Below are 61,803 nucleotides of genomic sequence, written 5' to 3'. Positions count from 1 at the left end.
TGTCTGTCTGTCTCTGTCTGTCTGTCTGTCTCTTTTTCTGGGAGTGTTTTATTGCTTCTTTTTATGCCTCCTTTTCCTCACTTGCTTAGTTGAGCTAGGACTATCTGTAGAGTGTGTGTGTGATTTGTTCTGGTACAAACCGTGAATATATCTTAACTGTGTGTGTCATCCAGAAGTTTAACATGCTAAAAATATATCTGTTTTATTTCCTGTCAATTTAAATAGAATTATACCCTAAAAGGAAAGATGTACAGTACAGCTGGTCTTGAGACAACGCCCCCCTGAGGCCTTTTGCTTTGCTTTTCTTTCCCTTTTGACAGGAATGTTACTTTAATGAAACCCAGTGCTTACTCTGAATTACTTCTCTTTTTTGGGGGGTTCACACTTTAACTTTCCAGTGTGAGCTTAAAAGGAACAGGGTGAAGTAAAATCATACTATTCACTATCTGTGTCAATATAAATGTATTGTTAAATATGAAAACTAAAAACATTTTTTTCAGTAATGATGAATATTCATTCTCTACACTAGAATCTCTTTACAAAATGCTCATTTTTTAATTTATTTTCATTTAAAGGCTTGCAAATGTTTTCTAGGTGGTAGAGAACCTGCAAGGTTTTTGATCAAGTATTCCCTTAACATTAAATCTGAACTGTCTCATTTATAAGCTACAAGCATAGAATGAAAATGGTTGGCGTTTTTGTATCTCCGTAATAAAATTACTTGGTACAGTTAATTTTTTAGCAATCTAAGAAATGAATAGCCAGAAGCACGCCCCTAATGGGTGAAAAGAGGTGTTAGATGGTTTCTTCTGATCTCTGCTCCCTATTCTATTATATTTAGTAATCCCGATTGAATTTTATCTTAATGTTATTTTAATCTGTTGCATAAATGGGGGGACCATGTAGACACAAAGTCTGCACACTTAAACTCTGATAAATATTTTATACTAATTCTCTGCTCTTTCAAACACCAGTCATCCCTCACAAGAAGATTTAGAGTGGGACTCGGACTGCTTGTGTACAAAAAGTATAAGCAAGAAGAAGGAAGGGAAAAACTTAGACCTGACACTATAAATTCTTACTCTCTACCTGCAACAGGTACTCTTAAGTGCCAGTTTTAAAGGTGGAGTCCACCTCCGTGCTAACATGCCTTAGCAAGCCCACTGTAATGCTCACTGTCTTTCTTGCTGTCTTCCAGTGGTACAATACAGCTGGTGGCTTTTAATTTTGAGGATAAGTCTTAGCTTTGTTTTACAGTGACGATTTATGGTGTGCAGGTGTAACAGATGTTGTGGGAACCATTCTGAAGTAGCTTTCTGTTGCATGGCTGCCTGCAATTGGGGAGTCTGTGCTGGGTTAACCCACCTTGTCTCTGTAGTTCTGTGTTCCTAAAATTCATAGTTCACTTTAGGATCTGCGGCCACTGTAAATCACAAATAGAATAGAGGAAAAATGGTCACTTTATTTGCTTCTTCTCCCCTTTTCTAACATGACCTGCATTCCCATCCTGCTTGTGTAGATTACATAGTGCTTCAATACCTTATATATACTGTTTATGAATAAAGGCAACTTCTTGTTTTTTACATGATCTTAACTTTTGCTGTAGTATTTTTCACTGTAGCATCTAAATACTGATTTATAACTTCTAACTGAATTACTTATGCATCTGGTGAGGATATAGTCCATATAGTTAACCATTTTTTTTAATCACTTCTGATACATCATGTTAGCTATTTGCAAAGTTGAGGCAATGGTTCGTCATGTTGACCATTATCCTGTATCAAGATGGCTGACTGCTGGCCTTTCGCAGGGCACATGCTCTGACCCTGGGTAGTCAAAGGAGGGCTCAAGGGGTGGGTGTGTGCAATACATGAAGGGGTGATTTGTAGCTTAAGTACCTGCACCACCCTTTTTGTGATTTGCTGTATATAGCAGTAGTAATGGTGGTCTGCATTGTAAAGGATGTTGCCAAGACATATGCAGCCAAGATACCTGACAGGCTTGCATGCCCCATGCTGACTGGTTACGTACTATTGTTACCCGTGCTAAAGAAGCCTACAGCAGGTACGTTGAAATGTGCTACAGTCTCTCTTTGTTTTCTGTGAGACATATTGAGAGACTCATCTATTTCCTGTTTTGCTGCAGTAGCAAATCTGCAGAAGTGGGAAGGGTGTGTGTGTGTGAGGAGGGGCTCTGTCTTCATTTCTGCCACTACTGATGTCATCTTGGATACAGATGTTTTTGCACTGTCTCTTCAGGAATATTAAGCATTAGTCTGTGAACAGCTTGCTCTGTAGCTTCACATATCTTTTCCATTCCCTTGGAACAGCTGTTTCTGTGAGGAGCTGAGCGGACTAATTAAAATCTGGATTGTTTTTATGGGGGCCACCAAATTCTCTCCTTTTCCTCTTTGCGTTTTCGTTCTACATTGCAAGCAACAAATATAGTAACCTTAGTAGCAACTGAATTCTGGGGTGTTTAGGTTTTTAGCTTGGTTTGTTGAGAAAGCAAAGATTATGAAGCAACTTCTGAACCTGTTGGTGAATTTCAATAAACTTTAACAGGAGCCTAAAATCTTTATGATCACTAGAAGTTTCATGTCAGTAGCCCTCACAGTTCTTGTGAAGTGTCCTTTAATAATGTTTCCCCTGAAAGGAAGTGTGAGTGCAGTGCTTATTAGATGCTAGAGAACGTCTGGAAATGACTAGGAGGTATTTCAAAAGGGCCTTACAGGGATGAATGACTGCATAATAATTAGGAGATGAAATCTACTGTAGATAAATGTGAATAAGGAAAAGCAATCCTTGCTTCACAGGTAAAATGGTAGACACTGAGCTGACCGTTGTCATTCCAGAGCAAGATCTTGGAGGTGTGATTAAAAAAAAAAATCCACAAAAACATTGGCTCAGTAGTAGTCAAAAAGTGAAACAAATGTTCAGAGTATTAGGAAAGGAGTACAGTACAAACTGGAAATCATCATTATGTCACTGTGTGAATGTGGGGTTCATCTGTGCCTTGACAGATATATGTAGTACTGGCCTCCTTGTTTTCAGAAGGATAAAGTGGCAGAGGGGAGAAAAAATCAGAGGCAATGAGAAGGATCAGAGACATGGAACAGCTTTTATGCAGGGAATGAGTAAATAGGCTGGAAGTCTTTGTTCTGGAGGAGAGATTACACAAGAGGAGAGGTGATAGACTGGACAGGATTTGACAGTGTGTCTGAGTACAAAAGCTAGTGGCCATCAAATGAAGCAGGGAGCCAGGTTCAAAACAAAAAAAAAAAGTAGAAGAGAGCTCGGAGTATGAGTCACAGATCTGTGGAATTCCTTTTTAAAGGAATTTGTGGATGTGTAAAGTTTATGTGTGTTCAAGGGAAGACTAACAAATATTTGAAAGAGATCCACTGAGGGTGACTAAACAGTCAAACCACAGGGAATCCCTTCAGCTGAACATGCCTGGAAGCTGGTTGGTATTCGGTGAAGTACGTGCATGTTTTTCTCTTGCTCTTCTGAGGCCGTAAGCTAGTGGCTGCAGTCAGGGACAGGATGCTGGGTTAGCTGGTTTTGCTGTCTGAGTCACTGTGGCAATTCTTRTGTTCTTCCAGGCATTCACAAAGGTTACATATATTCTGAATGTCTCAAACATGAAAAAGGTCAGTGGCAATTTGTTCTTCTTGGACATGCAATAATCCATGTGAATGAGACAAATCTGTAGAAAATTGCTCTTTTAGTTTCACAGCTTGTGGTGCCAGTTTTGGGAGCTCTGTGCCCGTGTGAGCCACCTGGATATGTGGCAGCAGCTCCAGAGTCCAAGCGCGTGGCTGCCTGCAGGTAGTCAGATGTGTTTCTGGTATCAGGGGATCAAACACCTGAAAATATATTTGTATGTGTCTGATTCATATGGTGCCATACCCACCTGGAAGAAGGGCCTGGAATAAAAAGGTGTGTGGGAGTGCAGTCTATGCACTGCCTCAAGACCAGTAGTCTTGCTTGCCTCTTCTGCGAGAGTCAGCCCTGGTTTATTGTATACACTGTCAAGAGGGTTGGCTGTCACATGAGGCCATGCCCTAGCATCAAGCCATTTTCCATTTTTTTCAGTCAGAGGTGGTGGGCTGCAAGTAATCATCTCACTGGCCAGTTAAATCTCCCTGAGCCAGTCATGTCTGCAGTCTTCAGACCAAGAGTTTCACTTGCATTTATTAATACTAAATCTTTTTCAAGTAATGGAGCCAGTTCTCCATGTTACTGTGACAGGGCACCTGAAGAGGAACTGTCGTTCCCTGCTGTGAGGGAATTTACTGGATGGCCTGTATCTGTCATACAGACTCTGTCTCCTTGGCTTCTAGAGTAAGCAGCAGCTCATTGTGGTCTGCCTTGCACAGTGGCAAAAAAATTCCTAGGAGGATGGTTGTAGTGAAGTGAAAATTAGAGCAGTCCCAGCCAGTCAAAGTCTCTGTCATTGTCTCAGAAGACTTTCACCTAAGCTATTACAATATTTAAGCAGAATGGAGCAGCTTTTTGGGTAGACCTCTCTGTGTAGACTGATATTTTGCCCAGAAATTCTCTTATCACCTTCTGAGGCAGTGCTGTATTAGCAAAGAAAAGCTCAACTGAACCACTTCCATCCTAACAGCCTATGCAGGATTTCATGGAAATGGTACAACCTGTTGTGGCATGACTTCTTCGTGTATGAGGGGAACAAGAGAGAGCTGCTTACTTTCTCCTCTCCCCTTTTTCATCAGTGCCAGACTTTCACAGGAATGAACAGTTTTCTAAACTGTTCAGATTAAGCCTCCTCTGCTTTCATAGTAGAAGTTAAATTCTCAGGGGTGTGACTTCAATACAGCTTCTCTGCAGTCAGCTCTGTTTTAAACACCAAGTAAGAATTTAGCTTACTGGTTAACCAGAGGAGAAACTCTTGCAAGTACTTGCTTCCTCCCCACCATCTCCAGTCTTGCTGTTGTAAAAATACTTTGCAAGAGAGGAACAGTGAAAAAGTGAGATGAGTTTATAATTATCTAAGTGGGTCTGTGCACAGTTCTTTACAGACTCACAGAAGGGATGCACTGGGTCTTGGTTTGTGAGACAACTGGAAACATGTGAAATGTGGGGGTTCTGTACATATTTGTTAGAAGAGGCAATAAAAATTTGAAATTTAAATACCTAAAATCTTGTTCTGGAGGGAGAAGGTTGGTTTATCCCTAAAGTAGACTTTTGGGGAACTGAAATCCTAAGACTCCTGACTTGGGATATAAAACAAAACAAAACTTGTAAAATTTCAGTTACTTCACAAATACCAGACTGACTTTTAGCTCAGTTTATTTTAGAAATACAATGAAAATACCATGATCTCAAGCACATAGGTGTGGGAGACAGTCATATGAACAGTATTTATCTTATGATTTCCACTTTTTTATTAGATTGCCACTAATGGGATTATTGCAGTGAATGAACCTTCAAATGAAGAAGAATATCTTGGTCAGTTCCCAGTCAGTTTTGGGGCTATTGCTCCCTTTATGGCTGATCTGGACACAACAGATGGACATGGAAATGTGTATTACAGAGAAGATTCATCCCCAGATGTCTTACAGCTTGCTTCAGACTACATCAAAAGAGGTTTTCCTGAGACTACATTTGATCCTAGCAGTGTTGTGATTGTTACGTGGAAGCTTGTGGCTCCTTACCGGGCACCTGGAGAAGATGTTACTTTGAAAGAAAAGGTGAATGTTAAGCAGAGCTTTAATACATGTTGGACAGCAAGTTCAGCAGAAGTTTCACACCATAATCTATTGTTCTGAAGGCTTGAATTCCTTTGTGTGTAAATAAATCCTGTACAGTTAAGAATGTATTCTTTTGTTGTTGAAAGGGATGTAGCAAGATGGGAGTTTCCAGAATTTTTACTTGACTTTTATAGTATTTTAGTCATTTAGAAGAAAATGCTTAAGCCTAAATAGATGAATTTCTTTGTATTGCCCAACAATCCTTATTTTGAATCTGTTAGTTGTGATGTGGCAATAGCTGGAAATACTAGGATGTCCTGCTCTGTATCTGTGCGGTATAATCCAGCTGGCTTGCACTGTTCAACAGACTCTTTAAGTCATTTTATTTGGTATCAAACTATCCAAAATGTGATAGGTATATGGACTAGTAGAAACTTTAATTATGCTAAACTGTGAACTCATTTTCAATGGATGACATTGCATTCACAAAAAGCTCATATATTGTAGCTACTCTTTTGGTAAGAGACTATTTATCTTCCTTGATTGAAGAAGTAGGTGGCTTATTTGGAAGAAGCTTATTTTTTGTATTACTTGCATTTCATTTTCCCTTTTTGAAACATGTAAGGTACCATCCTGCAAAGACTTCAGAACATGTGTAACTATGCACTGTAATAATCCCAGCTGGTGAATCTGCTCACAATGTATTAAGTTGAGAGCATCACTGTGACTTAGCAGATCTTATTTTGCCTAACATAATTTCTTGTGCCTGACTTGGCACAACAACTGTTTCACAGTAATGGTTCCACACTGTGGTAGTGATGAGTAGCTGATGTATGAGGTACTGTCTTGATGGTTCCTACAGTATGTAGGAGTGTTCCTACAGAGAATGACAGAGTTGCAACAACATAAAACTTGAACTCTTCTTTAAATATTCTGTTTATAAATATACTCATATCAATTTTATACATCTTTCTAATTAGTCTAGTACATCACTCTGTTTTAAGGAGACTGTCTAGCATGCTCTGCATGTTATAGAATTTAGGACTGTTGTGTTTTAGGCAGCCTCTATGGCTATTTTGTAACACCTTTAACTTACCTTTTAATATTTATCAATATTTAAGCAAAAACTACCATAGCAAAACGTAAGCTTGCTTAATATTGATTTATCTGAAAAGTTGGTTGACCAGTCTATAATAAGTACATGATACATTACCTCTTACAGAAACTCAGATTTTGACTGTAAAATATCATCCTGTTGTCTATCTTGACTATTTTTCCATGAGTAAGTGGATTTTAAATTTTCTTCACAGAGAAACACATTCCAGGCTGTTTTAGCCTCTTCTGACTCCAGTTCCTATGCTATTTTCCTTTATCCAGAAGATAGTTTGCAGTTCTATAGTACATACTCCAAGAATGATGATGGAAAGATTCCTGCTATGGTTGGCTTTAGTCAAGCCTCTACAAATTACTACTTTTGGGAAAAACCAGGATCCTACAATGTCATTGCTAATGATGAAGGCACCATCAGAAACCTACAGAAGTATGCTTCTTTTGTTTGTTTAAACTCCCCAAGAAAATACCGAGGAGTTCCACATTCTTTTTAATAATTGCAGCATGAGACAATGAGAAATTACAAGATGCCATTAGCGACTGCATGAGAAATCGCAAAGTCTGCCTGCCAGTGATAAATATACACCCTCTCAAAGAATATAAGGACTTTGGTCTAATTTGTCAGAAATCCATAGTCCTGTTGTCACTGGTAGCTGCTGTATACTCAGCCCTTCTAAAAATTGGCACTTATTTAGTACTTTAACTCTTAATACTTTTACCTGTACAGTTTTTTCTGCAAAAATGTGGGCAAGAATAAAAGGGAATGTGTTAGAAAGGTCTAACAACTGTTAAGAAAATCTTTGTGGCTCAGATGTCTCCTCCTTTTGTTCCCATCTCTTTGGAGGCAAGGAGGGTAGAAGTTCTCAAGGAGAGCTCTGGCTGTGGAAGGTAAATGCTGCCCAAACTCTCAGGGGTGTGTTATAGCTTAATAAACTGTACCTATTTAGTACTATGTAGAAAAAGATAACCCAGCAGTTTTGTCCTGGTATTTCTCAGTGGAGTATAACATTTTATGTGTAGGATGTAAATATCACAGAATTTGTACTTGACCAGTTCGATTTGGCATATGCTTCTCTTTGACAGAGGTAGCAATGCTGGCAGGCAAGGTGTCTGGGTGTTTGAGATTGGTAGCACGTCTGACAGTATTGTGCCTGCCAAGATCAGCAGCGTTTTGGAGAGCCTAGAGTCAAGTGAACAAGACCAAGAGATGACTTCAAAACCGTTTATGTCAGATTATGGCTCCACTGAAATAAGACTGGAACACGTAACCAGCACTATGGACAGTACAGAAGGGGATCAGCCCCACATTACATTTAGTGTTTCTCACCTACCTGCAGAAGACTTTATGACTTCATACCAAGATGTAACAGAAACACCTTCAACTGAGTCTTTTTACGGTCAGCAAGATTTCCCAACAGCAAAAGCTCCACCTCGCCAGTTCCAAGTTCAGCAGTTCCCGCCACAACAACCCCAGGTCATAGATGTGGAAGAATTTGATGAAACTGGGATAGGTAAGGTCTCTTGTAGTGCTTGGGTCCTTGTACGGTGGGTAGGTTGGAAAAAATCAGAGATGCACATGAAATTGAGTTATTAAAGGAGTAATCTGTTTCCTTCTCACTACCTTCATATTTAAAAATCTGCGCATATTTAATGAGTTTGTGTTATTCATGGAGGCAGTTAGGTTGGATGTCACCTCTGATTCAGATCCTGCCAGTTTAGTCAACTTATCCTACTAGTCAAGCTCACAGGAGAGCAAGTCTGCAATGTATCTGTGAGACCTGAATCTGTCCTAAGGAAAGCCTCCTATAGGGATACTGGTATTTCTAAAGCCAACACATTCTTGGTAGAAACTACTTTATCCATGTCTTTTACCCAGGACTGTTGTTAAAAGTATGATCTGAACTTCAATAGCTGCATTAACTGGCTGTTTCTAGTAAGGATTTTATGATCAGATCTATTGAAACCTAGTTTTTTGCCTTTCATAGACATGCTATTGAATACAGGTGATTTAATAAAGGCTGAGAATAGCATCTGCTGTAAAAATTGTCAACTTAGGGTTTCATGGCCTTGTGTTTTACAAGGACAGGATTGGCAAATCTAACTTCTGAGGGAGTGTTTATAGAAAATTCAAAACRGTATGACTGACTGCCCAGATGTTAAATGTTCCTTGAACTAGATGAGAAGATTGCCATCTCTATGAATTAATGGAGTAAGCCGCTAGAATTACAGGGTACATCAGTTGGTACGGGCTCCTAAGTACTGTATTGATGCGGTTTGTTCTGAGTTTAGAGAGGCTACTTTTTGCTTTGGTTTGGAAACCAGAACATGTTAAACTTTCTGTGTATTTTTTTTTTCACCAAGACAGYTTGTAAACCACTGTATATTAATACAGATCCACTGAAGTCAATAGAACTACACAGATTTCTAACATCTGAAGCCCTGATGTTTTCTGGAAAATAGTGGACTGTTACTTGCATATTGCAACGTTAGCATAAGTCAATTGCAGTTGTTTGTTTTCTGTAAAGACAATGTGAAAAACCTGATCCAGTGAGTCTACTGGGATTTCAAAACTACACCTGGGATGTGTGAATACTATAGTAGCTACTTCTAGTTTAAATGGCTGATCTTATTTTCTGCAGTGTTCCGCTACCACACGGATGTCCAACAGACCTGTGCTAACAACCGTCACCGGTGCTCCATTCATGCTATTTGCAAAGATTATCCCAATGGATTTTGTTGCAGTTGTATTGCTGGTTACAAAGGAAATGGCAGACAGTGTGTAGCAGAAGGTAACTTTTGAAAATTGGACACACATGCAGCAATTACACATGACATTTTTGAATGAGACAACCTATTTTCAAGAGTAAAAAAAAGATATGTCATAAATACTTCTTAAAAGATTTATCAATAGAGATGTTTTGAAAGGTATATTAAGAAGTGAGCTATACTTTAAAAAAGGATTGTTTTTTTAAATGAAGCAAATTATTTTGGGTGATCAATTAAATGCATTATATTTTAGTTTGACTTTTTAGAGCAAATAAACTCCTATGTAACAGACATAACTTAATCAATAGCATAACATCCAGTGTTTATTACTGGAATTACAGTAATGAAGTTCCAATGTGTTGTATAATCTGATCTGGTCACCAGTCTAGAAATGGACAATTTAAAAGGGATGAGCAAATTAACTTTGATCATCAAAGTAAAAAGCATGGCTCTTCTTTATCTGATTCTTAAGCTTCTTTACTAAAGGGCTAATCTGCCAGGTTTTTGTTAGATATCCATTTAAACTTTGTTCCTGTGCAAGATCCATGAAGGAATTTCTTATGTATACACTGGTAATCCTCACAGTGACTTGACTCAGACTATAGATGCATTTCAACAACTAAAATAGCTGACTGCAGACTTCATGTTTTATAAGGCAGGAAAGCAAAAACTACTGCTTAGCATTCAGTTGATGGATTTTCCAGAGAAGGAAACAAAGCCTCTGATGATAATGCAACATGAGCTTATCTTAGGTACTTAGGAAATTATATATAGAAGACACTTAGTAATCCAACGTAACTACCTCTATACTTCTTCTTAAAACAATTTTTCTCTAAAGTGGGTTTATTTTCCACATCTTCAGGTAAATAATCAAGTTATTCTGAATGCCTAATGGTGGTAGCCTTCTAATAGGGGATGACCAAATTTGCATTCAGGAGGTATTGATATGAAGTGTGATCTTCCACTGAAATTACTGTATGCCACTTATGGTCAGAGATACTGTAACAACTTAGTCTGTTCATTGAGTTATCCACAGATGAAAAATTGTTAATGAGGATAACAAACATCTCTTTAGGCAGTTATAGCCATTCAGTCACCGTGTAATGACAAAAACATATATAACCAAATTCACACACTGTTTGTAGGCAGTTTCCTGCCTAGCCTGTCTATTTAATTGTTTTTTGCTTGTTTGTTGTTTTTGCTCTTCGTGTTGATATTAATATCTTTGAACACAGTGAATGCTCTGAACATGTTTCTTGGAGAGTATGTGAGAACTGTCATTTTATTCTGATTCACTGTATTGATTTGCCAGGATCTCCTCAGAGGGTCAATGGGAAAGTCAAAGGAAGAATCTTTGTGGGAAATAACCCAGTTCCAGTGATATTTGAGAATACTGACCTCCACTCTTATGTTGTGATGAACCAAGGGCGTGCCTACACTGCCATCAGCACAATCCCAGAGACTTTGGGGTATTCTTTACTGCCTCTTGCCTCTATTGGAGGTATCATAGGATGGATGTTTGCTGTGGAACAAGAAGGATATAAAAATGGATTCAGTGTTACTGGTAACTTTTTAATTAAAATAGTGTTTAAAAATGGTGTTATTCTTTCATCTGGCTTGAGATAAAAGAAATGCTTATCTAGAAGCAATACAGGGTGAAAAATTTACTTGTTCTGAGTTGAAAATGGATTGCTTTGTCATGATCCTTTTCATTTTTCCTGTTTACATTGTATTGATATTGGGATTTCTATTTTACAATCAGTGCACAAGCATGTAAGTCTCTTACAGAGAAGGATAACGGATCGGCCAAGGAGAATGAATTGGCCAGTTCCCATATAAGAAACAGATTATAAGAAATTATCTGATTTTTGGTAGCAAAGTATGCAGAACTACTGCAATAAGATGCCTGTAGTCTACAAGAGGTGTAACATATTAATTGCCAGTGGTCTTCTAGAGCTGCACCCTAGCTGCATTTTCACCTCCTTGCTGCCTCCCGTCTCTGTTGCTGATTTCATTCTCCTGACAGACTTCTTTTCAGGGAATTAATATCTAATTAGGTCTGTCTTAGATTGTGCCAAGGGCACAAAACACAGTGGAAGTCTGACCTCGTGAAGGTCTGAAATTCTAAACAAGGAATTTCTGCATGAGATGCTAATGAGTCTTTTAACTTGTTTGAGGAAACCCCACTTCAGAATTAAGGCTCTTCATAAGTAGATATGGGCCTGGACTCTTACTTGTGCACGTGAATTTAAGCCGTAGGTCCAGCCTGTTTTAGGAGAACACGTGCTTTCTTTTTTTTCCTTTACAGTGCTGTAGTGTGAATTTAGATTAATATCATCATTGTGTTAGCTGAGCATAACTTTTTTTTTTTTTGATTTTGTGTGTTTAAGGTTTTTCCTGGAATTTACAACATGCATTTCTCTTGATTTTGATTTGGAAATAAGTGTATTGAATCTCTTTAACTGACTGTATTTTCAATGGAGATATTTTCCCTAAAATGTACAACTCCTTTCCCATTTTAACTAATATGATAAAATCAAAGGTTTTGGTGAACTTTTTTAACTACTACTTCAGGCTTACTTGCAGCTCAGCATGTTCAATGCTTAAGATAGTTTACTTACAGTATCCAAAGGTATTATCTGTACACCTCTGGAAGTTATTTCTGTAGGAACCSAAAACATTAGCAATTACACTGCATAAAAGCTGGCAGAAAATACTGATTTATATTTTAGCTACTAGAAACAATAGTTTGATAGAAGGATTCAGAAATTACTATTAAGTGCTTTAACTAATACTGTTTCTTTAGGTGGTGAGTTTACACGGCAAACTGAAGTAACCTTTCTTGGCAACAACGAGAAGCTGGTTATCAAACAGAAATTCAGTGGAATTGATGAGCATGGTCACCTTACCATCAGCACAGAAATGGAGGGCAGAATACCTGAGATCCCCTCTGATTCATCAGTCCATATAGAACCATACACTGAGCTCTATCACACTTCTAGTTCTGGTAAGGTGCCCTAAGAATGAAATCATATGAGAGTGCATGTTTCTCAGAGTGGAAAGTAAGACAATCTGAAAAAATGTTATTTTATTGCATTCTTCACAGGTGTATTTTTGATTCTTCAATTAATACAAAGTTGTTTTTTGCCTCTTAGGAACAGGTCCTGGAAAAGGTGGATTGTAACTGAGGCAATGCAAATACTTCTAATCTTTTTATTGAAGAGTTTCTGAGTTTAACTTTCTGTGAACTGATGTTTGCAAAACACACCAGATTCCCTTTCCATTGGTCTTGTTCTTACACTGCTGATGGCAGTCATACAGCTTACAAAACTTTTTGTGGTGTCCACAGCTCTTCAGTAGGAGCTRGACTGGGATATACATATCTGTAGGGATTTTGTCATTAAGCAGGCTTTGGTCTTGTCCAGCGAAAGCGTACAAACTGTTTATGCCCCAGTACATGTTACATAAGCTGCATAGCAGTGACCATGCCATATGCTGGTAACAAGCATTTGTCAGTATCATTTGAATTTAATTTGAATGACTGACCAGAAAATTAAAACGCTCTTAATTTCATTACCAATTTTTTCTCACTATCTTTTCAGTGCTTTTCTCAATTCCTTCTTTCAAAGTCTGAGATTTGGTAAGAGCGATCTGTGTTTCATGTCACCATTTACAGTAGGATACCTCTCATTTTGCTTTCTTCTTCTTGGATAAAATCATGGGTGTTTCAACACAACAAAATCAAAGTGTGGCTGGAGTGTTGCTGCCGGCCAGCCAGCCCCACTGTCAAAGAGCAATAAAGATGCAGCAGCCTGGGGTGTACCCAAGCAGCCGAGTGCATTTGGATACTTGGGAGAATACACTTCGCTCCAAGGGCATGTTCTGATTGCTAGAGACAGCTCAAACTGGTGTAGCTGCATCATTGCTGCTCTATTTCCACTAGGGTCTGGCTTCAGTAGCCAGTTTTGAACCCCTCTTTCTGTTTCGCCTATTGTTGTGAACTGTGATGTCTTGGAGGCAACAAGAAGCTTCCACTTAGTGCCAAACTACTTCAAAGTTTCAGAGGAGTTGTTTGGGCAGTGTATGCTGTGTTAAACATCTGCCTACTCTGCAGAAAGGCTATCCCCTCTGGGGGAAGCATCACGCCCCAGAGTAAAGTTCAATTTTTAGATTTTGTCTAGGTATATTATATGGCTCGTTCTTCAAGGCTTTGCTATCTGAGAACAAAATAAGCCTAGTCAAGTGACATTTTATTCCTTTGCCTGGAAATAGGTCTGCTTTAATAGCTTCTTGCTGTTTGTTGCCATTCTACAGTGATCACTTCATTGTCCACCAGGGAGTACACAGTGACAGAGCCGGAAAGGGATGGGATTGCTTCCTCTTACACGGCTGCCTATCAGTGGCGACAAACCATCTCCTTTGATGAATGCATTCATGATGACTCTCACCATGCCACTTCTGCTACTCAGCAGCTCTCAGTAGACAGTGTGTTTGTCCTGTATAACAAAGATGAGCAGATTCTGCGATATGCCATGAGTAATTCCATCGGCCCAATCAGTGGTATGTATGAATTGGAAATCTTTCATTTTTTCTCTTTCAAGAATAGTTAAGAGCCAAGCTCCTATATTCTTCTAGCCTAACTTAGCTGGGTGCTAATGAATTAATTAGTTGCATAGGTCACTGAAAGTCTGTTTCCATCCATTAAGAAGAAAAATAACACTGTTGAAGGGTGTATTTTTACTTGGGGGAGGTGCTTATCTCCTCTTGAAATCGAGTGGAGTTTGTGTGCTGAATTCATTGAAATATTCTCCACATATCAGCTTGAATCTATTGCTGCTTAGATGCATGGAATGTATCATTGATCTTTACCTGAATTATTGTTCCTTTGTTAATTTTTTTTTTTTTTTTTTATTGACAGAACAAAGGGGAGAACAGGGGAATAAGATCTGCCATTGGAAAGACTAGTTTCTATAGTTCACCTTGAAACATGACACTATATCTTTGGAAGTTAGGCAGCTTATGAAATGTCTTATTGAGACTAGCTGAAAACTTGCTAGCATTTTGTCAATGTGTTTCCTTAATTTGCAGTTGTTCTATTTTTTTTTATTTTTTTTCCTGGAAAGGTTGCTTGTGAGCCTGTCTCCAATTTTTTCCAAATGCACTAAAATCAGAAGAAAGCAAAGGAACAATATGAAAATGTGTATCAGATGAGCACAGGAAGCACTGTGCTCTTTTTTTTAATCTATCTATCTATCTATCTATCTATCTATTTTTACTCCAAAGATAAAGTTCTACTAATTACAATGAACAAAATGGGCATTAAGAATCATATTTGGGGCATAGGGTCAGTTGTTATCTTTGTCAGTTTTTCAGTTGGTTTTCTTTTTTTGTTTGTTTTTAGCTCAACAATTCTTTGCAGAAGTAACAAGGAATACAGGTGCTGTTGTCATATATTTGAGACTCACATCCTGCATATTGCCTGCAGGGCCCCCTCTTCCTAGTGCAAAACATGTTCTCTTTCCTTATTTGATGCACACTACAAGCAATCTTCTGGGCTGTATCTTGGTCCTTCTACTTGGACAGAGTCATTATGACTAAACATGGTCTCTCTTGTCAGATGGTTCTGCTGATATTAACCGGAATCCTTGCTACACTGGTACCCATAACTGTGACACCAATGCAATATGTCGTCCAGGAATGGGGAACCATTTCTTCTGTGAATGTTCAGTTGGCTTCCGTGGAGATGGACATGTTTGTTATGGTATGAGAAGCCTTTCATTACAAAATGACAGCTAACGCAGAGTCTGGTTTCTTTGGAATGAGTTGACCTTCAGGACTAGCTATTCCAGTAAAATGAACTGTCCTAAGAGGTTGGTTTTGGGAGAGATAGTTGAGAGGGATGCTGGAACAGCCGGCATATCTGAATAACCAATTTAAGCAAATTTATCTCCCCTGAAGGGTCAAACTTGAGTATTTCTTGCTAGCTTACAAGGCATCTTTCATACCTAATTCCTGTTTTCATAAAACTTGTAGGAACTTACCTGTGAGAATTTTACTGTAAAATCTGGTTAAAATCAGTCTGCTACGTTGAAAGTTCTTGAGGGAGAGGAGGAATGGCATACGCACTTGCATACAGAGAACAGGTGCATAGGATACAGGGCTGCGATGGAGCCCCTTGAAACCATCTTTTTCAAGATCTAACTAGAAACTTTTTTTCAAGAAATCTTTCATTCTCCAGCTCTGTACAGCATTCCTGTTGCCTAAAATCTGCTCTCTGTAGTATATGACAGGATTCTGAGATCCTTTGTAAGAGTTATAAAAAAGGTTAAAGCTCCACTTCTTTATTTAGTTTTCATCTTGGCATGAAGTGTGTTGTTAGGTTGACAAAGCTAGGATTGCTTTGCAGTACGAAGTTTTCTTCTCTTTCATATTTTAATCTGTTCTGCATGCCCCAGATCATATTAGAAACTTAATAAAGGCCCCGTGCTTACTGGAGGATTTTAAAATCTGATTATGCAAGATATGAGGTACACAACTTGCAGCAGAAAGTAATGAAGCAAAATCTCCACATGAGCAAATGTCTTCCACATGTTAAGTTAGCTAAACTCCAGTTGCTGACTGTTACGTAGCACTATTTAGTAAAAATTTAGATCATTTTAGTTTTTGAACATGTGATCTCTACCTCTTATATGTGTGTGCATATTTATTAGCAGACAGTAACCTTTTGGAATAAACCTAGTTATTGCATGTAAGGTCAAAAGTCTGTACTTTAAAACCAAATTTAAAGGTTTTATCTCCAGTGTTAGTTTAGTCCGTATCTTAACATAATAATACGCATTACTTCTGTGTATTTGTTGTCTCCTGTCCTTAAAAAGAATTTGCAGGTTATTGTAGAGCATGTGTTTTTTAAGGTGTTTGGTTTTTGTTTCATAATCAGATCACAGCACAAATACATTTTCACCTCTTGAAAATGAGTGTATTAATGAAATATGCATCCCTATGAGTTAACTGAGTTAAAAAAAAAAAAAATCACAAATGAGAACAACAGCGCCAACTGTCCCTCCCAGTCTTCCAGTCCTGTGAGCTGAGCAGCAGTGTGGATTAGAGATATATGTGGATAACAAAAAGGGAACTCTCTCCTAAAGTTCCTGTTCTCCCAGTAGCCATCGCTACTTCTAATCACTTTGTAGCCTGCATTTTCTTTCTCAGTGCTTCCTCCTCTTCCCCCTTTGATTTCCTGTCCCTTGTCCTTAGTACCCTGCTGTAGCACCTCTTCTGATTTTTTGCAGATTAACTGAGGGCACAGTTACCTGAAAACTTATTTTCAGGTTACTAATATATTATAAGAGGTGTGATCTATCCAAGATATGGATTAAATACAGAAGGTTGCTGTTATTCAACAGTTGCACAGTTTCTGCTTTTCTGGCTCCTGTATTGAATGCAGCATTGTAATAACTGGAATCCTTATAATAATCTAGATGTTGATGAATGCTCAGAGCAACCAGTGTTATGTGGCAGTAATGCAGTGTGCAGTAACCAGCCGGGAACCTACCGATGTGAGTGTGTTGATGGATACCAGTTTGCAGCAGATGGGCGGACGTGTGTTGGTGAGTTTCAGATTTCTTAACGCACTGCCTGGCTGATTTTGGGTTGTGCTTTGTCTCGCAGAACCAGGAGACAGAGCTTCTAGGAGCTGTGCTACTTCTAACTTGAGTTGAATTTAGAAGTTTGTGCAGCAGTTATTGATTACAATCCATTAGGTAACCGAAGAAGGTGCCTACAGTACTTTGTTTTCCTCTCATAAAAATTGCCCATTCATATTTTATCCAAATATAAAATGGAATTGTTTATTGAATGCTTCTACCTTTTCTGTACCGTTATTTAGCTGCAGACTTCACATGGAAGCAAAATTCAAATTTGTAAAAGAAAAAGAATTAGTGGGAGCCATTATTAATTTGCCCTCATTTCACAGCATCTCACTCTCAACACTAGGTGTTGCATGTATTACACCATCACTTTAAATCATTTTCTGTAGTCTTGAGCTTTGGCTTTTTGGAGTTTGTTTTTTTTCCCCCTTTGTTAATTCTAATCCAAAATAAATGTTTCTGATTCATCATTTAAACAAGGCAGTGCCCAGGTCAAAACAAGTGTGTCTAGGCTATTTGCAGGCTTATCCTGAAGTGATTGTTAACCATGCAGAAAAGAAATTACAACTGCAGATCATTTCACTGAAAAAATCTTTGGGATTCTGAGGAAACCTAGCTGGTGTGATAATGGACCATTAAAGCTCCAAATTCRGTAGTTGTCACTGAATTATGTTTATTTAATGTTTTTAAAACATTTCCCTATAGGAAGCCTGAGTTAACCTGTGCTTGCCAGACTAGATTCTCTTACCAAGGGCTCTTTTTTCTTATTTGTTCTGTTTTTTCACTAAAATGTAAAAATTCCATGTGGTAGCTGCAGAGTTTGAAGGTGTTTATGTGGGTTGTGTATTGAAAGCGAATTTTCCTTATAGAGGGAAAACCCATGAGCTTTACCCTAGTGAACATTAAGCTGCTTCTTTTGGGTGTCAGTTACATTGCAAATATTAAAGGCTATAAACCCCCAAAATCTRCAAATGGCAGATGGAGAAAGGGTTATGACTCTTCTGCTAGAGCTCCAACTGTCTGGTTTTTGCTGTTTGACTGTTGAATAATATTTAAGGCAGGGTATCTTATCTACTTCCAGTTTGGAAGTCTCCTCAGTGGGGAAATTTCTCTGGGCAGAGAGGATAGGATATAGATTAGCTTTTTTAATTAGAGTTTTTGTCTTAATTTTGCAGCCTGACAGTTTTCATAAACACTTATTTTTGCATCATACTCTCCATACCTGATATCAAGGGACAAATCAACAAGTTTAAAGTGCAGAAAACAATTACATGCTTTCACAGTCTTGGTTTTACTATTCCAAACATGCCAAGCCCTTTCAGCCTCATCTTTTAAAACAGGCTTTATTTATTTATTTATTTATTTATTTACTTTTTTCATACTTCTCTGATTAGCCTAGTAACGTTGCATGCTTAAGTTTGAGTTCATATTTCTTGCACCTGGATGACAAGACCTGTACACACTGTTCCAGTGTGACTGGACCAGTTCCTCTCTCTTTTGAAAATGACTGAAACAGGTGGGGGTCACCTTTGCTTCTTTCATGACTGCTTCATGGTGGCAGCTCAGTTACCCTGTGATCAGCTAATCCGTTCAGATCTCTGCTCATCATAGCTGTTCCCAACTGAAGAGCCTCCGTCTTACCTGAGAAAGTTGCATTACTTCCCCTAGATGTGGGACCTTGCATGCTGTGTATTACATTCCAGTGCAAGTCCATCTCTCTGGTCCAGTAGGAGTTACCATTTGCATCTGCTCACAGTGCACCCTGACCCTCCCCTTTATTGCAGAACAGTTGGAAAAGGCAACTTCCGCCAAGATACTGGAAGGGATAGGGTGCGATGTGGGAGTGGAGCTTTATATTATTTCCATTATATCCACCACTGCCCTTTTGATGCTTCGACCTGAAAGGAAACCTCCTTCTCTCGAGGCATGACCTTGCTGGCATCATTATACCCCTTTCCCATGAAGCTGATCTGACACACTTGTTCCAAATGCTTATTCCAATTCCTTGCTTAGCTTGAATGATTTCAGTTTGATCCCTTCCTTCAATCAAAACCAAATTTTGCATCCATAAGTCTGAGCAGGCGGAAGATGAACTGTATTTTCCCAAAGGGATGAAAATAAATGTTATGGTGTTCTTGTTCCCCTTCCCACAGGGGAGGGGTTTACAGCCCATAGACAACTTGAACTCCTGAAGAGACGGCAGTTACCCTCTTTGTGCTTTTGCTGCTTGCTCTGGGATACCAGCTCTGACTCAGCTTTTCTGGAACTGCAGCTTTTTCATACCAGCTCTGTGACTCACCAAATGGCATAATAGAGTTGTGAATAAATGCTGTTCTCTTATTTGTAGACTGAAGAATAGAAGGACTCAGGGACTTCTTAGGAACTCAGAGTCTAAAATGGGTGGTTTTAAATGCAGTCCTAAATAGGTAATTTTGCAGTCTAAAACTTACTTCATCAAGTAGAACATATCTCCTAAATGATTCTAACAATGTCATCTCCCCCAGAGAAATGGAGAAAATGGCTGTTTTCAGATCTTGCTATGATCACAAGATTTTGTTATTTTCATGCTGATACTGTGGTAGTTTCCATCTGTGTGTGTGGTGAAAGGAGCATTGTAGAGTCTGCTCTCAGCACCCTGACAGCTCTTAGTAAGAACTGTGTAAAGAAAGCCTCAGTGATGCCTTGCTATAGCAGCTGGAAGTCTATTCCTAGATGCACATGCTGCAGACTTGTGTATTTCTGGGATCAAGAATTTTGTAGTATTTTGCCTCTTTCTTTTTTAAATATCATGGTCTCCTTTACTCTTCCTTGGCATATCAGGTAGGCATGGGGAGAGCTCTGGAGACTGGTTGAAATATATTTGTGTGTAAAACAATGAAATGCTGTCAGAGTCACTGCTGTCAACACTGACAAAGTAAGTTATGGAAAGCTGCAGGACTGGTCCCAGCTGCCACAATTAGTCAAAATCTCTCCATTAGTTGGCAAATGTGTTTACCTCCTATTGAGTGAGTCACAGTTCTTATTTGTTGCCAAGTGACAACAACCCTGGGTCAATGCTAGGTTAGTGTAGCAGGATATCTAATAATTCCCAGTGCAGTGAACTGGCCGCTTAGCTAATATGTGAGGTGTCTCTGTGAGATTCCTTACATTTCTTGTTCCAGGACTCTTTTCTATAAACAAAAGTATCTTGGATGTTAGAGTCTGTGACTGTGGTAGCCTTTCTCTCATACTGCATGTTAACAAACGTTTGTGAGATGCTGAGAGGAGTCAGCCCCTTTCTTTGTAAAACATTGTTAAACATGTAATGTCAGTGAAAAGGGAGATCTYGGCAAAAAAACCCTTTCCTTTCTCTTTTGTATGCTTTCACAGCTGTTCTCTCTCTACAAATGTCTTACAAGCTTCAGACTTTGAGGAGGGAAATTCAAATTTTCATCTCTTTTTTTTTATATATTACCTGCAGCTGTTGAATATGCCATAAACCATTGTCAGACAGGCACACACAACTGCGACATTCCTCAGCGCGCCCAGTGTGTATACACCGGAGGGTCTGCCTACATCTGCTCATGTCTCCCTGGCTTCTCTGGTGACGGGCGTGCCTGTGAGGGTGGGTAGCACTATTTGTTGTGGGTTTTTTAATACTCTTTATTGTACAACTCGGCTGGTTATTGCAATGTCCTGTAGTTACTTCTGATTTAAAATAGGAAATGTCATAGCTTAAGCCCCCCAGGCAAGCACTACATTAAGCTCTTGTCCCTTCCTCCCCCCATGTTTGAATTCAGTCTTCAATATTTGTGCTACAGTTGGTCAGAGATGAGTTAGGTATAAAAATTGCAATAGTTGCAATAGTTAGCAGATCAGATTGTCATCTGCTGGAACTGTTTGCACTATATTGGTTTATATTATTAAGGTGGTGACACATGATGCTTAGAATTCTGAATTTGTAGAAATGCTATACTGTGTTTCATTTCTTTGGGTAAGGCTGCTTCCCCACTACACTCCAGCTGACATGTTGGAAATCTTGCTGGCCAAATCCTATCCCTCTTACTACATTTATCTATAAGTTATTCTAGAATACTGTGAGTTAACAGTGCTAGTTACCTATCAACATTGCTGATTTAAGAATAGGGTGCAGGGATTTGTTAAGAGCCAGAATCTAAAATACATGCATACTTTTTTTTCTTAGCATTTCTGTACAGACATTCTTCCAAATTCCAATAATTCTAAATAAGTCTATAATTCTAATCAGATATCCTCAAATAGGTGCCTGAAAGTCATAAAACAGATTTGTACTTTAATTCATCACTCTGATTTGTAAGTTATTGTTCATCAGGAAGAACAGTTATCTGAAACTGATCTTTTATTTTACAGATGTAGATGAATGTCAACAGGGCCGCTGTCATCCAGATGCTTTCTGCTACAACACACCTGGGTCCTTCAGTTGCCAGTGTAAGGCAGGTTATCGTGGGGATGGTTTCCGGTGTGTGTTAGGAGGTAAAATTTTATAGTTCTTGAAAGTAGGACCAGAAATATAATTTGGGAATTGGATGACATATGTTAATTTGGTTCCTCTCTGGAACAAATAGTGTATTTTCTTATTATGGTCTTTATTCTTTCTCCCACAGTCTCTCAAGTTTTGAACTTCACCAAGCTTGTTAAAATCTGTTTCTTGGCTGCTATCCCTTTTCCTGCTCAATATCCCCTGTATTATGTTTTAATTGTTCTATTCCCAGTAGTCCTTGGTCCCAGGCTAGTGGTATTTTTTTGATTGCATTACATAAACATTTGGTGACAGACTGATTCTGTGAATACTTTGTTGCATTTCATTGACATTACCAACAATCCAGATGTTTTATGGTAAGTGGCTACTGTGTATGCAGAACAATTGCAAGAGGAAAGTGAAGGATAAAACCAGAGTACCTGCACTGGTGTCTTCAGCAGGATCTAGATGCTTGATTTCCACTGTATAGCTAATAGGAGTTCAGAAAGCCTAACTCCAGTTTCTAACTAACACTTAGATGTTTCTGTTTTCACTCAGCTTGTTCCCTATTCAGCAGAAGGTTCTTTACCGCCCCCGGCACTTCTGCTCTTGCATGTATGCCCTGCAGTTTGGGCCTTGAAGTATTAAACTCCTGATCTTGAAGGCATGCTAAAAATAAGAAGTAAGGAACACTGAAGCATGAAGTAGCCTTGCTGTGCTTACTTTCATTCAAAAGTGTGGCAAAACCAGGAGACAGCACTCATGTTTTGCAGAATGGTGCATACTCTCATTCAGGAAATAAGGCCTAATTTCTGAGCAGATTCAAATCCCCTTTTCCTGCTTCCTAAGATTCTTGATATCAGGCAAGAGACCCTGCACCTCTCTATAGATTGCAACTCTGAACTGTGCAGCCCAGAGTACAAAAGTCATAGGACCAGAATGGAAGAAAGCAAGAAGCGGTGTGACTGAGTAGGCTGTCTTTATAAATTCACTTCTGCACTGTGGTCTTGCTGATGTCCAAAGTCTTTGATAATTCAAAGCTGTGATTTCTTTTTTTTTTAACATATGATTTTTTTAATATATAATTGAAATGCTTGCCTAAACATGCTTGTCTGCATGACACAACATCACTACCTGCTGTGTAGCTGGAACATACTTTCTTTCTTTGTCCCTCTGCCTACCACCATCATCCCTAATTCTGAAGTTTTTACTTTTTTGCACAATTGGGTACCAATGCCTTGAACCAAAAAGGCAAAGGAGCATTCATTGGAAAGGCAAAAAAAATTGCAAGGTGATTTCTGTTTATAGATCATATTTATATGACACTTCCTCATGTCCTGAGCAGTACATGTGGTATGTCAAATCATCCAGTGTCTGTAGATTTTTCTTTCATAGGTAGGTTGTAGGAGGTTTTGCAGCATTTAATTCTGAAGCTATAGGTTTTGTCACTTTATGCCAGTCTTCTAGTATTATTTTCACTTATTTTTTATGCATGAATGCCCATTCGTATTTTCATTTTAATGCCAGATGAATGGAGAATTACCTAGTATTTCYGGCCTCTGTTAAAATATTTCTCAAACCAACCTACAGATAAACGTGCAGGGTTATTCTTCCTAGAGGAGAAACTTGATGTGGGTAGCTTCAAGCAAAATCGAACTGTAAAGCTTACAGTTTTTCAGTAAGATTTGCAGAGGCAGAAATATTTCATGTCTGGCACATCCCCTTTCTTGTAGCTGAAACAGGTAGTTTGGTAGACTGTGATACTTGAATTTAACAAATTAGCTTTATTACCAGGACATATTTAATTTCTTCTGCATATATATGATGGTTTATTTAAGCTTTTTATTGAAAACAACATCTTTCCGCATRTAGTAGTCAGTGTAGCTATTAAACTGCTAAGTACAGTCTTTATATTTAGTAGTAGCTTTATATTATTTTTGCTGTTGATTTCTTGACTTTCCATACTCTTTACAATTGTATCTTGAGTGGGGATCTCTCCTAAAATGGTGTTAATGGTAATAACAAATTATTTTGGAGGGCTTTGTATCTATTGTTTCAATGGGAGGGGATCTGCCAGGTTTTGTTAATCTTCATATGTGCCTGTCTTTTTTATGCTGTTCTGCATTACCAGTGGAACATGCTTTAGAAGCACTTGCATCAGTTGATTCTGTTCATGAAATGCTGTGAGCAGAAAAACTTGGTAGATGAGAAATCTCGCTTTTGCTGAAACCTGTACAGGAGACTATTGCTTTTGCCTTGCTAGTCTGCATCAATGGCAGTGCTCATGATAAACTTAGCTGCTCTTTCCTCAGAGGAGAGGTAATGGAACAATAGCTGCCTGTGGGATGTCATCTATTGCTAAAGCAATATGTACTTTTACAAGCAAATATCCAACAATCTGACAGTTAATCGTTTCCTGTAGTTAGACTCAAAATATACTTTCTGAAGCCTAACAAAAGTGGCTTAGTTTATTTTAGCACCTAATTTGCAAAGCAAGTTGTTCCAGGATGGAGCTTCCAGATGAGAATCTACTGTATTCAGCTTTAATTAGAGGCTCTTTCTTCTCCTTTTTATCCACTAAGGTTTTGATCTAATTAGCCTCAGCCAAGTCACTGAAATCCTGGTCGTTAACAGCATGGAAAATTTCATTCATCCAAATACTCAGTTCTTTTTGCTGTATCTTTTTCCAAGCCATGCATACAATTGCTGTTTGTTTGGTGTCTATTATTTTATGAAACATATTGTTGAATATAGCCACTGCTGAACAGGAACTCTTAAAACAAGTAGAGTTGACAAGTAAAATGCATTTGAGTCGTACATTTTGGTCTTGCATCAGAACTTTGCAAAAAACCTGTCAGTTTTGGCTTTAGAAATCACTTTTCAAGTCTTGTAGGCAAAACGCTATAGGAAAATGTCTGTAGTATTGCAATTATTCCAGAGTAAGCCAGTGGGCTAACGAAAGAGTTAATGATGTTGGAATGTCCCACTGCTCACAGCTATTAAGCATGTCTGTACTTCATTATTTCCTCACGCTTCATTTTTCCATTTCAAAAAACCAGATGTCTGAGTGTTTCTACCCCTGCAGACCCCAGACACTGTTTACTAAACAGAAACAAATCCAGATTCTTGGACTGGGGGTATGACCATTAAGAGCCATACACTAGTCCTGTTAGTCTGTATACAATCCATTTCACATGAGAAATGCACTTAGAGAGCAACACTGTAAGTGAAGGATTGCAAAGCAAAATGAATGGACAAAGGGAAGTGTGTTATTTTGTTTGCTTTTGTTTTTACCTCTCGTTTTTTTGGCAATGTTTGAGAACAGCAATTAAAAATCCTAGTATAGCTTCTTGTGATATGTGAGGAATGAAGTGATCCAAATAAGAAATTTAAAAGTACTCTTCGATTCTGGATACAGTTTTAAAGCACTTCTGTAACTTTAGCTTTTCARTGTAAACCTGTTTGAGTAGCTATATCAGGTTTTTACAAATTTTTGAATGATGTCACAAAACTAAATAATTGAATTTGGTATAATATATCAGGCTGTAATTCCTTCTGCAAAGTGGAAAGGAAGATGTCCTCTAYATCCCTGTTTCTCACCCTTTATTCTCAGTCTCAATCTTTCTGGAAAAATCCATAAACTATCTTGTGCAGTGCTTCTGCAATAGCTTTCCTTCATGACCAGAAAGACTTTGAATATTCATATATGGCTTTTATTTTTTACACATTCTGCTTGTTTTTTTGCTTATGCAGGGAATATGTATATGCATATTTTTCATCTGACCCACTTTCAGTATCGATGCTATTTTCAGTTCATTTTTTCAAGTTCCATGATATATTTTAGTGACTTTTAAATTCAAGATTGCTAATGGTGGTTTATAAAGCAAATGCAAAAATTTGTTTAAAACATATAATGCAAATTTAATTTTCTGAGGAAAGCAATTCATTTTGCTTGAGTTCAAAAYGCACCATTCTATTTATCTAGTCCAACTTGTGTGTAATGTGGTCCATGAAACATTACTTCTTTGTCTGGCTCATGATCCCTGTTCTGAACTACAGCTTCTCTTTTAGGAGCAATTTTCTGTACGCTGGTTCAAATTTTCACTGATATCTTAAACTTTGGATACCAGAACTGGACACAGTAGTCTGTGACTTATCTCATGAATTCCATGCACAGCAATAACATTGTTTCTCCATACCTGTGCAGTGTTCCCCGTGTATATGCTGAATTCTTTTTTACATCCCCTCAGACTCCCTATGGCATTCAGCTGGGTGGTCACATTGAATTGACTATCTTCTGATAGCTTTTCTTAGTCATCATTTTCCAAGATAAGTCTCCATCTTTAGAAGCTGGTCTACACAGTGTGTTCCTGAAAGTATAACTTTCCATTTGACTGTGTGAAATGACTGTTGATTTAATGAGCTCAGTTTATCTAGTCACCAGGTCCTGTCGTTCTCATCTTTTGCAGCTTGTCTTCCACAAATCATACAACCTATGGTTGTATATTTTCCTCCAGAATCCTAATGGAGAAATTAAATTTCTTAATAAGGAAATTTAAAACCAAGACTAAAATAAGGTGGGAACTTATTAAAGATACCAGTACTTCATGATATTTGCCCTTTGACTCAGGTGTTTTTCAGGTTTTAACCATTTATCAAATTAAGGTAACCTACGGTATAGTGCTCTATTTAAAAAATAACACTGTCTTGTAGGCCCAGGTAGAATGCCATATAGAAATACAAATTTAGCCTTGAAATAGGCATGACTTATTTTCCATTTTCTAGAATCAGGAATAGCAGTAGATGTAACAACACAGTTATACCAGGTAAATATTATTTGCTCTTAATTCCTATTGTAGTTAGTGGAAGTTTTTGTTATGCAAGAGTCAAAGAGATCAGAAAACTCTCCTAATGTTAATTGTTCTGTATCTCTGAAGAACTTTGATTAGATGAAGTATTGCTATGTTTATATTAAAGGAGAAGCATTAAGAACCTTTATCAGACTGGTATGCTGAAGGAAAGAAAAGTTACTAGCTATAATGTTTGTCTGGAAGCTGACTTACAAAGTAGTCCCTGTACTGCCTGAATACATGCCAACTCTTGCTATAAGTTTTGTCTAGCTTGTATTGTTAACTCATCAAGGGAAGGAATGTGCTCTATTTACTGTGTGAATCTCATCTTTCAAACTCAGTCATAGCTAGCCTCATTTCAGACAGTTAATTAAAAACAATTTAAGGTTTGCAAAATCAGACCATCTTGTCTTAAGAGCACTGAGAAAATGTATGACTATATAAGCAGACTGTTTATCGCAACCAGCTGTCAGGTCTATSTAAGTTTATTGTGCTTCCATTGCTGCATAGGCTACAAATGCTGGGCTGGGATTCAGCTTGCTTTCCTTTAAGTGTCTCCAGTTAAGCTAGCTGTTGAGACCGTCTTTATAGTGAGCGGAAGTCTAAGCGGCAATTTACTCAGAACTTGATTTAGCTAAGATGTTGGTGTCTACTTCAGGATAACATGAGTTACCCCCTGGATAATCCACTGACTATGTTGACTAGATTTCTTTCCACTTCAAAGGAGACTGTGGCTATGATCTGGGTACCCACACTTAGTCAGACTCCCCACTCCTAGTTGGGAACCCTAACTCTTAGGTTAAGAAGACTTTTTCTTGCGTTCACTGGCCCAGTGGTGTCTGTCTAACATGTGCTCATGTTAGGGAATAGCTGCAGCAAGAGGGGTTAAAACAGTCACCCTGCAGCATGCCTAGAGGTGCAGGGAAGGTGCTGCTATAGGATGTGTGAGATCTTGTTTAGCATTTGCCTGGTAAAGGAAAGGTACATACTCTCACTGCTGATCTCTTGGGTAAAAAGTGTTTAAGTAAGACTAACTTTTCCCTTCTTCTGAATGTGTTTTGAGGGAAGACTGGAAAGATGCCTACCTGCAAGTTAGTGAGCTGTAGCATGGAGCATAGTAATTCTTCCCATGATTCAGAGAGAAGGAGGAAAAAAAAGTACAGTATGGATACTAAGTGACTGGTTTGGACTGACATAACTTCTTCTTTTTTTTTTTCCATTTATAAATCATAATATTAGCTAAATTCATGGTTATGAGTTGAAATTGGTGGAAAACAACCTTTGAGGACTAGTTAAAATGATTGAGTCTTCATCGAATGGAAATGATGACACTGCTTTTATTTCTTTTCAGAATATTTCTTTAAGGTAGACAACATATTGTACTTTATACTATTAATAATGTTTATCATAAATATCTATAAGAAAGACTTTCAGCAGCAGAGGCAATAGGAGATCTAGTTATCACTGAAAGTGAGTGGAAATGGAATTTTTGCATCTCTTTATGCAGTGGAAAATCTGTGTTGATAGGCTTTTAAAAAAGAAAACATATAATATGCAGTCTTCTAGAAACAGAGTTCTGACTTTGAAAACTAGTTTTTGACTAGTCTCTTGACTTTAGTAGGACTAATTGCATAAGCAGGATATTTGTGAGGTGGGTTTGATTATTGCAATATAGGTACTCTTCAAAACTTCCRTCAGTATTCCTGTTTCAAATCTGCAGTTATAAATGTGAGTTATGTCTTGAAATCTGAACAGACATCAGTATTTCAAGTTCCCAAGTATAGGAGCATATTCTGTGTATAGTAGCTGGGTCCCAGCTGGGAGTTAGTACATTTGTTTGCATAGTTTATATTTGCTAACTCCTTTTTCATAAAATTTATCTAGTCTGTTTAATTTGAAAAATTGCAAGCCATTTATAAGATGACTGAGATTTTCTAATTCTGGGAGTTGGGGACAGGAAGGAAAAATGGCCGGCTTCTAGAATTATTTTATATCCCCGCTGAGGAGGAGCTAATAGTGCATCTCAAAGATAACACGGATGGATTGCAAAACAAAAACGGGATGGGGTCAATTTACCAATACTCTGTACCCCCCTGCTTTCTCTTGTGAATGGTGCACATAATATGACCTCTAAAAGAGCAGTGTGGCAACACCATCTATTATTGGAATTCAATACTTTTTATCTACGTATTTCATTGAATGCATGCAAATAAAGTATGAGGTAGATAATGAATGCCTTCCTTTGGGTTCTGGTTGTGTAGGTTGTCTCAGGGCTCTCCACCACCCACATTAAAGCTGAGGCCAAATATTTCAGTTGTTTAGAGTGAGCTGTTCTCCAGACATTTGTATTTCTCTAATTGTATCCAGGTGCATGAAACTTGTCCAAAGCTTTTGCTTGCATAACTAGTGTAAATAAATAATAAAAAACCCAACTATGCTGTTTTGTATTTGTGTGACTGTTGCACCGCAGTAGTCTGCAGGCACATGGGATTAGCTTTGTGTTCAGCAGGGCTGGGTCTGGCCTGAGCCACACAAAACTAATGCTGTCCACCAATGCAGTCCATGTATAAAGCATGAAAGGAATAAATGGAACTGTGGTGTTTAAGCCTCTTCATCAGGCAGTTTGCAGTAAGTATTTCTAACTGTCTATGGAAATCATTGATAGGAAGAAGATAGGCTCCATAATCACAGCTCTTGCTCTCCCAGTGCACAGAGCGCTTCAAGGGTCTCAAGTGTAAGGTAGAACTGACCCAGATTTGGTTATCCAGAGAAGGGAAAAGGTTATTTTAATAAATGTTTTAATTTCATTAGGCTGTTTGGCATCTGGAAGGATGTATTGATCTAAAAACATGTTCCCGATTGCATGAGAGATGATAGCATATGAAAATGTATTTTTTCAGTCCAAACTGTTTTAAAATTAAAACTAAAAGAACTGATTATCCCTGAATTTCCTGATGATCTTGAAAGTTAATCTTTCCTCTGTAATCTCTACAGTAACACATATGCAGGTGATGTAGCCATTGCGTATCATATGTTTCTCTGTGTATGTGAGTTTCTATGCCTATCAGGCACTGGACAATCTGTCCTGGCATTTCCTTTCTTTGGTCCAAAAGTATGAAATGGATGCTCAAATTTGATGCCCAAACTTTCAAAATCCTAACGTGCATCAGAGCAATGAGTTGTCACACTTCCCAAGTCCTACAGAGAACTTGCCATCAGTCTCTTGTCATCATTTTCTCTTGTGACTCTAAACGGAGACTCAAGCTTTATCCACTGTATTGCCTGACTAAATAGTCAGATTTTAGGACCCATGGGTAGATGCAAACTGATTAGACATTAGGGTAAGCTTAGTTTAGCTCCATTCACATGTTTCTTGCTGATGTGCCCCAAGAGAAAAAGAAAGGGATTTTCAGCTTTTGTTTAGGACCCTCTTGGGTAGGAAGCTGTAGGGGGTGACATTGAAAATGACATAAATTTAAGGCAAACACATCACATTTACATAGGGCAGACTGTTATGAAGGTGCCCTGAAAGCATACGCCTTCAAGATTTGTGACAGTGCCATGGTCCTCTGGAGATGAGAATGCTTATGTTGTAACTGGCCAGTGTACATTAATTGTGAACGGAACAAATTTATTAGTTAAAAATAAGAGTATTCACTGAACTGTATCTTTTCACAGAAGTGGAAAAGACCAAATGTCAGCATGAACAAGAACGAGCTCTTGGAAGTGGAGGCACTTTCTTCCCAAGAGAAATGAGAGTTGGTCAGTTCGTTCCCCAGTGTGATGAGCATGGGAATTACCTACCCACTCAGTGCCATTCCAGCACAGGATATTGTTGGTGTGTGGATAGGGATGGAAATGAAATTGATGGCACCAGAAGTGGCCCAGGAGTTCAACCACCATGTAAGTGTCTAAAGCACTTGTTTTTTGTGGGGATGTCTCTGTTGGAGTGCATTGTTTCCCAAATGCAGGGCTTGGTCACATTCCTGAGATACAGTGCTGGCTTGGAGCAGTGCAGGCCTCTTTTATCCCAGTGATCATATGTCTCGTGCTGCAGCCCTTTGGTAACTCCAACATACACTGTTCCTCCAGCCAGTGCATCTGGACAGCTGTGGTGAGCTCTGAATAAGATGGTTGTCTGTGTTCTTCCCTGCCTTGAAACTATTGGGTTCTCTAGTTCCTGCCTTCTGGGAGCTGTGACAAGTCTGAATGTGTGGCAACTGACTGTAGCCTCAGGATACGAAGGATGTTCCTTCCTTACAGCTTCCTTACTTCAGCTGCAAAATAGCAGGAATGTTCAAATAAGCTTTTTCAAACATTTGAAGGAAAGCAATTAAAGAGCTAAACATGGAAAGAGTATTATGTCAGTTGCTCCTTCTCTATCATCTAAGGAGAAAAATTCAGAAGCTTTCTGCATCTGATTATAGTTATTAGTTTCCACTTATAGGATTGCTTCATCTAAGAAGCCTAGCTATAATTGTGTCCCTGTAAATAACATGGACCCTTGTTATGTTGTACAAGCTAATTTTGTTTCCATCTGTTTCTTTCTTTATTAACAAGGTTTGAGCACAGCTGCTCCTCCTGTTGTTATTGGACCCTCTGTTCGACCAGATACAATACCTCTCCCCCCTGGAACGCACTTGCTCTTTGCCCAAAGTGGAAAAATTGAACATGTTCCGCTAGAGGGAAACAACATGAAGAAAAATGGAGCAAAAGCACTCTTGCATATTCCAGTAAGTACTGTTCTATAAAGGGTCATGAGCTGTGGAAAGAACTGCAAAAAAGATAAAAAGTGAGAGGTTTTGTTTTCTATGTCATTTGATTATTTAAGTTCCAAACTCAGGTTTTACTCTTCATTAAAATTTCGGTATCCTGTCACTTTGTCATTGAAAATTCTTGACCTGATTAGTAAAGGACCATAAAACTGAGAAATAGAAAAAACTATTTGCCTTTAAAGGAATGGATCATACGGCAAAAATCTAATATTTGTGATCTCACATGCCTCCAAGAGCTCATCATACAAACATTGCTACACTCACGCTTTCATTGGCTTTCTGTTCATTTCTGACTCTGGTATAAAAATCCAAGAGACCTAGAAGAGCAATAGGAGAGGCAACTTTTTCTCACGGTCCCTCAAAATTCTGTCCTTAATCCTAATCTCTTTGTTTTCTTCAGTCAGTACCCTGCACTTCTTGGCTATAGATACATAGATTTTTTTTTTCCCCTGTTTCCGTCTCCATTTGTAGACTCAATGGGTGGTAAATCTTTTTCCCACACTTCTCACCACTGTTTTGAAAATCTTCTTCCTTGAAAAAGAATCCCTGATACTGAGAACCTATTTTTTCCATCACCTGTGACACACCAACTCTTTCCACCTCCAGCTTCATCACATCCATTTGTTCTGTCTGAAGCATGGGATTTCTGTTTTCACTCCAGCATTACTATATTTATAATAGCTACCAGGTAGTGTGCCTGGCATCTTCTGTGTGTTGCTGTGAATATTTACTGAACCAAATACTGACCAAATTACACAGASTCAGTTCAGTGAATAGTACCATGAACTGTGCTGTGATGTAAGGGAAAAATCAGGCTCTGTCCCTTGTCTAAAGCATTGCTACAGTCATGTTTTAAGTAAAATATGGTGTGCAAATAGGGTAGTTACACTGATACAGAGGCACAATTCTGAATCCTTGTCAGCTAGTCTCATTACCTACCTGATCTAGCTTAAATAAATTCATTAAGAGTACATTCAGGAAAGAGCTTCCAAAAGATAAGATGCAATTCTTAGTTAAAACTTCTAATTAAAGTGAAACTTTTTTTTTTGTTAACAGTGCTGTCTCTATTTTTGGTTTTCTTTTTTAAGAAGATATAAATTTCTGTAAATTTTATAGCATTGCTTATTTGGGAAGTGACAGTGTGTAGCAACATGGAGATGTCCAGATTGTTTTATAGTGTACAATTTTAATGTAGGCTCAGAAATAAACACATCTCTGTTTTAATGCATGTTTAGGGAAGAAACATGCTTAGAAAGTCAGCAAATTTCTAAGAAGGTACTGATCTTCCATTTTTCATCCAGTGAAAGAGAATTTTAAGTTACAAAAGCATCAAAAGACACAGACTGAGGAATCAATATGAAATTAGTGTTTTGCCCAGAAAGTCTTTCTCATTTGCTTGGAGGAAAAAGTTTCAACTCTAAATTCAAACTCTAGTCCCATTTTCTTCTGCCTAGACTGTTACGTGTATATGTTCCATGTTCCTGAGCATATTCACTGCAGCAGAATGGTTTATGGAGTATTTATTTTACTGGATAAACTGTTTTTTTATGTTAAAACTTATGGTACATAGGTAGCACTGCTGAAATGCAGCCATTGTGAATGGATTGGTGAATACAGAACAGCAGTGAGACTTTATGAAGTCATTATTCCTCCTTGAAGGCAGAGAATAATTGAGAGGTAAAAGCAGATGAGGAGTAACACAGTAAAATAACAACATGAACCTTCTTTAAAAGGATATGCAGATGAAACTGTACAAGTGAGACCCACAGTTCAACCCTAATATGTACAATACTTCTTTGAAATAAAAGAATTGTAAATGCTGTCTGCTAGTTAAAAGGGACTTATAACTGAAAATATTATTCTAAGCTACTCTGCAATGACTGCTCATCCTGCCCTTTTCTCTGCCTGCCTTCCCCCCCAGCTCTGTCCAAGAATGTTGTTGTTTCAGGCTTGAGACTTAGACACATAAGCTAGTACTGCTGGCAAATATTTGTTATTTAGTATTAGCTCTGCTAATTTGCTTGTTGACCAACAGGACAAAGTTATTATTGGAGTTGCATATGATTGCATGGACAAGATGGTTTACTGGACAGACATCAGTGGCCCTTCAATCAGCAGAGCTAGCCTGCATGGTGGAGAGCCAACAACCATCATCAAAACAGGTAGCAGCATAAGTTTCTTCATCTTGCTCCACCCTAGGAATGGCAGTAGGGACTTGAATTTAGTAACAGACAGTTTCCAGGTGTTGCCTGAGCTCTAGCATTACAAGTTGGTACTAGTTGGGTAAGCAAGGACCAAAAAGCATGGATAACTTAAATAAGATCTATTTCCTCTGCAATAGCACTTCATCGGCTTCTGCCTCCTGAGACGGGCAAGAAGTCTGTTCTTTTTATATAACCTAAGTTTAAGGCCAGAAATGGGAGCAGCTCATCAGTGATATGTTTCTGTTCTTACTTACAGTTGCTGTTGCAGGATACTGTACCTATCTAACCGTTGCATGTTTTGTGAACATCACTGGGAACATTTTAAAGGAAGGTTAGGGGATTTGAAGGATGAATCAAGTTGCTGTGTTTTTTTTAAAGCACATGTGAAGGTACTAACAGGTGTGGGGTTCATAGCCTCACAGTTTGGCCTTTTGAGCGTGCCCCAGCTGACCCTCCCATGAATGTTTAGAGGGTTTCTTACCATTTTACAGTCCTAGACTATGCTCATGTTCTTGCTACATTGAACAAAACAACCCCCCCCCCCTTTGGATGCTTTGACGCTTCTAGAAGGGGTCTTGAGGCAGGCTCGAGGTCTTGTTCACCATGCTTTAGTGCTCTCCACCTGTGGTGTCAACCTTCAAGATGCCACCAAGGTGGGGCAGGACAAGTAGTACTTCCAAGGCAAATTCCCCAGGTCATGACACACACTCAGGACCTCACTTTCCTATGATGATTGGCCATGCTATGCTATGTTATGTCCAGCCTGGCAGCCTCTGTGTAGCCCACCTATGTTATAGTGATGTCATGTCAACCATACTGATCAGAAAATGTGGTCCAGCATCTTTTCTGAAAGGCTCCAGTGTCCCTGGCCATGAGGAGTGGAACATATAGGTAGTCTAAGCTCAGACTGCTGTAGATGGAGACGTTGTTCCTGGTTACAATGATTTAATGGCTCCAAGATGTAAATATGTGAAGAGGGGGGAAAAAAGCATAAATAAACGTGAAGTTGGGAAGAGTTAACAGTATGGGTTAGTTTTTTATGGAGGAAAATCACGCCTTATCTGTTAGAGCTTTTCAACAGAATCAGTGAGCGTGCAGGTAAGGGTGATCCAGTAAGTACAGTGTACGTGGATTTTGAAAACGCTTCAGTGAAGTTCTTCACAAAGGGCCTTTGAATAGACTAAGTTACCATGAGATTAGGGGGATGGTCCTATGGTGTATTAACAGCTACTTATTGCCTGATTAAAAGGTAAGTGACAAAGGGTAGCAGTAAATAGCTGATGTTCACAATAGAAGTAAGTTATCATTAAATCCTAGGTCATACGCTGGGGCAGACCCATGTTGTTCAGTGTATTTATGATCTGGAAAAGGGGATGAATGGTGAGTTGTCAGTTTGCTGTTGGACAAGTATTGAATATAACTAAAACCAAAGCTGACTAAAGAGTTGCAGAAAGGTCTCATATTTTGATATGTTCACACAGAATACCATATGTGTGTGTGACTCTTAGATTTTTGTTCTGGCAAGTGAAGAAGGTAATCCAGTGGCCAGGTGAGGTTTGGTTATATATAGACCTTTTCTCTCCTGTTTTCTGCCTCTGACAGCTGTCTGTTCTGCTGAGAAAGGACTGGTAAGAAGGGAGGATGAAGAGGAAAACTCTTCTCTGTTTCTGGGTTTGGGGATCAAACAGCTGAAAGGTGGTTAGAAACTGTTTCAGCTGCAACTTTCCTTTCTTATCATTAAAATTGTAAAAGAAAAGTGATTAAACCCATTTTGCTCATTTCTGACCCTTGGAGTTGCTCAAGGCTTCAAGAATTAGGCTAGAGGGTATTGTGCTTTTACAGTTCATGTGTTGTTCTTACACTGTTTCCCCAAAGCCTTTGTTGCTGACTGCAGTCCACGTTCATTTTCATTAGAAGGATAAGTATACACCCATCTTGAATATAAAAACCTTTTGTAAGTGGAGTGAAGTGAGCAGAAGGACAGGTGGGGAACCAAGTGAAGGTGGAGACATTAAAAAACAACAGCAAAAGTAGCTGGAGGAACTTTCCGAGTACTAGAGTCCTCAGGATACTGGAACAGTAGAGGCAAGATACTGGAGTAGGTCGCCCTTGGTTTTGATCCTTTGCAGCTGTTGTCACAAAAATTTAGGAAATTATTTTAGCAAAACAATGAATCAATTTTAAAATTCTACAATAAATTTACCTTTGTTTTGTTTTGTGTGTGTTAAGTATCTGCACTTGGAGTTTGTTTCAGAACAGCCATTGTTTGCTGTGACTGCATTCAGGCTTTCAGGGGTAGCAGAGAGATGGGAGCAGCCTGGATCCTACCATTGCCCGAGGAAGAGAAGAGGGAGAGCTTAAAGCCATCCCTAACTAACACAGTAGCTATGGAGCTTGGTCTTTCTGTCCAATGTGATGGCTGAGATACTTGTGAGACTTTCTTTTCAGCCTAACATGTTTAATCTAACAGAGACTCTAATTCCTAGTGGGGGTGTATGCCTCTGCAACTATGAATTCAGCGGGGGAAGGGTTTCTAATTTCCGCTATTGATTGAGGAAGAGTGTGTGTGCATGCATTGAAAATCTTCCAGTGTATAATATATTTTAGAGATATTTATGAAAGCTTTCAACTAAATTTGATTATTCTAGGTTATGCAAGGTGCTTACAACATAGCAATGCCATATGGAAATAACCTTGTGGTTTTCATCTTCTGCAAAAACATCATACGTGTAAAGGCATCTCATGACTTCTGTTGTCCTGTTGCTTGTATAGGATGTGGATGGCACTCCTGAAGACATGTTAAGCAATGCTGCTTTTTACTTTCTGTATAAAATGTTAACTGGCTCTTCGATAAGGAATCAGAGCAATAAGGCTGAGTACTCAGTATTTGAACGGATGTCGTCTTTGCTGGGCATGGCTGGCCAAAACTGAAACTTTAAAAATGTTAGGAAGTAGGAAAATATCTCTCTCTCAGAAGACCCGTGAGAATTTCTGTCTTTGTTCTGATCTTTGCCTTTTTCCCCCTGTGAGCTGCAGCTGCTTGCTTCAGTTCACATGTATTTTTGTGGAATGCACTTTTTTTTTGTTTAAGCTCTTGTGATTCAAGTTGGGTTGCTTTGCAGAGACATGTTTTATTGTGGGGCCCCATCCAGTTCTCATCTGCTTCTGCAGATGTATAGCCTGTGGAGACTTTCTGAGCTCTGCAGCTGTGGAGGCAGGTCTGGAAGGAGAGCTTTCCCCTTTGTCATAATTGCTTAAATCATATCAGCCACACACATTCGTACGAGCCTGTCTGTTTCCCAGGGACAGAGCCTGTGACAGGACCTGGCCTTACGGCAATATAGCAGGAACGCAGTTGTGCTCCTGGAAGGATGGTGAGGTGGAGGGTTGTGATACATGAAGTCTGTATATTTCCTTACCTCTTCGTGGAGGCCAGTTTCTTCTGGCTGATTGTCAACCAGACAGGAAAGAAATTTACTCTAGATTATTTTAACTGTCCTGGCTCATAGCTGAAAAAGGAAGTTGGCCAGGGAACAGAGGTTCCTGGGAACCAGTGACAGCAGATCTCTTGCCTGCTGCTTCTTCTGTTTTCTAAAAGAGACTGGGAACTCTCTTGCCACCATTCACTCAGTGATCTTCTCCTCATCCCAGAGGCTGGCTGGGGATTGTCCCTATCATCACCTCAAAATGAGGCCACCCTCAGCAGCTCCTGCCTTTAGCAAAAAGGAGGTAGGAACATTTTGGGGTCTGACTGACATGTGAGGTGGTTCCTTGCAGATGACAGGTTTAGCTCCATGTGGGCACTTGGGGAAGTAAAAGCAGTGGTGTGATGTCAGTGCACCTAAGTTAAAGTATGTCTAAGTGCCCTTGAGAGGAGTAAAGAGAGAGCTGATTAACATTTACTTTGTTGGGAGCCCCCTTATGCGTGAGCTGTGAGTCAGAAGCAGTGAGCTACTTGCCCACATCTTATTTGTTCGTTTCCACCTCTTCAACAATGGACATGCATCCAAAATGTCCTGTGTCCAGGACAAGTTTAATCTATCCAGATGAGAGAGCAGAGGCTATTTAGAGTATTGTGCAACTTATTCACAACAAAGTTGCAGTAGCAAATTTAAGACAGCTCCATCCAGTGTTCTGGCCCAAATGTCTTTTCTCCAGAAATGCAGTTTGTGTCACATATTGTTTGTTTAATGGCTATCAGTAAATAAACTTGAGAATTAATAGAAGGCCAACATGCCACATTCCCTCATTCTTGGACATTTACATGATGTATAGATCTGTATTTGAAGGTTTCCTTGACAGCTAACTGGTACGAAGGGTCATTTTGCCTCTTTTGGAAGTGACCACATACAGTCTTTTCTATTTCTTTTGGAACTGTAATTGGAGTTAAAAATCTATTTGTACCTGCCTTTGGCTTCCTTATATCCCACACAGACTACTAGTTCTTTTTCAATGGATATATCGATCTTGAAAAGCATAGAGCAGTTTTTGCATTGGCTGAATTAAATCTTCAAGTGCTATATATTTATTCTGCATCCTTCATTTGAGTTAGAAACTACTAAGGCTAAAGCAGTAAGGTCATTATTTGCTATTTCCTGTTGCTTTTGGAACAGCTAACTGTCCAAGGAAAGCTGTGCACATACAGTACCAAAACATGTTCCAAAAAAATTGCTCTGCAAAAACAAAGAAATGGATTTAAATTCCATCAGTTAGCTAATGTCATTATCTCTAGTGCTTTGGAGCTTGATTATCTTCTAAGTATTGCATTGGCTAAAATGAGAATAAATCCAGTTTTCAGAGGGGTGCCGTGTATGCCAGTGCTAAAGAAGGGGGAACATTAAAGATTATAAAATACAWTCTATGTCCTGGCTTGCTAAAGAGGGTAAAGATAGATTCTGATAAACTCTACTGTGTTTTCTCTGCCATCAACTCTTAGGGTCAGGGTGTAGCAGAGCAGTCTATGTGTAAATTGGGTTAGACACTGGTGAAACCCTATTATCTGAAGAGAAGACTGACTGATGCAAGCCTTTTATGTTAGACAGCAGTTTCTGTTGGCTAGCACCTGGGCAGTGTGACCCTAAGCAGAGAGGTGTGCAGCTCCATCAGTGTCATCTACCCACTTCAGTTATTGCATCACAGTAAACCAATGCCCATGAAGTACAAGAAACAAAGAGCTAGGGAGGCTGCTGCCTGGCTGCTGCCCTGCCATTTTGCTATCCTTGAGCCCACAAGGCACTCCAGGGCTCCAACCTCTTAGAGGTGTACTGGAATTCCGGACAAAATTCTGATGTGTTCAGTAGTGACATAAGTATTAGCACTGGGATTTGCTGTCTTTCCCTGATTATAGATCTTTTATTTATGTATCAGAGACATCTCCAAGAGTTCTGTGTATATAAACTTCATAAGGCAAAATACATAGTCCTCTTCTGATGTGCTAACGTATTCCATATGAAGTGGCTTTTGTTGGACCACAGTCAGAAAACTGTAAAAATACTCTTCTCAATTAAAAGCTGGGAATGCTTATGAGGCTGATGCTGTATATTGGGAATAAATGTGATGGCTAAGGTTGTTTTCTCTGTTCTCTTGCAGACTTGGGAAGTCCTGAAGGAATAGCTCTAGATCATCTAGGTCGCAACATCTTCTGGACGGACTCTCAACTTGATAGAATAGAAGTGGCTAAGCTGGATGGGCGCCACCGTCGTGTCCTCTTTGACACTGGCCTGGTGAACCCTAGAGCAATTGTAGCAGATCCCATGAGAGGGTACAGATATGTTTTCAAGAAATGCATGCAAAGCTTGAATATTTTATTTTATTTCTTTAACATGAGCATATACTCTATGTCCATGTTTTTAGACTGTCTTCAGACAACAATAGGACTGTATTTTCCTAAAACAACTAACAAACAAAAACTAAATAAACTACTTGAGTGTCCTATATCTGAGTAGTATATTGGAAATAAAACTTGTTTAAAATGCAGCTATGTAATCCCATGATATTTTATTGAGAGGACTATCAAATGTTTGTTTGCACCTTGCTTTCAGTACATTGTTTGCAAGATGACAAGCATTTCCCCTATCTAAAAGAATTTATTTTTACAAGATTACTGGAATAAAATACTAGATTAAACAATTTGATATTTTCATTTTTCCTGTACAGTGTCCCTTTTTCAAAAACTCCCATAGTGTCTTTTCTGTCATCATTTTCATTCCTGTCATTCAATTGTCTGAGAAGATCCTATTAAGCTTTTATCTGAAGGTACAAATAACTATATACTTTAAAATTGGGCTTGTAAAATGGAATCACAGAAATAGCCCTGTGGGGTTTCAGTAGGACAATTTAAATTTTTTCAGGCTATGGCACCAGTTTGCAAAAACAGAAGCACACATACTTTTACGTAGTCTTTGATCTGTTGACATTATTTTCCCTGAATATTGGAAGAAATACAGGGAAAATTAAAACAAATAGAGTGCCTATGGTAATGCCGAATGGGTGTTCATTAATTTCTGAGCTTGTCTGCTATTGTCTTGGTGCAATTTTCTGCAGCAAGGCTACTGCTGAGAAGAGATTTCAGTCAAAAATACTCAGAAGCACAGAAGCAGAGAGGCTTTCTTTTTGGTCATGAATTTCTGGAAAGCTCTAATAAATGATTACTCAGTTGATGTGAGGCATTTGGAATGCTGTTATGTGAGAATTCATTTCTGAACACATGTAGTGTATTGTTCAGTGAAAGGTTTTTGGAAGATGCATCCTCATTCCAGATGTTTGCAAACAAGGTTTGCAGTGAAAAAACAATGCCTACAGCACTTGAAATTGCAGGTGGTTGAAAATTAAATGAAAAAATAATGGCACTGACTTCTCTCATTTATATAATATAAACCTTTCAACTAAGTCAGATATTTGTGAGGTGAAAACATCTGTGGATGAGCATCAAGTGACAGCAGGGTAGAGAAATCAAATGCACTTAATTGTGTGAAGGGTGGGGAGAGGCCCAAGCATAATCAGCCTGATGGGAGACCTCTGTTCTGTGCACAACCSGCTGACTCTGGCAGAGCTCTGGGTTCAGGTCAAGCTGCACAGACTTCTCAGTTTCCCAGTAGATTTATTTTTCAGTGTTAGAGAATGAACAATAAAGGTGCTTGCCTTTAGGGGTCATGTTAATTCTCAGCCACAGAAAGTGCATCCAAAGAAAAAATGATCACTAGAAAATGGCTGTTAATAATAAGGCATTAATGAACTAATTGCCCTGTCTGGGTTTTTCTCATGGCCATAAGCTACTCTGATCAATTCTGTTGTGAATTGCTTATTTGGTGCACTGAAAGGAAAAGGTAATTTTGAATGAATCCCATAAATGTATGCCAAATGCTCCTGCTGCTTAACCTGAGCAGACGTTATGGGCAGTGAGGAAGGAAGCTCTAGGCACACATTCTGAACAATACTCAGAACTGTTGAAATAGAGATGTTTTTGCCTGGCATCTTGCAAATAATATACACGATGTAGGGAAAGCATTTTGTGTGTGTGCGCATGTGTGTGTGCGCGTGTGCTTCTTTCTTTGTTTTTTAATGGGGGTTATAACATTTGATACATCTTTACTATACTTCTCTTYTGTATTCAAGTGCAATATGGTTCTTCTTATGGCTTTAACTACTTTGTTTTTGGTTTTGTTATTTTTGTTTCCTTAGAGTTTTCCTTAAATTAAGAAAATCATTTGGGATCAATCAGTGTCTTAATTCTTGCCTTTTCTTCCTCTTAAGAAACTTGTATTGGACTGACTGGAACAGAGAAGCTCCCAAAATTGAAACCTCCTACATGGATGGCACGAACAGAAGAATTCTTGTTAAAGATGATCTGGGGTTACCAAATGGGCTGACATTTGATACTTACTCCTCAATGCTGTGCTGGGTAGATGCAGGTAAAGAGATGATGAAATGTATGTTCATAATAATAGAAGACTTAAGTATGTCCAATCCTGAAAAGATGGACAGCTAATTAATGTTTATAGTTCTTTGGGCTACATCTTAGACTTCACACTTTGCTCTTTGGCTTTAATAATCACACTTTATTTGTTATTAGCACTGTAGAATTTGCATGAGGATGTGTGCAAACTGCAAGATTTAAATTCTGACCAGGTAGCTTTCTAGGAACGCAACAGGTTTATATCTATGTTTCTTATATGTAGATATATTTTTAAATAGTATTTAGCCCTTTGTATAAGAAGTTGTGTTGTCATAGATAAGAGTTTAAGACCAGAAAAATATATCAGCTCATCTTATCTGACCCTACAGAGTATCTTCTTGTCATTACAAAGTTGCATTTGTCTCTTTTTCTGTTTTCCCTTATCTTGAAATCCCCTACTTAAGGTAAAGCTATGGCTGTTTATGCTCACTGGGGGCGTTCTCTGGGTGTGTAGTAGGATGCTTGTATCTGTACCAAGAGAGTCAGCTTGTGAGTGATGACCATGGCTATATTGGACATGTGAGAACCTGTAAGTTAGGTGTGGTGCTGAACAGCATTGTCACACCAGAGTACTTTCCCATCCAGTCTTTGGCACGTACTGATATGTGGCATGGGCAAGGCTTTGGCCAAGTAGGGTACTGGAAGACTTCCAGAAATTTTTACTATGTTCATGTCTGTATGCTTATGCTTATCCTTCATCCCCCATGAGAGCTCTCTTGGTCTGCTACAAAGACTTAATTGTTTCACTGTACTCAGGCACCAAGAGACTGGAATGCATGAACCCTAATCAGCTTGGTCGACGAAAGATTGTTGAAGGAATTCAGTATCCTTTTAGTGTTACAAGCTATGGGAAGAATTTATACTACACAGACTGGAGAAGGTATGTTATCTGCTAAAGAAATTATGGAGTGCTTTTATCTGTTCTTCCCTCTGGCAGAAACTGAAGTAAATACTGTGTTTCTCATTTTTGACCACTCGCGCATTCCTCCTTTTTTTCTTTCCTGGCAATAGCTGATGCAGGGCGGAGTGGATATGTAGAGTTGACCTATTGATGTTGCCAGTTAACTGGGGGGAGGGGGTATCAACTTGATGGTTCGTCCTCTAAGAAAATGCTTTTAATCCTGAACATTTTTGGGAAAGGAGTGGGAGTTAACATGTTTGCCTCATGGCTGTACTTACTGTGATGTAGAGGGCAGAAATTAGTCATTTGAGGCTTTCTATCCTCAGTATTAACTGAATGTTCAACAAGAAATAAGAAAAAGACATTTTCACTGTCTTGACAACACTGTCTTTGTTGCAAATGATTTAAAACATCTAGACATTAGAGTTTATTAGAATTCCCAGAAAAAATTACAGACCATGTATTTTTAAATCGGTATTTTTACTTGAGGTTAATAGTGATATGGGCTGTATCTGCAAACCTGTTACACAAATTATTCCATCAATTGCAGCAGGAAGAACTATTAGTAAGTGTAAGAATTTCCAAGCTAGAATGTAATAAATAGCTCTGAAATACTGTTCTAGAATAGTCTTGTATAAATGGGAAACAGTGTTACAGTTCTGTCAGTTGACCGCACTTTCGTTCCTAGAAAGAAATGACTGCTTTTGAATAGCTGTATTCCTGTCTTCTGGATATCAGGCTCCAGCTGAAATACAACATTGTTCATAATCATTATGCATAATAACTAATATCAGCTATGCCACTGAAAATRTTGAAGAGGCAGAATATGGAGAAGTGTGTCAAAACTACCAACAGTTGTGTTCCTTTAGAGGGATGTAACTCTATGTTGGAAGTGGCTCCCTGCTGCTAGATCTCTTTGCTGTCTAGAATGAGGGTTGTAATGTGTTTGAGTTGCCCAGGAAAGCTGGGGTCTTGAGGGATTTCTGCTTCTGAAGTCATTGCCTAATCATGAAAAAAAAGCAGCTCCAGATTYCTTCCCCCCTCCCTTTTTTTTTCTTGCTCCCTGTACTTCCAAGTTCATCTCACTTCTGTATATTCTCTCCTGCATACTGAAGGGATGCTGTTGTAGCTGTGGATCGCTCAATTTCAATAGAAAATGATAACTTCCAGCCTCACAAGCGTTCTCGYCTCTATGGAATCACTACAGCCTTTGCTCAGTGCCCAGGAGGTAATCCAGATGTTCCTCAAGTTTCTCCAGCTGTGCAACACCTCAGCATGTAAATGACTTTATCGGCAGCTCCCGTTGGGGGCCTGCTGACCAGTCTAGGTAGTTAGTGAAGAACTGGTTATTGCTTAGATTTCTGTTTGCTGAGAAATTAAAAACCACTTAAAATTTGTTCCATAAAAGCAGTTGTAGTTGCCATGTGGAACCAGAATGGGGAGGGGAAAAGGGGCCTGTTTTGTCCTTTATGGAAAGATCAAGATGAGGATTATGAACAAGACGAAGATCTGATATAGCAAAAGCTGTTATGTTGCCATCATCTAAACTGAATGCTATATTCATGGCTAGGGCCTTTTATTTACTTATTCTTAACTTAAAACTATAGAAACATCATGGTCTTCCAGATGTCCTTAATGGGATCCAGTGTTTTAAAAAAGGAATGTTCAGAAAACAGCAGGTGGTAGGGTGGGTGGACTGATCCTTCTGCTCTGTGAATGTTAAGATTCTCAGAGGTATTATTGAAAAGCCTCGTTTGAAGCTTAGAAGAGAGGAAGTTGATAGTCTTGAAATAACAGTTTGTTCTTTGGGGAGCAATACCACTGCTCAGTTATGTTGTTTTTAGCAAATTGCATTTAGAAGAGTTTGCGTTTTTATTATTACAATGCTGCTAGAGTTGTAGTGGTTCTGGTCTTTTACTTCAGACCAAAAAAACCCCCCTAAGATAACTTGTGTTCAAATTGTATATGTTTTTTATTATACATATTGAATAATTTAAGTGCATGTTTCATTCAGAGTATAAAAAGATGCATATGAATATCATACTTAAGAAACCAGTTATTTTGTTACTGCTAGTTAATTCACAGTTCCATTGTGGTAGGCACTGTATGAGTATAACAAAACAACATTGTGTGCTTTGAGTAAATGCTTATGTTTATATTATTCAGAACCTTGGCATCATTTCTCTCTCATCATATGCCTGTTAAGTGTTTCTTTCTCTCTGACTGATTTCCTGTCACCTTCTTTCCATGACACTGTCTTCTTTTTCATTTTATTCCTCAACATCAGTGTTCTCCCCTGCCCCTAGTTTTTTTGTTTAAATGGATCATTCCTCTGTGTTTTTGTAGTGGCTGCTATCCAGGGGTGATATCCTGTACAATTTTGGACTTGGTCCTCTTCTGTTTCACTTCTATATTTCTTCACTCACTATCTCTTCATTCTAATGTGTGTGTGACCACTCAGCCAGTTTATAAAGCGCGTTTCAGAAACAGCTCAGTTTCTTCATTTTGCTTCTCCTGCTCTGTCACAGATATCTGGATCTTTGAGGTAAATATCTGAAGCTGACACAAAGGATATGGTGACTCCCATCTCCCCAGAGTTTCACTCTGAACCTCAGTGTGGCTTGTCTTTCTAGTGTAGTCATGAAATCTGTACTTTTGGGGAATGTGTTTAGTGGTTTTATTCTTGTTTTTCTTTAACATTTTCATCTCTGTTCTTTTTCAGGACATAACTACTGTACGGTGAATAATGGTGGTTGTACTCACCTTTGCCTGGCTACCCCAGGAGGCCGTTCTTGCCGCTGCCCTGACAACACAGTTGGAGTGGATTGTATAGAAAGAAACTGAGCATTAAAACAAGCTAGAGCAGCAGGCTCCTTTTGGAAATGCACTGTAAATATTTCACTCCTGTCAGCACAATCAGACCCTAAAGATAGATAAGTGCTCCATGCTGCCGACAGCAGGCCACAGCAGACACCTGCAGCCACACACACTAGCAATAACCATTTTGTACCAGTTAGGCAAGACTGGGCTGCCCAGGTTGGGTCCAGCTGCTTCTTGTTCCTTGTGATACTGTCTTCTTGCTTTTAAAGATGATTGTGGGGGCCTAGTTGCACCTGTGCTGGGCTAGGAGTTAGTGTCTCTTGTCAAAATTAAAGTACAGAATAGAGAGGGTATGATGTGACTCAATCCTGAGACAGGGCTGTACCTTGGAGCATGCAGCAGTTCATCTGCGTAGTGACATGCTTAATCCGGCACAAGTGCAGCTGGGCCACAGCTTTAGCTGAGAAGCAAGCATGGGGTCCCAAGGATGAATAGATGTGGTTGAGAACACCTAGTAATAACACACATCTAACGCCTAACTGCATTCCTTCCACTGCCAGCATCCTTTCATTTTCAAAAATTGAATCTTGCCTTCTGCTACAGAAATGCCTTATCCATTTGCTGACAGGGTAGTTATTACCCTGCCTGTTTTTAACATTTTCACTGGTTTTCAAGAGATTTATTTTTCATCTGGCTGATGTGGGTTCCGGAGTAGTTTCCTAAAATCCACAGAACAGGTTTTAGATATGGATCTCAATTGTTAATTGTTCATCAAAGAATGGGTGTTGATTCATTTGAATATCTTTGTTTTTTAAAGAGACAGTCACATTTGTTTGTTTCCCGAGGATTTTTTAATAATGTTTCTATGTTTGATCCTATATCATAAACCTGAAAGTGATCTTTGAATCTCATCCTAGCCGTCTTTCTTTTTTAGCAAACTTGACATGCCTTTTCACAGACCATGAGAAACCATGGCAGTTAAAAACCTGATTTTCAGAAAGGTCACCTGTGTCTTAGGGCTTTAGAAAATAAGTGATGGTGATGCTCCATTCATGTGCCAGTGTTCAGTAACAGCAAAAAGCTATACTGGAAATCAAAGCGAAGGTGAAATGTTTTTGTTATCACCACTGAGTTTGGAGTGGGGAGGGAAAATGAAAATGCACATTCTAATGTCAAAGCAACAGTACGTATCTGGGAGTGAAGTTTAGCTTCCACACTGTGTGTTGGGAGGGCAGCTTACCTGCAACAACAGACCAAAACAGGGCTTGGGAGCCTTCTGTCAGAACACTACCCTTCACAGCCTGATGATCTGAGCAGTAAGCTATTAACATCCCCATTTCCCCACTTCCTCTTCAAACACTACAGTCTCTGGGCAATTCTTTTCCAGGTCTTAACAGTTTAAACAGAGACAATTCTAAGTCTTAACTATGTGACATCTTCCTCTTTAATTATATATTTATCATAAAAGTAACAAACTATATAAAACATTTTAAAATTCTTTTGTATAACTTTTTATAACTGTTAATTCATTTTACTCATACACTTAATCAGGTATGTCTTACTGTAAATATCAAAAATGCATTGCAATGAAGGTGCTCGATAACTCTTTCTCCAGAATTATTTGCATATCTGGTGAAATATTAAAGTTTACACTCTGTACAGGTATCTACAATACAGCAATAAAGATTTTTGTTTTTTTAATTTTCTATAAAAAAAAAGTGTGCCTGCAGAAGAAGGAAGTGATACGTGGTGTCTCAGTTTCCTGTACAGTTCTGGTTTTCAGCTAACTCTCGCAGCCAGTGATGATACTTCTGTTCTAAGATACAGCACTATCGGGAAAAACTGCTGTTTGGTCTTCTGTATTTTCAGTATCCTTCAGTAGGATACTTTTATTTAAAACAAATATGTGAGAGTACTTCTTAAAGAATATGTGGCTTCCTCTATTTTGTGACTTGGATGACACAGACTTTTTATTAGTTGTTAACTGCCGTTTAACGTTGTCAAGTAAACATAATTCAGTTATATGTACTTTAAACTTCTGCATTAGTCCAAATATATGGGGAGCATTAGACTGGGTGGGGAGCAGAATCTGTTACTCTGCTCAAAGATGCTCTGAGTGCTGAGGTTTTTTTTGATGCCCCACCAGCATCAGCATGCGGCTAGAGCTTAATGATGGGGTTGCTTTGCTGCCTGGCATCACAACACTGTGTGGCTGCAGGTTTGCTGTGCTTGCAGGACAATTGCAAGCTACCTGAAGTGTGGCCTGTTGGAGATGGTGATGCTGAGGGTTAAGCTCCTGCACCTTTACTGCTACAGTGCATCAGTGCCTCAGTGGGGATAGCAAAAGGCTGTAGGTTAGTACTGAGCAGATGGATTTACTACTACCAAAGTTGACAGCTGGAGAGCAGCATGCCTGGCAAGTGAACCATGGGGAAGATGAGCAGTGAGACAGCAAGCAGGGCTGCTGGGATCTAAGGGGTTGCGTGGAGTTGCAGGAGATTGGTGCTGAGCCATGCTGGGGGCTACACAGGGAATTGCAGGTTATCTGCCCTTTAGAGCATTCCTGGGGCTCATTCTTTACTAAATGCTTTTTGTTTTTTTTTTAATTCTGATCCCTTAAAATTGATAATTGCCTGCTTTGTGTTTGAACCAGTACAATATTACTCCTTGTGCATTAAGAAAATTATTGTTTACTAAGCCCAGGTTAATTTGTGCAAAGCAATGAGCAACTACAAAGATGTCAGAGAAAATACACCTCAGCATACAGAACTTTTAGTGTTAATAAGAGAGTCCTAGAGTTCTGACTTAGTCTGTAAAGTAGAGAGAAACAATATTAGTATGAACTGAGTTTCTAGACCGAATGGCTATCCGTTAACTCCAGTATCACATCTGACAGTAGCTAGCACTAGATTAGAGTACTAGATTAGAGATTAGAAGCTTCAGAAGATCTGTGCCAGCAGTATAGATGTGGCAGACCACCTGGCTCTGAAACAACCTTCAGGGTTCCAGGCCCTAAAAATGAGAAACTTGTTTAAAGCTGGAACATCAGGTTTTGTTTCTCAGCATATGCTCATTGCTAGCTTCAGCTGTTGTCACTCTGTCAGGGTGCAGCAAGGACAGGTTGTTCCCTCAGGGAAAGGGAGCCAGGTATAGAGCATAGTAACAAGGCCAGCAGGAGCAGTGGTCTCACCAGCAAGGGACCAGTCCCACAGTACCCAAGTGGGGGGAGCAAGTGAGGGTAGTCAGGTTCAGCCATGAGACCAGATCACCAGGCAAGTCTGAAGTGATGGGGCAGGTTCAAAGTCAAGCTGGGAAGTCAAGTCAGGGTGAGGATGAGGTCTGGAGACAGTGACCAGAGTCAGACACAGTCCAGTGGTTGCCAGGCAAGTCCATAGTGATGAGGCAGGTCTGAGGTCAGGGCAAGGAGAAAGTCCATGGGTCAGGGTCTGGATCAGTGGAGTACTTCACCAGGCACAGGCTACAGTGCAGCTCAAGCAGGCCCAGGGTGAAAGTCTCAGCTTTATAGCAGCCCTCAAGGGAAGGAGGGTTGCTCTCTGAGGCGCCTTTTAGCTTTATTCACACCTCTTATCAACCAGCTGGCCTTGAACAACCAGCTAAGCTGCTAGTGAAAGGGTAGTGTGCTCCAGGCCCTGACACTCTACGGATTCATTATTCTGATAAACATCTACCTCCTCTTTGAATCTTGCTAAATCTTTTGGTCTCTAAAGCATCCTGTGTGTTGAATTCCATATTTTAATCGCAGTCTGGGGGAGGAATCTCATCCTTTGATGAGATTTGGAATTAGCCATTCCAGGGCGTCTGTCTCAACCTATCCTGTTTTTTCAGTTAAATGTTCAGGAGTGTTTTGAATGAGACATTAAAAATACGAATTTTCTGTTTGCTTTCTTCTAACCCTAGAGAGTTAATAGAATCTTTCTTTTTTCTTTTTTTTTTTCCTAACACAGGGTTTTCCCATGCTGTCCTGGGTCTAATTCATCTACCCAATCCCTTTCCTGACTGTTGCTTATTAGTGTCTTGACTATTGCAGTCTTGCTCAGGAGCAACTGAATTTCAGATATATTTTTTACACTGTGCATGGTGTTAAAAATGTGTAATGGAAAATAATATGCTTTATTTCATTATCAAAATTAATTTATTTCATCATTATAATAGTCTGGAACTGGCAGTCATCTCAGTCTCTGGTGCTGTGGTGTCTGAAGAAATGATTCAGTGTAACTACAGTTCACTTTGTTTTCACAGAAGCAAAGTAGTAGTTTCTCAAGTTTTGCAGGAAAGGAGAACAATTGGTTCAATGGTTAAACAAAAGACAAACTATTTCTCAGATTTATTGCAGACGTAAGTTAAATGTTTTGTGAAATGTTTCCACTCAGATCTTCCAGCAAACATAAACATATTTAATGATAAGAACATTAGTAAGTTTTGTCAATAATGTCATAAGGAGCAAATGAATTAATTCTATTGAAAATAGTATTGACTTCCTGAGGAATTGATGGGGTGGTTCAGCAACCTTTCAGTCTGAAGGGTATTTGAAAACTCCTACTTTGACATACTTTTTATCCTCTAGAGAACTCTCTTGTTCTGGTGAAAATCCAATGTGGCTTGCTGAAACCCGGCATCCTGTCCAGTATTGTTCCAAGCTGGCAAAATGCTTACTCTGCAATTCTCCAATTGCACAATTTTGTCACAACAGATTAGATTTTTAATTTCCAGGCATATAATTAAGAATGACAGGTGATTATTAGAGGATAAGAGGATAATGGCCCCTCAATGACAGTTTCACTCTGCATCAGTTTAACCTATGGTTAAATGCAATCTATTTTTGTGTAGGATTTCACAGTGTCTTGCTTGTGAGAAGCATCAGGACTGCACTGTAAAATGGAGATCTTGCTTAAAAAATCAAGTGGGAAATACTTCTGGTTATAGAGAATACAGCTGTGAAAAGCTCCCTACTTGTCCTCTCTGAAGGAGCTAAATACTACCTCCAGAATCCAAGTTCCCAGCTGGGGCTCTGGCAGCAATTTGTTCAATAAGTGATTGAATCACCCTTGTTTAAATTCTGCTTCACTTGAAATCTGTCCTTTATCTTATTTGTAAGCTTGGGACAGCGTGTTAGCAAAATGGGTGAAAGATACTCTATTATTTCCTCCAAATGTACCTACTGATGACTCTGAAGCTCTGTTTAACTACCAAAAGGCTCAGCTGCCTGTGGAATGCAGTGAGCAGTCGCTACTCTTTAGCAAAGCAGTTGGGCTTGCAGTAATATTTAATGCTCTTCTGTGTTGTATTGATATTTTCCTCAAGAAGGATTCTGAAATTAGTGAGCAAGGACAAACTACTGGTCTCACAAGTAGCCAGAATGGCATATTTCAGCCTTTGGTTTCTTTGTCTTAAGTATTCAGCACCATCCAGTCTCTGTTTGTGGTGTCGTCGCACACTCTGGGCAAGCACTGTTTCCTCCCCTGATGGGATATCTAGAAGACATATGAAGCATACAGAGGAACTSTGTAGTACAGGGCCTTCAACATGAGAAAAAAGGCCTGCTGCGCAGATGTTGGTGGGACATACCAATTGGGGGATATGGATCTGCCCCAGYAACTTGTGCAGCAGCTTTCGGGGTGGTAATGGAAATTCTCCCTAGAGCTGAGCATAGGGTTGTGGAGAAAGGAGAATTGTGGTGCTATGGAAGGCAACTGAAAGGAAGCAGATTCTGAGGCAGTAGATGCAAATGTGTGTGAAGTTGTGGGGGGGCACAGTTAGCACGATGGTTATAGTACTCGCTGTGCTTTTGTGGTCATCAGTTAGCTCTCTCCTTCCTGTCCTCTTYCCTGCTTTACACAGATAAGAAACCTGAGCAGACAGGCCAGAGGAGAGTCACAGTGCACTCTACCCAGGTCCTTACCAGATGGAGGATGTGCTACTAAGCACTGTCTCCCTCACTCCTGATACAGGTGCAGAGCCACTGTTGGTGTTTTGTGACATAGCTGCTCTCCCAAGTTCATACTGCCAAAACGGTTTCTAATCCCTACCTGCACCACCTGTTTCAAGACTAGATCTTCTAGCCATGACTTTGCAATGCATATTAACTGTACACCAAATGTATAGGGGGCTCTTTAATAACAAACAGTAGCGAAACACTAGTCTGCTAACAAGTTGCTAAACCTATCCAGCAGCTTGAATCCAAAGGTCACTGATGACATGTCTGTAAGCTTGAGATTGTTTTCCTTGCATTGTGTTATAGTCTGTCTTACTGGTTACTAATCTTTGAGCAGATGTATCTCGTGTTTTTAATTGATTGCACTTTGATTAATCATTTATCTGAGAGGCCTGAGGTCCTATCAAACGTATATGTATATGGGGTAGCGGCAAAGCACACGGCTAAACTCATTCTCTTCCAGGCAGAATATTCTTATAGGCTCTTGGATCCCAACTGACAGCCAAACCATGACACTGATTTCTTCAAAACAGTAAGAAACTGATGTGTTGTAATCAGTTGCTGTGCTTATATGTCTTGTAACTCAACACTCATGCCACACTGACATTTTTAGCAGACCTTAACTTGCAGAACCAGTAGTTTTTTGTTTTCAGTTGTCTCAGCGTAACTCCTGGTATGTCTGCTAGATCCTGTACTGTGTTGCAACCAACTAATAGGCAGAGCGTAGAGGTTGGTGTGGTCTCCGTAGCAGTTGAATAAAATGTATTTGGTCCTGGGACAAAAAGATTTGGCATAGCACATCTTCTCCAGATAGACATGTCTGTGCTCTCTCATGGCAGGAGTAACTTTCAGCAGTGTCAGATGGCTGAGGTCTTTATGTGCTTTACTCTCTCTGTGACTTATACTTCTCTAACTGATAGATTTTACTGATTAATTTTATAAACTTGGGAGTCTGGAGTTTGTCAGTAAAGTTGTTTTTTATGTTAACCATAGATTAAGACAGAGAGGAGGAAATTGTTCTCTCAGGGGAACTTATGCCAGAGATTTATGTGCTCCCTGTGAAAACTCACAGTCCTCACTGGGTGTTCCCTGAAATCCAAACTTTTCAGATTCAGATTGGCAGTACTTATATTTGCCTGATCAGTCCTTTATTTGTCTGCTAGATTCAGTCATTTCTCAGATGCAACCATAGGGTCTGAAATGTCTAAATTTGCTCTGACACAGTATTTTATTAGTAGTGGAATGAGAAAATTTATCTTCATTTTTGTTCTCCAATACTGTGACAAATTTATGTTCCTGCAATTGTGCAATTCATGTTTTTTTCATTTTAAGCTTCATTTTTATTTGAATGAAGAATCACAAAGGGAAAATGAACATGTTCTTGTATAAAAAGCCCTTTAAGACATTGTGTAATGAGCAACAAATGTACAATATTAGATTGCTAATTACTGGCTAGTTAAGGAACACGCAATAAGAGATTTATTCACAGATTTTTATCAGGAATATTTTCTCCTACAGCCTCAGCTCTTAGACTCATGACCCCCCAAAACCTCAACTCCTAAAGGCAAATTAAAAGACCCAACCCACATTATTTTTTTGATATTTGTGTTAAATACATGCTTTCTTAGAAAATTCATAGAGATATTCAGGTTGGAAGGCACCTCTGAGGCATGTCAAGTCCAAAACCCTGCTCACAGCAGGGCCAACTTCAAAGTAAGAGCAGGTTGCTCAGGACCTTGTCCAGTCATCTTCAGAAATCTCCAAGGATGGAGATCCCACAGCCTCCCTGTGCCACATCCCAGTGCTGAACCTCTTTGGTTGTGAAGAATTTTTTCATTAAGTTCAGTCAGAATTTCCTTAGATGATACCAGTGACCTTTACTTCTTGTCCTTTCCCTGTGTGCCTGTGAGAGAGATTTGGCTTTAGGACCCTTCTTTCAGGTAGTGGAAGACAGCAATTCCTTCACCCTTTTCTCATATGCCATGTACTCCAGCCCCCTAGTTATCTTAGTGGTTGTCTGCTGCACTTTTTCTAGTTCATGAATGTCATTCTTGCCCTGGGGGCACAAAATGGCACAGAAGTACTCCAGCTGTAGCCTCACAAGTGCTGGGCAGAGGAGTGTAATCGCTCCTTGTTCCTGACCAGGGCCTTGACCAAAGCTCTTCTATTGCTCGCTTGCGATAGTGAATGCAGTTCTTAGGAAGAACTATCTATAGAGTCCGTGTTTTGCTTTTTACATTAAATTTTTTTTTTTTCTGGTCATTCTAAAAGCACATTATTCTTCATGGCTCTTTGCACTTCTCTTTTGCTGGAGTCTTATTCCTGCACACAAAATAGGCATTTCTGCACCTGTCAGTCATGTTTCAATTCTCGGAACTAACGAGGAGCTGCACCACTGCCCTTCTCCTCTGATAGCCCTGGGTATAGCAGGAGTCCTGGAAGATAAGAGCCGATTTAGTCTTCCTCCATGTGTCAGGAGAATTGATCACCACACTGCAGCTTTAGAAGGATTGGGGTGAACAGGGGAGGCTTCTTTCTGTCAAAATGCAACTGGAAGGCTCTTGGGTATGGGAGAGCAGGAGCACTTGGAGGTGCTTGGCTGGGAAGGATAGAGTGAGAGCCTCATCGAGAGCCCTCCTGGGGCTTAGGCACTGGGTAGCGTCAAGCTATTGGGAGCTGGGTATGCATTGGCTGAAATTTGGACCTTGTAGAATTAGGCAGTGACTGAGTGGGCAGAAGGGCGTTTGAGGKGCTTATCTCATCTCTGATGAGATTTAAGCCCACTCTCTGGGTTTGCTCCTCATTCCTTTATTTTGATTCGCTGAACAATGGTAGCTATTGGTGTCATTCAGTGTCGTGGGATGTTCTGTGTCAAAATACTCTCCATCTGTTAATATTTGGTATAAAGTAATATCAGCAACTTCAAGCTCCCCAGCCAGATGTGAAAATTTTGAAACTTTAGTTGGTTAAAAACAAGATTATTAACRTTGGAATGAGGTCAGCAACTCTGTTACCTGTCAGATTGTAGTCTCACACTGTGAGGTTCAGGGGCACTGCCGTCAGGCCTCTCTGCAAAGTTATACACACTGCAAGGGCAGGGTGGTTGGGGCTAAGTGTCTTCTCAGAGGGCAAGAAGGGTTTTCATGTAAACAATTTATATTATGTTAAAAGAAAGTCAGGATTCATTTAATTGTTGCTGTCATGGAMAATGGAGTCTAGTTAAACACTTTTTTTTTTAAATTAAAGACTGTCACTTCAAATGCTAGCAAGATATAATACAAACAAAATAATTGTGCTAATGTAGCAATCTAAAATATGGTAATGGATATGGAGGAGGTAGAAATAGTCAAGAGTAGTTGAAGGCTATGTCAGAGAAAAGATCTCTTATTTTCTGTGTCTGTGTTTCAGATTCTGCATTTGTTCCATTCTGAGTTGCCATTAGTCTCATGAGCTTGTGAGATGTTTAAAAGACAGTCAGTCCAGTCACAGGATACCAAAACATTCAGGAGCAAAATGCAGCTGAATACAGTATGACTTCAGGCATGTCACAGAGCTTAATCCTTGATGTTAAGGTATATCATCAAGTAGCATAACACATATAATATTTTAAACTGTGAGTACTCTATTAATGTTATTAGTTAAATAGCTAGCTAGCTGCACGTTTTATCATCCTCAAATTAGCTATAGTCTTGTATATGGATCAGATGTCATTTTGTTACTGCAAAATGGCCTAATATCACTTTAGTTACAATAATTACATATTTCTGATTCAGTGCTGCAGGTCGCCAGGTAAATTACTAATCCTAAAGTGAGGATGTGAATTTGAGTACTGCTTCCCTAGGTGCTTGTACATTTTCATGGTTTCAGATGCTTCTCAGGGAGCTGAGCAAAGGAACATTTTTTGTTCTTTGTGTCTTGGATCAGTGTGCTGACTGGAGCTCCAGGATGCATCCAGCTGCAACTGCCTCAAATGGAAAATAGAGTGGGCATCACAGAAGATTTTTCAGGCTCCTCGTAATTGTCTGGATCACGCAGCCCTGTTACTTTACTCTGTAGTCACCTCTGCAACAACTCACTTGGCTGTATTCTAGTGTTTTATATAAAAAAAAGTAAAATCAAGGTAATTATGTAGAAAATGTGAGTTACTCTGAAGTCATCTGATTGTCAGACATGGCAGAACACAGTAGTTGAATATTTTTAGCGTATGCTAGCAATTACAAGCCCAGGGTCCGTAGGAGAAAGACTGCATATATAATCTGACTGACATCAGTGAAGTCCACTTGTAGGGGAGCACTGATTTGTWATAATCTTACAGGATAAGAGTCTAAATTGTTCTTTTATATGCAGGTATCACTTTGAGGAAAACAGAAAAGAGACTACTCTTTTAATTACAATTAAACATCCCTGAAATCGTAAGCTCCACCTCTGACTTGAACTTCTTTTTCAAACAGCATAGGTTGCTATAAAAACCTGTCATTATCTATTAGTAGAGCTGATCAAAATGTCTCAAACTAATCCTTTTTTCTTCTCAGTTGTAAATCACTCTTTCTCCCTGTATGACACTTTTGTAACATAAAGGGTTTTTGTTGTTTTCCCCCAATAGAATCGTGTCATGCAAATAGTAAAACTGAATTGGAGTCACATTTTTCTAGCCATTTCATTACAGACTTCTATGTAGATCAGCTTTAATGCTCCTTTTCTATTGCTCCTTSCTCCTTTTCCTTGCGGACACATTTTTACTTCTGCTAAATGAAGACTTTAAAGTGTGTTAGTTCAGCAAGTGAAGAGTTAATGGGATCTTCTTTTCTTGTTAGTGAATGACTGAGGCCCCCTGGTGCCTGCTACCTTATTTATTAGCAGAGCTGGGAACTGAGGAGTGAAGCATTGTGGTAACTGAGTTTTCCATGCTTGCCCTGTGTTTAATTACATGGATAATAGAGGAATAAAGGTGGAAGGCGAAAAGGCTGTGTTTTCCAATGCACACTGCTGTCTGGTTCTTGAAAACCTTACTTTTATAATTTTATTTTTTATACTGTTACTGTTTATATTGTTACAGTGCTCTCCTACCCTTTCTTTTTCTTGCAATTTTCCTCATAATAGAATGGCTTTACAATAGYTTTCAGAGGAGAGGTAGAAGACCACATGCCAAGGTCCCCGCCACACAGGAAGAGTTTCATTTTGCTCATACTGGTTTTCATAATCTTTATTGTTTGCTCAGTTGGGCAGTGGTTGTGGTACTCACTATCTGTGCTCCCCCTTGCCATTCTCATTTCCACTTCCCCCTTTACTCTTAGGAAGGATATTTTGCATTACTTCAACCCTGGCTAACATTTCCTTGTTTGCAGTTAGATGCTCTGTAGTTCATTGCTTCTGTTTATGCAAGAATCCACATCAAAGACTTCATCGTTCCTGGTTTAAAGATCATACAGAGATCAAAAATAAGACTTCAAAAGTCAAATCTCCCAGGAAAAGAGCTTACCCTAAATATCAGCAAGAGCTGTAAGAGCGAGCATTCAGCAATTCTGAATGTTGTTTTTTTGATTAATGCAAGTGCTGTTACAGCTTCTGTAACTGGACACCATCTAGTGTCAGAAGGTCAAAAATAGTCTGGTTACAGTCATGTGTTGATCCAATCTTTGGGGTTTGTTCGTGTGTTTACAGAGGGCAAAGCGTTGGTTGAAAGATCTTGCTGAAGATCTTTCTGTGACCACTAATAAAAATTTATTAGTTGTAGTGATACACAAATTCACTAAGCATAAAAGTCAACTTCTTGTCAAATCATCTATCAGTAGTTTGCAACCCTCCCCAATGTATTTATTAATTGAAATGATTGTCCAATGAATATGATTGATCAGTATTTTGTTTAGGAATAATCTGATTTTATAATTCAGTAATATATTTTAAATCAGTTGCTTCCTCATATATTTTTTTCTTCTGCTCTGATTTGAAAACCTGGATGGTTTGAGTGCAGTGCTTAGGAACAACTTTTCAAGGAAGGTTCTGTTTACTATTCGCAACACGGGTTTTCCCTAATATTCATTCAGTTGCTCTGAGGTTAATGGAGAGTGCAGTGTCTGAGGAGGCAGAAGGCAGTTCAGTGTTTGGTTTGGTTGTTGTTTATACAAACAAACATTTGTCAAAGCTTTAGTGCCTTTTGCCCTTTTTCTGTAAATAAGGTGTTACTTTTTTGACTTCCACTTGCTTGCACACTGCAAACAGGATGTTAAGTGACTCACTTTGTGTTGGTGTGTTTACACCACATGATGGATGAGTTGTGGAGGCTCTAGGATAATAGTATGGATTCCTTGTGTTGCCCTTTTCTCAGCAGAATACAAACAAATTCAAAAATAAGGAACAAATCTCAACCTTAATAATACAGAGCTGTTATATATAGTACAAAGGACTAAAATTGAAAACAGTGCTAGGTACTTTTTTTCTCTTAATTAATAGGGCAAATCTGTTCACAGTCTGCAAGGCCTTTTAGTCAAGAATGAATATTTATCAAAAGAAAGTAAAACTGGAGAGCAGATAACTTGAAATTCATCCCCCTCTCCTCTATAACTCATCTTTCTCTCAAGCACAGGAAGTTGATACAGAGTTTGCATCTTGCTCACTGGAGCTGTCTCCCAACACAAATAGGTAGTCACCTGTTAACAGTGTATTTTGATTCCACACTTCATCTTATGAAAAACATTCACTCCTCAATGGCTACATGAAAGATGAGGTCACTGCCTTGAAGCCCAAAGGTCTTAAATTGGTGTCTAAAATCAGACCGGCTGAGCTGCTGACAATAAAAAAGAGCTGTCCCAAAAAAACAGACCAGTTACTAATTTAAGGCATTCAAGTGGGACAGTGACGTTTAGGCATTGTGAATTCCAGTGCAGAGGCACTAGGTTTGGAGAGGGTCTGAAATTCAAAACTTCACAGCTGGGTATTATTCTCTCTTATGAAAAGACCCTTATACTTTACCAGAGCTTTAGGCTATGCACAGAAAGCTCCAGACATGAACCTCTGTCTGGAGGCAAATGTGTTAAAACAAGTTGGCTGTACACATGAAGGCAGAAGAAATGAGTGGTTCTTGCACCAAAAGGCACATATCAGAAAATCTGGCAGATGTAGCCCCGCTTTGTCCAGTAATTCATCTCTAATGAACCACATGAAGAGTTGGGGTCCATGTAACTAGTGGAGTAAATTTAAAACTTGTATTTAGTATAGCTCAAGCCCATCTTTACTTAAAACACCTTAAAATACAATCTCCACCTTCCCCAATATTGGAAACAAGAATGGGTTGTCTTAAATCATGCTATTAAAGAGTCTCGTTACCTCTAGGAAAAACTATCATCTGAAGCATCAAGTAGCAAAGAGCTCAATATTGATACCATGCTCTCTCACTTTTTCCTAAGGGACACCGACAAAAGCCCCAGTCAGTCCTTGTGGGAGCATCCAGCAACCACTGCCTACTTCAGCACCATCCACCCAGACCCAGCACTTTGAATTAGCTCTTCTTTCTTAGGAAACAAGCACTGATACACCAGCAAGTGTAGGCAGCCCCAACAGCTGCCGCTTTTTACTCACCCAACAGCTATCAGCTCTCTTTCTGTTGGCCAACATCTGGAAGCTTTCCCCAGGTGTCTCCTTCCATCATAAACTCACCTGCAACTGCCAGTTTTTTGCACGGCTCCAATGAGTTGTCTTTGACACTGCTTTCGACAGAGAAACTTGACAAACTGACTGATCTGATATACGAGAGAGACCTCCGATGTCTCTCTTATTACAAAGAGGCCAGGTTTGTAGGAAGCTGGGTTATCTTTTATTAGAGCAAACAGCTGGGGAAAATAGTTTTAAGGCACAGGTCTGAAACAGAAGCAACACACTTCAGATCAAATATGGATTAGAAACAACTACTCTGACTTAAAAGTGTATTTGGCACCTACTCAGCAGAGGTTAGGAAGGCAGAAGGCGAGAAGCTTGGTGGTTAGTGCCTGTGGGAGAGAGAGGTTAGGAGGTCATGGAGTGGGTGCTCAATGTCTTGTAATATTTGCTGGGGTTTGGTGTAGGGGACCCTCTCTGGTTCCTCTGCTTTGCTCTCAGGTTTGCTGTGGGTGAGTGTACTGGTTAAATAGTGTACAGAATTGCAAACACTACCTGGTAGAACAGTTACTGGCCTGAGAAGTAATGACTAACAATTTCAGAAATAATACCTGTCTTAGTTCTTGAATAAGTTGAGCGTGGAAGAGAGAGTTCAGCCTCCTGTGTTCAAACCTTGTTAACGCTTTGTGTTCAAACCTTTTCTCTTGGCAGCTTTGGGACAGCAGGATAATACAACTTGCTCAGTTGTTTTGCTTTAAAACAGGGGTGACAGCAGCTTCTCACCTCACAGTTATGCTGTCAGGATGAACTTAAGACTCTTAAGTATGAGAAGGTTTACAGAATTGCCATATTACAGAACCAGGGCAGATGTAGCTTTGGTCAAAAGTGGGGAGAGAGATATGGAGGAAGACTGCATAGATCTGACCACATTCGCTGCCTTGCTGCCAATGATAGTGGTGGACCACAGCTCTGCTGCTCACTCAGTAAGTCTGTTCCTCATTTACACCATGGTGCAAGACTTTTTTACTTTTGTTTGTAGGCTGTTCACTGAGATATCTTAGGTAGGGGGTAAGGCCAGATTCAGGGGAAGAAGGAGGGGTGGACGGTGGAAATTTTTGACCTTTTTGCTTTTTGAAACAAGTGGAACTGTTCACAACCCTTCTCTAAAGCAGAGATTTTAAAAATGCTTAGTCAGCCTATCTTTGCTGCCTTAAAGAAGACTGTCAAACTTAAGACAATGAGGAACTTTTTCTGATTTGGTTTGGTTTAAATTCTACCCTGTGGTCATAATGCATATGAAAGAAAACAAATGCATGAGAAAAATAGCAGCCCCATTTGTGGAGGTCTTACAGGCTGAAACATGAGGTATGATACACAGAGCAGGCAGGGTCTGGGGAAAGTGAACAGAAACAGCTGGGTAAAAATTTGTCCACAGAGCTCACTGTTTGCCTCCTTGTTATTGGGTTGTAGTTACCAGGATGCATTAGGGAAGGGCCTGGTTTTGAAGAGAAACTCACCAGTGCAGTAGTGATGGGTTTAGTGACTTGTGAGAGGAAGTTTTTCTGGGGTAACATGGGAGGCAGTGTGAAAGTGCAGGAAGAGAAGTGGAAACTAGGCCTGTTACCAAAGCAGAGTTAGACTGTGAAAGTTTTTGGAAGAAAGGACAAGAAATAGGTACCAGAGACAACAGAAAAGAGTTAAAGTTGAGGATGATAAAGGGAAGAATTAAGATGATGTTTTGGGTGACCCTGAGGAAGAGTCATCTGGATCAGCAAGGAGCAGGTGAGTTACCAAGTCATGGAGTTAACGGGTTTGCTTGACAAGTTTAGCAGTGTTAATTAGTGACTTGAATTATGGTATAGTTGGGTGGAGGGAATGTTTGACAGGACAGAGGAAGGACTTGCCAAGACTTCCCCATAACCAACATTTTTCTTCTTGTGTGAAGGCCTGCAGATGTGAGTACCGTAGCAGGCAATGCTAAGCATTGTGAGATTATCTGAATGCAACAGTAAAAATCACGTAAGCATCACTTAAGGAAGTTAATGGAAGAATCCAACAGTAGGAGGAACAAAAGGATTAAAAGAGAATGCATTTAGTGCAGTAGAACAAAGACATGAGTAGTATGTTCAATGTAGAATTTTAAGTGATATGTTTGACATAATCGGAGACGGAGAAAGCTATCTGTTAATGTGACAGAATGCATTGTAATGAAAATCAGTAGAGAATTTCAAATGTTAAATGCTGTATCTCTTTTCCCCCTCTCCTGTACAACTAGTCTCTGGGAATTTGAAAAGGATTTTCCTTCGTATAAACTGGATCCCACGAATGGAAACATTGTTATGTAGCATATGCAATAGGAAGTCTGTCAGTTTCAGGAATAGTTTATAGGAAGACCTTACAAATAATAATTATTCCATAATTTCTACAACCAGTGGGCCGTGGTCCTTGGAGAATGGGAATTAAATGGAGAAAAAATGCAGAGTTGCAAAATCAACAGAAACAAAATGTCAAGCATTTTGCAAAAAATTCTCTACTTCCCTTCCAAGGAATGTTGAGGTTAGAGTGCTGCTTTACTGGGCATTTTCACCACAGGTTTTAGCTGGTGGGAGAGTTACAACTTCTTTTGCACTTTCAGTTTTAAAATCTGCTAGCAAAGAAAAAGAAAGGAGGGTGAATTTTAGTCTGAGAGGAAGTATTTGAGGCCAGTAATTATATGCTCATCTCAGTAGCAAATGTGAGTGCTCTGCAATTGTGTATTCACACTGACAAATCAAGGAAGCAGAATCTAATCTCATGTATTGTCCTATGAGGACACTTCTGGKTTTTTTTTTGGCAGGGACGGGCGGAGAGGGAGATTCTTCATTTCTGTACGTGGTGCAGAAAGAAGGAGCCATCTTTAAGAGTGCTGCTGCTCTCTGGTTTCTCAGGGCCTGCGCAGTACCAGAATAAGGGAAAGCATTCTTAAATCTCCAAAAAGCTGTAATGGTTAAAATGTTACAGTCCCTTTAACTTAATAGGTATTCCCCACACATTCTGGA

General features: G+C 39.3%; 1 protein-coding gene across 1 annotated transcript; it reads left to right on the top strand.

The window, feature by feature from the left end:
- Positions 1 to 5,430: 5,430 nt before the first annotated feature.
- Positions 5,431 to 46,657, top strand: NID1 (nidogen 1). The gene is made up of 19 exons (XM_026085072.1): positions 5,431 to 5,719; positions 7,030 to 7,259; positions 7,913 to 8,340; positions 9,469 to 9,618; positions 10,908 to 11,159; positions 12,402 to 12,602; positions 13,910 to 14,155; positions 15,213 to 15,356; positions 17,074 to 17,202; positions 20,702 to 20,845; positions 21,610 to 21,732; positions 30,247 to 30,471; positions 31,129 to 31,301; positions 33,379 to 33,505; positions 39,137 to 39,308; positions 41,300 to 41,457; positions 42,258 to 42,381; positions 43,518 to 43,630; positions 45,125 to 46,657. Exons 1-19 carry the CDS (start codon positions 5,516 to 5,518, stop codon positions 45,244 to 45,246), a joined length of 3,465 nt encoding a protein of 1,154 aa, XP_025940857.1. The 5' UTR covers positions 5,431 to 5,515; the 3' UTR covers positions 45,247 to 46,657.
- The last annotated feature ends 15,146 nt before the right edge of the window (positions 46,658 to 61,803 follow it).

Source organism: Apteryx rowi, unplaced genomic scaffold (assembly GCF_003343035.1).
Source record: "Apteryx rowi isolate R43461 unplaced genomic scaffold, aptRow1 scaffold_66, whole genome shotgun sequence".
NCBI lineage: Eukaryota > Metazoa > Chordata > Aves > Apterygiformes > Apterygidae > Apteryx > Apteryx rowi.
The sequence above is the reverse complement of the archived record's forward strand: the minus strand, read 5'-3'. Positions and strand labels throughout refer to the sequence as shown.